Source organism: Mauremys reevesii, linkage group 6 (assembly GCF_016161935.1).
Source record: "Mauremys reevesii isolate NIE-2019 linkage group 6, ASM1616193v1, whole genome shotgun sequence".
NCBI lineage: Eukaryota > Metazoa > Chordata > Testudines > Geoemydidae > Mauremys > Mauremys reevesii.
Genome location: NC_052628.1, coordinates 119773759 through 119827595, shown reverse-complemented (window position 1 = coordinate 119827595; position 53837 = coordinate 119773759). Strand labels below are relative to the sequence as shown.

Here is a 53837-nt window from a genome sequence, read left to right as displayed (position 1 = left end):
TTTTGTTTTCTACATTTTCAAATGTGATTTCAATTACAACACAGAATACAAAGTGTACAGTGCTCACTTTATATTTATTTTTATTACAAATATTTGCACTGTAAAAAACAAGAAATAGTATTTTTCAATTCACCTAATACAAGTACGGTAGTGCAATCTCTTTATCATTAAACTTGAACTTACAAATGTAAAATTACGTACAAAAAATAACTGCATTCAAAAATAAAACAGTGTAAAACTTTAGAGCCTACAAGTCCACTCAGTTCTACTTCAGCCAATCGCTCAGACAAACAAGTTTGGTTTTAATTTGCAGGGTTTAATGCTGCCTGCTTCTTGTTTGCAATGTCACCTGAAAGTGAGAACAGGCATTCACATGGCACTGTTGTAGCTGGTGTCGCAAGATATTTACATGCCAGATGCGCTAAAGACTCCTATGTCCCTTCATGCTTCAACCACCATTCTGATGACTGGTTCTGTTTGATAACGATCCAAAGCAGAGCGTACCAACACATGTTCATTTTTCATCATCTGAGTCAGATGCCACCAGCAGAAGGTTGATTTTCTTTTTTGGTGGTTCAGGTTCTGTAGTTTCCGCATCTGCGTGTTGCTCTTTTAAGACTTCTGAAAGCCTGCTCCACACCTCGTCCCTCTCAGATTTTGGATGGCACTTTAGATTCTTAAACCTTGAGTTGAATGCTGTATTTTTAGAAATCTCACATTGGTACCACCTTTGCATTTTGTCAAATCTGCAGTGAAAGTCTTATTACCATTATCATCTCTGTGTGCTTGGGGAACCACGGCACAGTACGTAGCCTGTTTGACTCTCAAAAGACCCCCCCCCCCAGCCTCTGCTTGAAACAAAGCCAATCAGGCGGAAGACTTACAAAAATCAATGAAAAGGCAGTGGGAGACGCACCTAAACCCCTGGGACAAGGATGACGGGACTAAGAAAACTCACCAGCCTCATTTGCATCAGAGATAGGGCAGGGAGGCATCTCCATTAGCATACAGAACGGAGAACAGAAATTCCAAGGCAAGAACCGCAGGGAATTCTGGGACCAGAAAAGCAGGGAAACACTGCATGCTGGGGGATGTTAATGAGCTCACACCTGCACACACCCAGCTCAGCAGTTATCAGACCAGTTCTAGTAATGAATCCTTTATTGGAATCCAAAATAATGAAGCTTCCTAATTGCATTGTGAGCTCCCTCCATGAAAGACCACCCATAGCCAGGTATGATCAGTTCCTATTGTCTAGCTTGAACAAAACAACTTTGGTACACTCCCTTGAGCTATCAGTTTACCCATAAACAAATCTAGTGTTCTCCCTTGAACCATTGTTGTTTCCCTACAAAAATCCCTACCCACGCTCAAGTAAGTGCTCTGATGCCTGGATCCAAAATCTGCATCAGTTCCATTGGGACTTCATCTTCTCCTGACTGATCATGCTGGGGGCTCTGCCTGTCTCCAGCATTCTGGACCCACAGCTACCACCATCACCTGGGACCCTCGATCAATTCAAGCTTCATGGAGTGGTGAGAACCCAGCTCTCGCGCTCTCTCTCTCTCTCTCTCTCTCTCTCAGGTAGCCTTCTGACCCTGACCTGTGCGATCAGTTATAGTTTTCTAAACCTGACTTTTATAATGAAATTTAAGTTAGATTTAATATTATAACTGTTTTGTTTGGCTCCCCTATGGTTATTACCTGGCAATAAATAACTTCCATGGTTAAGCTTCCCGAGGCACGATGGAATGCAACACGGTGAACCACTGGCCAGGCGGTCCAGGCGAAGGGCCTTCACGGGAGGTATTAGCTTGTGAGTGCACTGCTGAGCACATGGCCCCTTCCCCTTTTATGGACCTACTCCTCATGGCCTGCAGCTAGAGATGACTTGGCCGCGTCTGGTTGGTCACACTCCACCTCGGGCAGTGTCCATGCATTGGGCGTGTGATCGCTGCCTAATCAGAGTGCCAGACACCTTGTCTACCTGGGAGCTCTTCTGATCTTCCAGCTGTTCAAGCAGCCCATTCATCCCACAAGCATTCCAGGTGGGAGGAGGAGGGGGAAAGCCACTTCACAGGTATTTAAAGAGGGAGAGGAGACAAAAGGGCGGGGGTGGAAGTGTAACTGTCCTTTTGAACATACAGGTTATACAGAGCATACAGATCACTGCTGCTCCTACAACAAAAGTGAGCACTGTACACTTTGTATTCTGTGTTGTAATAGAAATCGATATATTTGAAAATATAGAAAAACATCCAAAATATTGTTTAACAGTGTGATTTTTTGGAGTTAATCATGTAAGTTAACTGCAATTAATCAACAGTCAGAGGATGAACAAAATAACTGCACTGCACTTTAAAAACTACATCTTGCTCAGACCAGACTTATACAAGCAATTTACTACACAAAGAAACATACAGGCTTTAAGAAAAAATCCTGTTAGCGAAACAAAACCTGCAAGCTGCTGACCTAGACTGAAAAGCCCTGTGTGTATGTACTTAATATTGTGTTTACTTTGAGGCTGGAAATGAAAAGTGGCCTCCTGCCTCAGTTTCCTTCAGCCTGACTGTCCTACTGCTTACTCCAGTCATTTCTGCCTGTTGGGTGGAATGCACATTGATAGTCGTATATGCTTTCTCCCTTATGGGAAACTCTGAAGCGCCCAGTGTTAGTGTTCACAAGGAAACTGAGACAGGAAGCCATTTTTTTTTCTAGCCTACAGTTCTGATGGCCTGCTAGGTCAGTGCATGCAGGATTTATAAGGGCGGATTAGAAATCTGTCTTTGCAGGAGGGAAGTGGTATATTTGCATAGGAGACTTCCCTTATTAATGTTTAACATTCTATCCTTCCTGTGCCATTAGATCGCATGTCCTCTGTGTTGAGTTCCAGTGTTTGACACAGATGGCATTAATGCTTTTTTTTTCTTTTTGCAAAGCACTTTCACCAACTTCCTTTGCCGTTGAGTATCATCCCCGTTTTTGGAACAAGCATAGTGAAATACAGAGAGGTCATGGGGCTTGCCTTAGTTAGGCCACACAAGAAGTCACTCTCAGAGCTGGGATTAGCACTAGCAAAGGGCTGGCAGTGGCTTCCTAGCCCCGTTCCCACTGCACCGTGCTACGTTCCCTTCACAGCTTGATGGCCAGGCAGATGTAAAGGTACCCAGAGGGTGAGAAGCATGGACAGTCCCCATCCGCCTCACTCCTCAGCACGGACTGCTCTGCTGCTTTCACCTGCCTTTTGCTTTGACCTTGCCCTCTCCCCTAATTGTTCCCTCTGGGTGAAATTCACCACAGTGACAAGTCACCATGAGGCTGGCTATGGGGCATTTACACCCTATGTTGAAGGCCTTGCTGGCCCTCTGCACAGGGGTTAAACCTCACTGATCAGAAGCTTCCCAATACACATTACAACCATATCTGGTTAGAGATAACAAGACAGCTGCATGACGATACCAGCCAGAGGACTTTGTTAAGGTTGAAAGTACATATCTGTGACTTAAGCATTAGAGACCCGACAAGAACACTGGAATTACACAAAAACAGGATCTAAAACTAGGACATTCAGAATCCAGGTGACAAGAAACATTCCTCCCTGCCCCCTAAACCCTTAAATAAGCCAGGAAGTCTAACATCCCCAAGCCCATCACTATTTAAAAGAGGAAATTCAGCATTCAGGCTGTCAAACTGCCTGAGAAGTGAGACCCTGAAAACATCAGAAACTCCAAGACTACCTTATTCTTAAACAATTTCATATTGAATAAGTGATTAGAAACTTTAGAACATCTTACTCTGAGGTTCAGCAGCTGTGCTGACTAGCCATATGCACTTCACAGAAAAGGGTGTCCTTTACCAATCTCCGATTAGCCAAGTAGCTTCTGACTTCAGTGGGAGTTCCACCCACTTTCAGTCCATATCCTCATTAGTTTACAGTATCCTTTCTGCTCTTGTGTGTGTCCTTATCTTCCTACAGGTACTGACTACCTATAGCATATACCAATTTGGTGTCTAAGGCCCCAGTCCTTTAAACACTTATGAACATACATAACTTTACTCATGTGAGTAATGCACAAGGGTTTGCTAAACCAGGGCCTAATTTTCTATTTTCAGCATAAGATTTTGGTTCAACCTTCAGGTGTCTGTGTAAGTCCCTTGTGAAGACATTTTGGCTGCTACTTGTTCCTTCCTCTTGCTCCCTTGGAGGAACTGAATTCTGTTTTTCCTTAGTGATCAGGTGTTTTAGGGTTCTCCCACCTCTTTCACACTCATTAATATTAATACTCCTTTCTATTACTACCTAATAATTGCATTTGACCCTTGCATTGCTTCATTCTATGAGCCTGCTTCTGATTTTGATTAAGTCATGTAGCTTGGGGTGAGTGGTATCAGATTTCCCTATTATTCTTTGTCAATTCTCTATTAGGAAGTAGATTTAGGATTAGTAGGTACATTTGGATCTATTACATCTCTTTGCATGTCTGTCTGTATTTGTTACTTAACAGACATTTGTGGTTGTAGTCTCTCATCACTGTGTGGTTTCCTGTTATCTTACTGACTTTTTCCTTGTGTGCAAGTCCTCTTAAAGACTTATTGGTCCTGATCCTTATTGAAGCTCTGCTAGGGTGCACAGGGGCCTTATTTACAGCCAGGCCCATTTATGCGCCTAGAGTGGTGCAGAAGTCCCTTAGCGCCAATGTAAATCAGGTCAAGTGTGGATGCTTGTGCACATCTTCCCAGACGTAGGAAGCACAGAGATGACTAAAAAGGATGTTTGGAAATTCCATTAATATAAATCCTATGTTGGGATGGAGGGATAGCTGGAGTTAGAGATGAGCAGCAGGAATGTCTGTGAGGATGTTTGAATACAATACAGGCCCCTATCTTATATCTGGGGCAGTAACACTCAGACTAGGAATGTAGGAATTGCCAAACTGCTTCAGCCTTGTGGTCCGCCTAGTCCAGTCTCCTGTCTTTTGCAGAGGCCAGCACTGAATGCTTCAGAGAAACATGTAAGAACCCCTCAGTGAGCCCCCGTCCCCGCCATAGGACTCATTCTGATATCGGTGGGAGGTTAGAGATGGGCTTAACCCCTGAACCATGAGCATATATCTCTTCCAAAAATCCATTAGCATTAATTAGGATAAAGGGGGTTAATCTTTTTGTGAAGAGTCTCTACTCTAGAAAGGGTGTGCCCGTGTGGCTATCTGGCAAATCCCCATCGTGGGGAGACAATTTATACCCGCAACTGATGGGATGGTATAATTTATACCAGTTTCCCCCGGGGAACAAGCTCTTCCCCTGAAACGATTCTGGTGCCACTACAACCGTATTTCCGGGGCAGCCTTTGCTGGCGTAGCCGGGTAGGTTCACATCGCCAACTGTCACAGCAATGCCAGCAAAGCGGTTTGTTCAGAGCAGGCCCAATGGGGCCTGAGGTTGTTGGGGACGTGGTTTCGTGGCAGGGCCCTGGGTGGATCTGATGAGGCGGGGTGCAGGGCCCTGGGTGGATGTGATGAGGCGTGGCGCCGGGTGGATCTGATGAGGTGGGGTGCAGGGCGCTGGGTGGATCTGATGAGGTGGGGTGCAGGGCCCTGGGTGGATCTGATGAGGCGGGGTGCAGGGTGGATCTGATGAGGTGGGGTGTAGGGCCCTGGGCGGATCTGATGAGGTGGGGTGCAGGGCCCTGGGTGGATCTGATGAGGTGGGGTGCAGGGTGGATGTGATGAGGCGGGGTGTAGGGCCCTGGGCGGATGTGAGGAGGCGGGGTGTAGGGCCCTGGGCGGATCTGATGAGGCGGGGTGCAGGGCGCTGGGTGGATCTGATGAGGCGGGGTGCAGGGTGGATCTGATGAGGCGGGGTGCAGGGCGCCGGGCGGATCTGATGAGGCGGGGTGCAGGGTGGATCTGATGAGGTGGGGTGCAGGGCGCTGGGTGGATCTGATGAGGCGGGGTGCAGGGTGGATCTGATGAGGTGGGGTGCAGGGCCCTGGGCGGATCTGATGAGGTGGGGTGCAGGGTGGATCTGATGAGGCGGGGTGCAGGGCGCCGGGCGGATCTGATGAGGCGGGGTGCAGGGTGGATCTGATGAGGCGGGGTGCAGGGTGGATGTGATGAGGCGGGGTGCAGGGCGCCGGGTGGATGTGATGAGGCGGGGTGCAGGGTGGATCTGATGAGGCGGGGTGCAGGGTGCAGGGTGGATCTGATGAGGCGGGGTGCAGGGCGCTGGGTGGATCTGATGAGGTGGGGTGCAGGGCCCGGGGTGGATCTGATGAGGCGGGGTGCAGGGCGCTGGGTGGATCTGATGAGGTGGGGTGTAGGGCCCTGGGCGGATCTGATGAGGCGGGTTGCAGGGTGCCGGGTGGATGTGATGAGGCGGGGTGCAAGGTGGATGTGATGAGGCGGGGTGCAGGGCGCCGGGTGGATGTGATGAGGCGGGGTGCAGGGCGCCGGGTGGATCTGATGAGGCGGGGTGCAGGGTGGATGTGATGAGGCGGTGTGCAGGGCGCCGGGTGGATCTGATGAGGCGGGGTGCAGGGTGGATCTGATGAGGCGGGGTGCAGGGTGCCGGGTGGATGTGATGAGGCGGGGTGCAGGGTGGATGTGATGAGGCGGGGTGCAGGGCGCCGGGTGGATGTGATGAGGCGGGGTGCAGGGCGCCGGGTGGATCTGATGAGGCGGGGTGCAGGGCGCCGGGTGGATCTGATGAGGCGGGGTGCAGGGTGGATCTGATGGTGCAGGGTGCCGGGTGGATGTGATGAGGCGGGGTGCAGGGTGGATCTGATGGTGCAGGGTGCCGGGTGGATGTGATGAGGCGGGGTGCAGGGTGGATGTGATGAGGCGGTGTGCAGGGCGCCGGGTGGATCTGATGAGGCGGGGTGCAGGGTGCCGGGTGGATGTGATGAGGCGGGGTGCAGGGCGCCGGGTGGATCTGATGAGGCGGGGTGCAGGGTGGATGTGATGAGGCGGTGTGCAGGGCGCCGGGTGGATGTGATGAGGTGGGGTGCAGGGTGGATCTGATGAGGCGGGGTGCCGGGCCCTGGGCAGATCTGATGAGGTGGGGTGCAGGGCCCGGGTGGATGTGATGAGGCGGGGTGCAGGGCGCCGGGTGGATGTGATGAGGCGGGGTGCAGGGCGCCGGGTGGATGTGATGAGGCGGGGTGCAGGGCGCCGGGTGGATGTGATGAGGCGGGGTGCAGGGTGCTGGGTGGATGTGATGAGGCGGTGTGCAGGGCGCCGGGTGGATCTGATGGTGCAGGGTGCCGGGTGGATGTGATGAGGCACGGTGCAGGGTGGATCTGATGAGGCGGGGTGCGGGGCCCTGGGCAGATCTGATGAGGCGGGGTGCAGGGTGGATGTGATGAGGCGGTGTGCAGGGCGCCGGGTGGATGTGATGAGGCGGGGTGCAGGGCGCCGGGTGGATCTGATGAGGCGGGGTGCAGGGCGCCGGGTGGATGTGATGAGGCGGGGTGCAGGGCGCCGGGTGGATCTGATGAGGCGGGGTGCAGGGTGGATCTGATGAGGCGGGGTGCGGGGCCCTGGGCAGATCTGATGAGGTGGGGTGCAGGGCCCGGGTGGATGGGATGAGGCGGTGTGCAGGGCGCGGGGTGGATGTGATGAGGCGGGGTGCAGGGTGGATCTGATGAGGCGGTGTGCGGGGCCCTGGGCGGATCTGATGAGGTGGGGTGCAGGGCCCGGGTGGATGTGATGAGGCGGGGTGCAGGGCCCGGGTGGATGTGATGAGGCGGGGTGCAGGGCGCCGGGTGGATGTGATGAGGCGGGGTGCAGGGTGGATCTGGTGAGGCGGGGTGCGGGGCCCTGGGCGGATCTGATGAGGTGGGGTGCAGGGCACCGGGTGGATGTGATGAGGTGGGGTGCAGGGCCCGGGTGGATGTGATGAGGTGGGGTGCAGGGCACCGGGTGGCATGGCCTCCAGCCCCTCATAAAAGCCCCCCCACCCCCAGCTCGCTCCAAAAGCAGGGGCTGGGGCCCTGTTTCCTCTCCAAGGGCTTGTCCAGGCAGGGCCTTTGCCCGCTTCCACCCGCTCCCCTCCAGGCGGAGCAGGGCGGCTGGCTGGGCGTGGCTGGCTCCCCGCTAGCCGCGGTCTCCCGCTGCCCTGGGGCCGCTCCGCGGCTGAGGCGGGGCTGCCGGGCCCGCCCCCTTCCTGCGGCCGGCGAGTTTCGGTTCCCGGGCGCAGCGGGAAGGAGGCGCGACCCGGCCATGGCGCAGCCCGAGTCCGAGCGCGGCGCCGCGGCCCGCGGGGAGCCGGGCCCCGGTGCGAGCTGTGCCCCGCCGGCGCGGCCGAGTGGAGCTGCCTCACCTGCCTGGCCTCCTACTGCGGGGCCCACGTCCGGCCGCACCTCGGGGAGCCCGGCGGGGCGCCCGCCTTCCGCGGGCACCGCCTGGGCCCGGCCGGGGAGGCGGCGGCCGAGCTGCGGGCGCTGCGGGAGCGGGGCCGCTGGTGCCCCGAGCACCGGGAGCGGCCCCTGGAGCTGTTCTGCGCCGACTGCGCGCTCTGCGTGTGCGCCCTGTGCCCGGTGCTGGGCGCCCACCGCGGCCACCGCGTCAGCCTGGTGGGGCAAGCCGCGCAGGGCACCAAGGTAACGGGCGGGGGGCGTAGGGACCGGGCGCGGCCCCTCTGTGCACCGGGCTCCTGCCTGGCGTCTGCCCTCGAGGGCCTGGGCACTGGCCCCTGCCTGGAGCTTGAGCCTGTATGGACTGGGGTAGTGCCTGACCCTGGTTCACCTGCACAGGCCCTGCCTGGTACCCAGCTGTGGAGACGGCCCATCCCTCTTCATTGCCCGGCTCCCAGTGAGTTACTGTGGGTGGGTGAAGCACTGGAATGGGTTACCTAGGGAGGTGCTGGAGTCTCCTTCCTTAGAGGTTTTTAAGGCCCGGCTTGACAAAGCCCTGGCTGGGATGATTTAGTTGGGTTTGGTCCTGCTTTGAGCAGGGGGCTGGACTAGATATCTCCTGAGGGCCCCTCCAGCCTTGATAGTCTATGCCAGGGAGCCTGTAGGGCTTGCTGGTGGGAGAGCAAACTGAGGGTCATCACCCCCAGGAGCGCCCAACCCTGGCAGCCTGCCCTGTAATGACCATTGACCGGAGACGGTTCCATCTGGTGATCTGCCTGCAGGCTGCACTTGGGAAGCAGGATCAATCCCTTTCTTAAGGAGGTTGTTTAATAGTTCTGATTCTGTGACAGTAAAGAGCATGTTAAGTGTGTCTCCTTCCTGCCTCAGATACCCTTTAAGCAGAAAAAGCCCTCCCTCGCCCAGTAACAGAGGGCTTGGCTACACTTACAAGTTGCAGCGCTGGGAGTTACAGCGCTGCTCATGCAGCTGTGTAAGGGCCAGCGCTGGAGTGTGGCCACACTGACAGCTACCAGCGCTGCAGTGTGGCCACACTTGCAGCACTTTCCAGCGCTGTATTGAGAGGTGCATTGTGGGCAGCTATCCCACAGAACACCTCGTCGTTTGGCGCCGTTTTGGCGCTGAGTATTGTGGGAAGGGGAAGGAAGTGTGCGGGTCATTCCGCTTCCTGTTTGCCAGCGCCCCGTGGTGCATCGCTTCACATCCCAGCATTCATTCCGGCAGCGTTTGGCGCCATTGTGAGTGTCTTTCTGTTACTCTCTGTGAATCGCGATTTCTGTGGCAAATGGAGCCCGATCTGCTGAGGACTCTGCTGATGAGTGTCACCAGCACAACACGTTTGGCAGTCGAGCTATTCCTTCAGCTCCAAAGTGACAGTGAGGAGTCCGACGATGATATCAATATGGATTTGTCTGCGCGTGTGACACTAGAGTGCTTGCGGCATTCACGGAAATGCTCAGCACCGTTGAACGCCGCTGGGCTCGAAACAAGCACTGAGTGGTGGGATCACATCGTCATGGAAGTCTGGGATGACGAGCAGTGGCTGCAGAACTTTCGTATGAGAAAAGCCACTTTCATGGGACTGTGTGCTGAGCTCGCCCCACTCTGCGGCGCAAGGACACAAGATTGAGAGCTGCCCTGACGGTGGAAAAGCGGGTGGCTATTGCAATCTGGAAGATGGCAAATCCAGACAGCTACCGGTCGGTCGGGAACCAGTTTGGTGTGGGAAAGTCGACCGTGGGAATCGTTTTGATGCAAGTTTGCAAGGCAATTAATCGCATCCTGCTAAGAAAGACCGTGACTCTGGGGAGCGTGCAGGACATTGTGGATGGCTTTGCACAAATGGGTTTCCCTAACTGTGGAGGCGATAGATGGACGCATATTCCTATTCTGGCCCCACCTGGCATCAGAGTACGTTAATCGTTATTTCTCTATGGTTCTCCAGGCGCTTGTGGATCAGGCGTTTCATTGACATTTACACAGGCTGGCCTGGAAAGGTGCATGATGCACGCATCTTCGAACAGTGGCCTGTTCAGGAAGATGCAGGCAGGACTTTTTCCCAGACAGGAAGATCACAGTAGGGGATGTCGAAATGCCCACTGTGATCCTTGGAGACCCCATACCCGTTACTGCCTTGGCTCATGAAACCCTATACAGGAAGCTTGACAGGAGCAAGGACCGGTTCAACTACAGGCTGAGCCGGTGCAGAATGACTGTGGAGTGTGCTTTTGGGCGTTTAAAGGCTCGCTGGAGATGTTTGTATGGGAAGCTAGACTTGGGGAAAGCAGCATCGTTATAAGCGCTTGCTGTACCCTCCATAATATTTGTGAAGGGAAGGGTGAAACATTCAGTGAGGCATGGACCACCGAGGTTCAAGTCCTGGAGGCTGAATATGCACAGCCAGAGAGCAGGGCTAATAGAGAGGCCCAGCACAGGGCTTCAAGGATTAGGGATGCCTTGAGGGAAGAATTTGAGGCTGAAAGCCAACAGTAATGTTTGCTGCCTTGCATGGGAGTGAATTGCACTGCTTACACTGTTATTCTATTATCCATAATAATAATATGATTTGCAGTGCCTCTTTCTTTACTGGGCTAAGGTGTCTTTCACTATCTGCTATAATAAAGACTGTTTTCAAAGCCAAGAATTGTTTTATTGAAAAGAAAAAAACTTCCTTGACAGACAGACAGACACACAACATTTCATTAACACAAGAGGGCAAGGGTGTGGGTTGGTGAACTGTACAGTCACAAGTTTGCATATGCCATGTCTGGATTGCTGTTTAATGAATCCTGCACTTCAGGGTGCATATACTGCATGGTGATGGGGTTGAATGCAGAGGGTAAGGGTGGTGGTAGGTATCAGGGCTGGTTGGGGAACGTACAGGTGTTGGAGGCAGCTGGTGGTGGTAAGAGCCTGGATGCTGGGGAAAGGTGGTTGGAGCTGACATTGGGGCACAAGGCACAAGGACGGGCGGGTGGGGAGTAGCACGGTAGTGCTCTGCTTGCATGGCAACGAGTGACTCTATAGACTCCGCTTGGCGCTCCAGGATGCTTAGCAGCCGCTCCGTGCTTTCCTCTTGGCCACTGCATTTCTCTTGCGGGTCCTGCTTTCTTTCTCTCGCCACTCCTTCAATTCTTTTCTCTCTGTAGCAGAGTGCTGAAGAACAGTTTTCAGCATGTCCTCTTTGCTCTTTCGGGATTTTTCTCAAATTTTGAAGCCTCTGTGATGTTGAACATCTGGGCAGTCCAGTCAAGGTCACTGTACACACAGAAATGACAACATTTAACACGGGCAGCATTGTATCCACTATCTCCAGACATGAATTGTTACACTGAGGAGTTCTCACTTGCAAGTTCTCACTTGCATTCTTTATCCCAAAGGAAAACACAACAGAAGCCACGAAATGGTGAGTGAGGAGTGGGGCTTGAGTGAGAGGAGCTGGTTGCTTGTAATCTGGAGTGCTAGAGGGTTGAGTGAAGATGCAGATGCAGGGGTGATCTTATCTCCTATCTCTTCACTAAAGAGTCTCCCAACATTTTCACAGGACTTAATCCTGGAAGATGTTTCCCTACTGCAGTCACTAGGGAACAGCGGGGGCTCTTTTAGAGCAATGTGGATTCCGCCCGGGACCCTATGCGGCGTGCCTGTGTTCAGAAATGGTCCCCTGGCCGAAGAGTGGCGCGGACGCGTCACCGTCACTGGGACAAGGGACACAGTGGCTCTGCCTATAAACCTGCGCAGGCATATTGCCCACGCTCTGGATGAAGTGTTTGCTGAGATAACTGAAGCAGATTACCGACGTGATAGACCACATCAACGGGCTATTCCACATCTAGACGCTGCCATGCATGCATCCATAACCCCCTTCCTCTCCAGAAACATTTCCACCCAGAAAATAAAAGCCGCTTACGGTACCGCTCCTCTGCTTGTCCTTCTGCAACTGCTGGCTGCTGCTGCGATTGGGTACTTTCCTCCTGGCTTGAGAAGAGCTCCTGGCTGCATGCCTCCAGGAATCTGCGGTTTCTTCCCCATCCCAGGAGCTTCACTCGCGGTTTCCTCTCCCCGCAGCCTCCTCCTCCTCCTGTCCCCCAGCCTGCTCAGAAGTGTCCATCGTTACCCTGGGATTGGCAGTGGGGTCACCCCCAAGTATGTTGTCCATCTCCACGTAAACGGCAGGTCGTGGGGCGGATCCGGATCTGCGATTCCCCTCGGGCTTTGTAATAGGCACTCCGCAGCTCTTTAACTTTCACCCTGCATTGTAGTGCGTCCGTTGATGGCCCCTATCCAGCATGTCCCTTGATATCTGCTCAAAGATATCGTAATTCCTACGGCCGAGCGCAGCTGTGCCTGAACAGACGCCTCACCCCAAACACTGATGAGGTCCTGCAATTCACCTGTGCTCCATGCTGGGGCTCGTTTGCCGCGTGGAGGCATGGTTACCTGTAACCTGTAACTGATTAACTGATTGCACTCCACACCTGGCTGCAGCAAACAGGAAGGAGATTTTTAAATTTCCCGGGGCATTTAAAGGGCGGGTCACCTGAGGCAAGAGCAGTAGAGTGCAAACTGATGTGCAGAGTGGCTGAACAGGAATTCTGGGATAGCTCCTTATTCCCTGGAGGACAGGTAAAGCGCTGGTGAGTGTCCACACCTGCTGAGCAGCGCTGGTGTCACCAGCGCTGCACTCTTATACCCCAATCCGGATGGGTTTTCAGCCAGCGCTGCAACCAGGGAGTTGCAGCGCTGGTTGTGCCCTGCAAGTGTGGACGGGGTGTTAATTGCAGCGCTGGAAAGCCTCCACCAGCGCTGCAACTTGTAAGTGTAGCCAAGCCCTGAAACAGTTTTCCTTACACGTTCCAGAAAAGTTACTCTTGGGTTGGAAAGTTTCAGGTTCAAAGCAGCATGTTTCAGAAAGATATGAGCAAATGAAAATGGGGGAGGAAAGAATAGTTATATTCAAAGAGTTTCAAAATATAAACCCAGCACTCTCAAGTTAAAATCCTGTGATCCTGTTTCGCCACTGCTTTGTGTCTTGTGTAGTCATTTACACCTAAGCAAAATGAGTGCAAAGTGGGGTCAAATGCTGGTAGCTATTCTGAGATGCTAGAGTTTGACGTATACTTTGCACCGGTGTAAATGACTCTTGCAAGGAACTTGGCAGTGGAGAATCAAACCTTTTGACTAGAATCAATCCGGCTGCTTATCTTGATGCTGAAAGGGGAGCTTGAGCTCTTTTGAACATCTGGCTCCTGATTGTGAGTGCTGAGCTCTTTAGAGCTTCTGGCCCTAAATATCTAGCCTCTGCTGACATCTGCTGGTTTCTTGTTGATGGAGATTTCTTTTTTGACTGTGGATTCAGTAGAAGAGAAAGAGGCACTCTCCAGGACATGGCATCAATTCTTAAGCTTTCTCTACACTGCCAAGTTGTCGACAAAACTTTTGTCTTTCACGGGTGCTTAAATAGACCCCTCCTGCCCCCCAAAAAGACAAAAGTTTTGCCACGTCAAGTGGCAGTGTGCTCCTGCCGACAAACTGAATGCTGCCTGCGGAGGTGGAAGTATTTTATCTGCAAAAGTTATGACAAAGAGCGTTTGCACACGCTGACTGTAGACAAGCCCTAAGTGTAGTTGGTGAGCTGGGATATTGGCACACCAGCTTGGGCTCTGGCATTTTAACCCCTGATTTCCATCCAAGCTGTCTTTTCTGACAGTGTAGTTGAATGCGCAGACTGAAGACATTGCTGGTCAAAATTTTGTGTTGCTCTGCGAGGTGGGCTCCTGCCATTCGTATTGGAGACAGTGTTTTAGCAATGCTTCTGAAGCAGTGCGGTTATTTTGTTCATCCTCTGTAAAAAGTGAAGACCTCACAAGCAGATGTATGCTGGGACTCAAATCGAAGCGTTGCAGAAATGTTCTCCAGGCAGTTCTAAGTACTCACTTATGACCAGTGCTGCAGTGTGTATGTGTGCGCATGCGCTTGCATTTGAAGCAGGGGGGAGTGGCATACGTGGCAGGAAATTCTGCAGGTCCTCCTCTCGGAAATTCCACTGGATCATAGAATCATAGAATGGGAAGGGACCTCGGGGGTCATCTAGTCCAGTCCTCTGCACTCAAGGCAGGACTAAGTATTATCTAGACCATCCCTGACAGGTGTTTGTCTAACCTGCTCTTAAAAATCACCAATGATGGAGATTCCACAACCTCCCTAAGCAATTTAGTCCAGTGCTTAACCACTCTGATAGGAAATTTTTCCCAAGGTCCAATCTAAACTTCTCTTGCTGCAATATAAGCCCATTGCTTCTTGTCCTGTCCTCAGAGGTTAAGAAAAACAATTTTTCTCCCTCCTCCTTGTAACAGCCTTTTACGTACTTGAGAACCGTTATCATGTCCCCCCTCAGTCTTCTCTTTTCCAGACTAAACAATCCCAGTTTTTTCAATCTTCCCTCTTCGGTCATGTTTTCTAGACCTTTAATCACTTTTGTCGCTCTTCTCTGGATTCTCTCCAATTTGTCCACATCCTTCCTGAAATGTGGCACCCAGAACTGGACACAGTACTCCAGTTGAGGCCTAATCAGTGCGGAGTAGAGGGAAAGAATTACTTCTCGTGTCTTGCTTACAACACTCCTGCTAATACATCCCAGAATGATGTTTGCTTTTTTTGCAACAGTGCTACATTGTTGACTCATATTTAGCTTGTGGTCCACTATGACGTCCAGATCTCTTTCCGCAGTACTCCTTCCTAGGCAGTCATTTCCCATTTTGTATCTGTGCAACTGATTGTTCCTTCCTAAATGGAATGCTTTGCATTTGTCCTTATTGAATTTCATTCTGTTTACTTCAGACCATTTCTCCAGTTTGTCCTGATCATTTTGAATTATAATCCTATCCTACAAAGCACTCGCAACCCCTCCCAGCTTGGTATCATCCACAAACTTTATAAGTGTACTCTCTATGCCAGGGGTAGACAACCTATGGCACGGGTGCCGAAGTCGGCACACGAGCTCATTTTCAGTGGCACTCACAGTGTCCGGGTCCTGGCCACCGGTTCGGGGGGGCTCTGCATTTTAATTTAATTTTAAATGAAGCTTCTTAAACATTTAAAAAGCCTTATTTACTTTATGTACAACAATAGTTTAGTTATATATTATAGACTTATAGAAAGAGACCTTCTAAAAACATTAAAATGTATTACCGGCACACAGAACCTTAAATTAGAGTGAATAAATGAAGACTCGGCACAGCACTGCTGGAAGGTTGCCAACCCCTGCTCTATGCCATTATCTAAATCTTTGATGAAGATATTGAACAGAAGCGGACCCAGAACTGATCCCGGTGGGATCCCACTTGTTATGCCGTTCTAGCATGACAGTGAACCACTGATAACGACTCTCTGGGAATGGTTTTCCAACCAGTTATGCACCCACCTTATAGTAGCTCCATGTAGGTTGTGTTTCCCTAGTTTGTTTATGAAAATGTCATGCGAGACAGTATCAAAAGCTTTACTAAAGTCAAATATACCATGTCTACCACTTCCCCCCATTCACAAGGCTTGTTACCCTGTCAAAGAAAGCTATCAGGTTGGTTTGACATGATTTGTTTTTTTACAGATCCATGCTGACTGTCACTTACCACCTTATTCTCTTCTAGATGTTTGCAGCTTGATAGCTTAATTGTTTGCTTGATTATCTTTCTGGGTAGAGAAGTTAAGATGACTGGTCTGAATTACTGGTCAGGAAGACTCAATTTAATCATGGATTTCTACATAAAAGTGCATTCTGAAATATGCTGCTCAAACAGTTTCACATCTGTTTCTACTGCCTGTCCCTCCCGTCTCACATGTATCTCCAGACTTCTCCTTCTCCAGATCTAGTCCACTCCCAACAATCTTTTATTCATTCAGCTTTTTGAAACTTTGCACTTTTTGAGAGAGTGTACACAGATTTACAGAGGGACAATAGGGTTGAGGTCTGTTCCTTCTCACCTCTATATATTTATTTATTTATTTATTTTAAAACATTTTTGCTGTTAACAAGCACGTTATCTCTGGTGACACAAATCCACAGTTTGAGATCTGCAAAACTCAGCATCTAATGGTATATTCTAGACTGAGCACTGAGTCCCATTGGGTAGATAGAAAGATTAACCTAAATCTATACAGAAGCCCGTGGAACCCCATAAGATTGGGTCCCTAATCCATGAACTATTGGAACTCGTTTACAAAACTTTTCTTAAACATTACATACTATAGAATTAGAATTTATAATCTCAATTCCATGATGAGATATCTTTGAGCTATAATGTATCTTAATTAAAACTCTTTAGATAAGTTTTTTCCCTCAAAAAGCATTTTATTAAAAAAATCAGATTTTTTACATTTTAAAAAAAAAATCATTGATTTTTATCCACCCTGCTCTGAAGGCAGATTACTCCTTCTGTGCCCCAATCAGAGGTCTAATGGGACTTCTTTTCCTCTGCTCACAGAGGCCAAGAGTACCTAAAGTTTAGGCTCCTAAATCTATACCTAGCTATCTAAGTAAGTACTTTGACTTTCAGTAGTGTCAAGCCAGGCCACATAGATACCTAAATATGGACCCAGGAGTTTAACTTCAGGCAACCAGCTTTGAAAATCTTAGTCAGAGGAGACAGTAGTGTCCCTGGTGGCCAAACAAAGCAAGTCCTACACTCAACTTGATAGCATTTCTCTGTGCATATAACACAATAATTTTTGAACACTGCATCTGATCTCTTCCAACACTTCAGGGAAAATTTTAGGCCTCAGTGGGCAGAAGCCTATTGATTTTGATAAAAATGGGAAAATGAGAACAAGGAAATAAGAAACCCACAGAGCCTCTGGAATGCATATCCCTCATCTTTAACCAGGTCTCTAATTGTCTATAGATCAAAGAACTAAAGGATTAAGACCTTTCAGCATAACAATACGGCATGCCCCTGTCTCAGCTCTGCCCTTCCTCCAATGCAGTTTCAAATGTCAACACCCTGAATGACCGATTTCCAGACAGAAAGGAAAGAAATAATTTAACTATTGACAAATTTTACACATGTATAATTTGAGGCGGATGGGAGAAGAGCACCTAGGAACCTAGTTTTGCGGGGATGGAGGGATGCAAGGAAATCAGCAGGTGTATAGAACATGCAGATCTGATGGTGCCTCTCTTCTTTTGTCCAAGCGCTGAGCACCGCCATTAAAAAGCACCCATTTCAGAGGGAACTCTGTGTGGGGAGCATTTATATCACAAATATTTGAAACTGGGGTCTTCAGTCTAGCAGAGAAAGTTATAACAGTCTTATGGCTGGAAGCTGAAGCTAGACAAATTCAGCCTGGAAATCAGGTGTGATTTTTTTAACAGTGAGAATAATTAACCATTGGAACAATTTACCAAGGGTCATGGTAGATTCACCATGACTGGCCGTTTAAAAATCAAGACTGGATGTGTTTCTAAAAGAACTGCTTGAGGAATTATTTGGGGGCAGTTCTCTGGCCTGTGTTACACAGGAGGTCAGACTAGATGATCCCAGTGGTCCCTTCTGGCCTTGGAATCTATGAATGGATCACTGTGTGTGCAATGAGCTCAGCCTGCAGACGCAACAAAGTGCAGGACATCCTGTACCAGACTCAGCCAAGTGGTTATTTTCTTTCACTCCAATAAAACGGTAATTGGATGTGGTTTGTTTTAAACAGAGCATCGGTTATAGACATGCATTCTAGAGAGGAACACAATTTTTACTTGATATTTGCAATTCATACAAGATCATGCACAACAGCCAATCTTGACTCAAGCTTCGTTGTGTACCATGGCAGAGAAGTATGCACAAGCATTATCAATTTCCTGGGTAGTCAACAAGCACAACATTGCAATAGGTTAATCTGGAGGAGATCAGCATGGGGCAGCTTGTCACAGTCTGACCCAGTTAAACTCACTAGAACCCAGCAGTGTCTCTCCAGCCATCAGATAATACATACTTTTGAGAGCTTTAAAAACCTGCATTATCACCCTTTTGTGCAAACTGAGGCAGTGTTGAGACTTCAGATCTCTCACAACTGACCTGCACAGTCTGTTCTGGTCCCTTCTGTACTGGAGCTGGTTGGCAATTTTTTCAATTAATCACTTTTTTTTCCCCCATCAAAAAATACTAATTTGTTGGAACCAAAACTGGTCATGAAGCAGGTTCGGGTTTGAGGAATCTCCTGACTTGAAAAACAAAGTTTTGAAACATTTTGACATTTTCTGAATGAAAAATTGCATTTTTCTGATTTGAAGCAACTTTTTGTTTAAATAATTAAGCTAAATAGATTAAAAAAGAAAATGTCAAAATCAAAACAAAATGTTTTGAAATTTTCTAAATGAAACATTCTGATTTACCTGAACCAGAATTTTTTTGTGTGCTCGCAAATATTTTTGAGATTTTGACTTTTCATCCTTATTTGAGATGAAAAAAATTTCAAACACTGTAAAATATTCAAGGGATTGAAAAACTGTTCCTTACTCTGATTCTCTAAAAAGAAAGGAAATTCTCATTCAAAGCATGTCAAAACATTCATATTTGTGTTACTGTCACCCACCGTGAGTCTTCACTTTATATGTATATTAGGTTAATTCTGTTCCTCTTTTCACTCTCTCTAGCTCATTTCTTTCTGTATGTGTTTTCACATCACAAGTTAAAACGCTGCTATAGCTCCAAAACTGCAACATATCCATTTCAGAGTCCATTGAAGTTCCGAGTGCTCAAGGGCACACTTTTGGGAGTTTTCAATGGCAGGACGTTTACTGCTATTAACTGTGATTGTTAAAGGTTTCTGAATCCCTTATCATGCTGTATTATTAGCGTGAAACTAACAATGTGAAAGGGTTACTTGGAACATGGTGTGGCTTTTATGTTTAAAATCACAATTTAAGCTGTTAATATGTAAAAAAACTAACTAAGGGCTTCATCATATAAATAGTTACTCACGACTACTGTAGGAATCCGTGTGGAATGGGGTCTATAGGCATGCTGGAAACAGGCTGATGGGGTGATTTTCCAAGCCACAAAAGGGCAGATAGGCACCCAGGCCCAGATTATAAAAGATATTTAGGTGTTGCTGTGCTCAGCATCGCAACACCTAACTGATTTAGGAATCTAAATCCTGTCATTGATGGAATTTAGACTTCCTAAGTGCCTAACTCCTTTTTGAAAAATGAGATCTAGGTTCCTAAATCAGATAGCTGTTCAACACTGAGCTCAGCAACACCTAAATAGCTTTAACAGTCTGGGTGCTGATGGCCATTGACTTCCAATGGGAGCTGGCTGCCTTAGAAAATCTCCACCTTAATCTCTGAGGTCTGGATCTCAGACCCTTACTCATGGGGAGCAGTATTTAACTGCAGATAGCCTCACTGAAATCAGCAGGGCTACTCACAGAGTAAAGTACTAACCAGTGTAAGGATATCAAAATCTGACCTGAATTAGTAGTTCAGCCAGCAAACAAAGACACACTTTAAAATATTGAACCATGTTAGGAAAAAAATCAATGTGTACCCTTTTTAAAGTTACTCCACCATTGCTATGTCTTGCAATCATAGAATCATAGGGTTAGAAGGGACCGCAAGAGCCATCTAGTTAACCTCCTGCCAAGATGCAGGATTTGATGTGTCTAAATACTCGAGAGATGGCTCCACCCTCTTTTTGAAAACCTTCCATGAAGGAGCTTCCACGACTTCCCTAGACACTTTGTTCCATTGTCCTACTGTTCTTACAGTTAGGAATTTTTTCCAGAGATTTAATCTAAATTTGCTGTGCTGTACTTTGAACCCATTGCCTCTTCCTCTGTGGCACGAGAGAACAGTTTTCCTCCATCTTTTTTATGGCAGCCTTTCAAGCATTTGAAGACTGCTATTATGTCCCTCCTTAATCGCCTCTCTTCCAAACTAAACATATCCAGTTCCTTCAGCCTTTGCTCATATAGCTTGCATTCCATCCCTTTGATCATCTTTATTGCTCACCTCTGGATCCTTTCCAGTTTGTCTACATCCTTTCTAAACAGTGGTGACCATCATAGCTGCTTGTCATAAACAACCCTATTGAGGAACAGGGCTGATATGTAAGGGAAAATCTGCCAGAATAAATTTGCTTAATCTTTACATAAAATTTGGTTATAGTACAGCCTCTATGCTACATACTAAAGCGGAAAACATCTATTGCAACTGAAAAGTGTCACACATATTCACTGGATTTTGAATCGAGGCAAGGTAATAGATCCTGGGTGATTTTCCAAATGAAAATGCTCATCTGGGATCCTTTAACTGCTAAACATATATGCAGGTGGTATTATTTCTGTCTGAGCAACAATAGAGATTTCAGGGTGAAAAAACAGGCTCTCCCAGTGAGTTTTCCTATGGCCTGGTCTACACTGGGTGGGTGGTTGATGTAAGATACGCAATTTCAGCTACGGGAATAGTGTAGCCGAAGTCGACGTATCTTATTTTGACTTACCTCCCATCTTCACGGCGCGGGATTGACGGCTGCGGCTCCCCCGTCAACTCTGCTTCCGCCGCTCGCCTGGTGGAGATCCAGAGTCGACGGGAGTGCATTTGGGGATCTATATATCGCGTCTATATATCGCGTCTAGATCAATCGCTACCCGCCAATCCGGCAAGTAGTCTGGACGTACCCTATGTCTTGCAGAAGTGATATCAGCTTGTACGTGTCTTTGAACTGTGCAAGAGCTAGCACAGATGGGCTGCTTAAATGTTCAAATATGTGATCTAGTTAACAAGTATCGATATTTACCTTGTATAAACACGTGATCTGGGGAGTTTCTGACTATTCTTCTGCTGTAGAAAGAAAAACGTATAATTACAATGTTTGTAACCATTGTTTATGACCAAGTATGTATTTCGTTTTCCATGAACAGGAATTCATGACAACGTACTTGAAGGAGCTAGAATTGAAAAAGAATCAGGAAGTTGGCAATATAAGACATATAGAACAAGCTGTTAATGACCTTAAGGTAAAGGGGAAACTTGCTTATTAATCAGGGAGTAGCAGCTTTCAGATGCCACCCATGCTGCAGCTTAGACAGCTACTCAATCACAAGCATGGTTTTCTAGAGCGAAAGTAAACTTGCTGTGAAGTTTCTGTTGTAAATGTTATAATTAACTTTTCTGTTCTCAGTATTTTGTTAACTGGCAAAGGGCTTGTCTGTGTGGGAAGATTATATGGGTATAAGATAAGGTGTGACTATAAACTGCTGTAGTTATGTCGGTATAACCACCTGTGTGGACACCCATAGAAAAGGGCCTATTAGCAGTGTAGTTTGTCACTTTGAGAGCGTGTGATGGGTGTTCCTGGGGTGCAACCTGGAACTGGGGTACTGCTGAGCCCTTTGTCTCACCAGCCTGGGTTCCCGCCCACACTGTGACGCTGTGACAAGCTGCAGGCCTTTCCAGGTCTTGCACTCACACAAACATTCATGGGCAGGGACAGGCCCGAGTCACATAAATGCTTTTGCCAGTCATTCGTGAACCAACAATAGAGAGGCTTCAGCCAGTTCCCCCCAGCCTAGGACCCTAGAACTGTACCTTCTTGCCCTGGTCAAAAGCCTGACCAGGGTAAGTTTATTAACCCGTCCGCCCCTTCTTCAATATGGAAGGAACATGGCATAAGCTTTTTGTTAACTGAGCTAAGATTTTTCATACTGTTCAGTCAGACCACACTGTTTTTAGGTAAAATGTAAAACAAATGTATTAACTATGGAAAGAGAGGTTTTAAGTGATTATAAGTAATAAGTGTACAGATCAAAGTAGATTACCTATGAAATAAAACAAAATCGCAATCTAAGTTCTATAAATTAGCCAGGATTTGAATCAAGTGTTGTCTCACTCTGATAGTACAAACAGTTTGCAGATCTTTCATACATAGGCTGGAATCCACCTTTCCTGCCTGGGACCCCATCCCCAGTCAAAGTCTTTGTCCTCTACTCATGTTTCCAGGTGTTGAATTGTGGGGGGAGAGAGGCCAAGTGATGATGTCCCTTCCCCTCTTCTATAGCTTCTGCCATGTGGACAGAAAGTCATTGTCCCAAACAAAGCCCCCAGCCCAGTTTGGAAAAGTGCAGACACAAGATGGAGTCCAGGATCACATGATCTAGTCACTTGCCCTTGCTTGCTTCGATGAATCATAGCAGCCATTATCCATATACTGACTGAAGTGTTCACAGGAAGGCCAATTGGGTGGGTTTCATAATGGGCCATCCCCTTGAATAGTCCACTCACAATGTGCTGGCTAGACTGGATGTAAACTACCTGGGGGGTGTCACCCCTGGAGCAAACACATTTGAAATAGTGGTACATAGTCAATATTTATAACTGCAGATACGATGACAGCACATACAATCCAATAGGATATTAATGTTCAACAGATCAAGACTTTTAGAATGATACCTCCCAAGGCAGACTTTGTACAAATCATATATCATAATCCTATCGCCATGGTAAATATGGGGGTGCCAGGGTGTTGCTTTGGGGTACAGAGTGTCGCAGAGGGGTTTAAGCTAAACTGAAAAAAGCCAGTCTTGCAGAATAAGAGTGCCCACATGGGGAATTATACCTGTTTAACTGGTAAAAGTTTCCCATGCAGACAAGCCCAGTGTCAAATAGCAATTACAGTCAAACTGATACAGAGGGCTTGTCTAGACTACAGAGTTGTGGTCAGTATAGCAATGCTGGCAAAGCCCCCTAGTGTAGACACAGCATAGCCAACAGAAGGAGTTCTTCTGATGGTATAGCTACGCCACCTCCTAGAACAACATTAGCTCAGCTGAGAAAAGTACTCTTCCGTTGGGATAGTTGCATACCCCAGAGTGTTTGCTGGCACAGCTACGTAGGCTTGGAGTGTGTGTAATTTTTTTCACACTTCTAGTGAACATAGCTGTGCTGGCAAACTGGCCGTAGTGCAGTCTAAGCCATAGACCCATATTGTCTGTTATTAGGGAGAATTAGCCAACCACTGCCCACCTCAGAGTGACATCACAGCTTCAGCTCTGCAGCAGAACAGTGCATTTCCTGTAGGCACCTGCGCCTGGTACTAGCAGATGCGGGGGCTCGCCTGAAACAGAAATCCTGCCCCTAGTTTCAATTCTGCAATCAGCCACTTGTTAGTGGTAGCGGAACATACATATCTGGGAGTGCTGTACTGAAATAATTACACATAGCAAATGATGAACCTCCTCAGCTGGTGTAAATTGATATAGCTTTGTTGAAGTTAATGGAGCTACACTGATTTACATCATGTGAGGATCTGAGTCCAATAAAAACAGGAAACTATTACTAATTCTGTGTGGAGAACGGTCAGTGTACTCATCCCTGTAGAGATGGTCCCAGGAGCTTATGCTTTGAAAGCCTTTTGCTGGGTACATTATGGAGATGCTATCAGTGCGATCCAGAGATCTTTCCATGTTGGTTTGGACATTGACTTTGGCTGTCCCTCACATTAAGATGCCCTCGTTCCAACAGTTCTACTTACCTAACTTGTTTGATGATGGGACATAAAATATTCCCTTTCAAGCATACACAGAAATCCAGATCCCACGTCTGCCAGACTTCTGGAGTCTGCCTGGTGTCACTCCAGACACTGCCAGCTAAGGGCTAGATTCTGATGCCCTTTCTCACAGTGAGTAGTATCTTACTGTGTGAGTAGTCCCACTGAAGTTAAGATGCTGTCAATGAGAGTAAAGGTATCAGAATCTGTCCCTGAGCCTTTTCACCCAGGACAGTAGCAGGAACACCCCAAACAAGTGTGGTTGTCTGAACTGTGGCTATTCCATTTTTGTAAAGGAAAGCTACAGATCAGTAAAACTTTGTGGGAATGTAACTTTTAAAGTCTAACAGAGACACATCAGAGCACTTACACTCTGAATGTGTCTGCCCTTCTGGTTTTATCTGTAGGCACACGCCTCGGCTAGTAAAGCATCTCTGGCAGGGAAATTCACCGAACTCCGCTTACTACTTGATGAAGAGGAAAGGTTGACAAAAAAATTCATAAATGAAAAGACTCAACGGGCCCTCATGATGTATGAGCAGCAGACGGAGACATGTCAAGAACGAATTCAAATCATAGAGAGCTTCTCAGACCGAGTCAGGCAGATCCAGCAGCGAAGTGATCCCATTCAGTTATTACAGGTAGCATTGCACTCTCTTTCTGCCTCTGATATTTAATGGTGAACCACTTTGGAGGCTTATTGTATTTGCTTCTATAGCTATATATGTACAAAGTGCCTTATCCTCTCTTTCCCCCTTAATACTGCCTCTCTCTCTCGGTGAATAGTCTAGCTCCTGCCCTTCCGGTTAGTAACCCCCACAGTCACGATTCCACCTTTACACTGGGTTTAGAATGCAGGGGGTCTCACAACAAATTTTTTGGTGGCCTCAGAGTTCAGTCACCCACTCCTCCTGTATTTTCCTAAAATACTTAATTAACTTTAGGAAAAACAAATAAATTTGCACATATATGTGTCCAAATCATTGTAATTTATTTACATAGGGTTTTTTGGGGCAAACTCAATAATAAAAACAATGTACAGTTGTCTCTATTCTTTACCGGACATAAACTGAATAGAAACACAGATAAGGTGCTTTGCATGTTCTTGTCTTTTGTGGTGGTAGTTGTTGTTTGTTTTGCACTTTTTAATTTTAGACTTGCTAGCTAGCTGGGAGGCAGTGAAAAGCGATATTAATGAACCTATAAATATCACCTGTCACGGCAGACTTACTCAGCCCTGGCAAGCTGAGGGACAAATTAAGCCCTGGATGGGGAGGTGGGTAGGGAGGCAGTGGGGGCCAGTAGTACTGGGTGGGTGGGTGAGAGCTAATGGGAGGCAGTGGGGGGGCCCAGGACCAATGCCCAAAGCCTGGGGCTGGAGGACACAGCAGGGGACAGCAGTAATGGGGAGAGGGGGTTGAGCCTGGGGTCAGAGCCCAAAGCCCAGGGCCGGAGGAGGCAGCGGTGGCCTGGGGTGATGGGCAGAATGGGGGGGTAGGGGATTGACTACGACTGGAGGGTTGTCACCTGCCACCGAAGGGCTGAAGCTGGAAGCCAGAGCCCCACTGCTTTCATCCCCCGCTCACCCCCCGCAATCACCACCCAGGAGGCTGTGGCCGGAAGAAAAGCCCCTGGGGTGGCATTTGAGAAACACTGGTTTAGATCACATGGATCTTTACCATTAAGTGAAAGAGAGGGGCAAAATTATACCCACTTTTCCTATATCCCTGTACGTCTTACAAGGTCAGCACCTCCAGCCCCCTCCCTGGGTAGAGCACGCCCAGCTGAACATCTGAGGAAAGGAATACCTGGGAAGAAACCTGTGAGAGCTGAGTGTTGTCAGTTGTTCTCTTCACTTACACCACAGAAGTTCCTAGAGTCTCACAGATGACAAGCATCATTTTCTGGAAGGCGGGGCCTACAGTATCGCCTACTGGTAGATGGTCCCCATATCTCTCAGTGATCCTCTTCATACAACGGCATAAAGACCTGAAAAATTATGGCACAAATGCAGGAGGACGCTTGATCCTGTGATGTCAGTTGCTTGGGAAGGCCTGTGTTTGCTCCTCCCAAAGCCTCACAACGTGTATTTTATGACAGGGATGCCTGGACTGTACCACTCTGCAGTAAGAGCTGTGGGCCAGATTTTCAGACATGCTCAGTACCCAACAACTTCCATTTAGAATAGCAGAGAGTCCACCTCCACCCTACCCCAAATGAGACCAGTGGGAGCTGCTGGGGGTGGAGCGCTATTGAAACTCTGGCCACTTCACTTTAGGCACCTGAATAGGAGCTGAGCTCTTGGCAGTCTGGCCTATGCACGCTACAGGGGTAGGAAATTCAGAGCCTGCCCTTGTATTTTCTGCACTGAACCCTAACAAGGCCATAGGAAGGCCAAATTCCCTTCGTAATTCAACATTTCCCCCAAGATTGCAGTAGTACCCAGCTCTGCACCACCAGAGGAACCCCTTACGCTGGGATGCAGGCTGGCTGCACCAACACGTGGGCTATTGCTACTGCATTAAGCAGCCCAAACATGGGGAGAATTAAAGGGCATGGTTATTATGGACAGTAGGTTTTGCTGATTGTTTTTGATATATCCCTGCTTGCTGGAGAAAGAGACTGGAGATTTGTGACTCCACCTCAGCTTTTGAGCCCGGGTGGGAGTTTGGAGAGGGAAGAAATGGCCAAAAGGTATTGCCTAACTCGAGGATTTGATTTTGTGTCCGCAGGACTACACAGCGTCAGAAAAAGAAATACAGCAGCAGAGGGCTCCGGCGGAACAGTGGCACCCGGTGCCTATGTCATTTGAGCATGTTATGAACCATTACAGGGGCTTAGCAAGAGCTATGCAGTCCGTTCTGCAGAAACCTTTAGAAGCTCGTCTGAAAGAAGGTACCATTGACCGTGCCTTGTTTTTAACCCTTTTGATTTTGCAGCCTCATGCTATCTGCTTACGATTCTTTGTTCACTACTGGCACTCAGTAGTGCTCGCAGGCAGACAGGCACCATATAGCAGTAGTGTAGCCAAGGGTAATGGAGGTAAACTTTTACCCGCTTCTCATTTGGTGAGTAAGGAGTTTAGCTTAGGTTAGCTTTACCCACTTTGCCTTTTACCACTACGCCACTGCCATGTAGTCAGTACAATTGAACGTGCAGTACTGTTGCTCATTTTACATGACACATGCAACGTGTGTCTGCCTATTGCTGGCAGTTCTGCAAAACCTCTTTGGCCTTGACTTTTCTGTTGCTCTTTTTGGCCAAATGTAAACCAAGGTGGGTTAGATGCAGGTTCCATTTCCCAAAAGCCACCAGGATAAATGGTTCTAGCTTTGTCCTCTGTCTAGCTACAAACTACTGAAGATAGGGACTTAAGACACAAGGTGCTGGGAACTCTCCAGTCCCAGTGCCTTCAGTGAGAGGAAAGGGTGCTGAGTGACAGCCCTTCAGGACGAGAGAGCCAGCTCACAGAACTTCCTGCTGGGAAAGGCCTGGGAAAACCACTGGTCCTTCAGTAGCAATGGAACTTACACTGTCACCTTGGGGAGACTGTTCCACAATCTCGCCATCAGGGAGTTTTCCTTGATAGTCAGCCTAAATTTTCCTGTTACATTTTGTCCCATTGCTCTTGTAGGGTCCTAACTATTTCCTGTCTGTCTTTGGGGCTGGCATCCTTCACCTATTTGTAGTCTTGTGTCCTCCCTGTAATTGCCTCATAGGGTCTATCTACCCTGCAGTCAGAGGTGTGACTGCAGCATGTGCAGACATACCCAAGCTAGCTCTAGCCAGCTCAAATAACAATAGCCCTGAAGACGTGGCAGCATGGGCTAGCTACCTGACTACCCAGGGTCCCGAGTGGGCTTGTACAGCCATGCTGCTGCAGCTTCACTGTGATTGTTGTGTGAACTAGTTAGATCCAAGCCAGCTCCGGAGTGTTTACTCGTGCTGCAGTCACACTTCTGATTGTAGTGCAGACATCTCCTCCTCCAAGCTAGCCATATGTAGCTTTTCTAATCTTTCCTCCTGAATCAGTCCCTTCGGTGGCTCATAGAATATCAGGGTTGGAAGGTACCTCAGGAGGTCATCTAGTCCAACCCCCTGCTCAAAGTAGGACCAACCCCAACGCAGGACCAATCCCCAACATGTTTCTCCTGAGTTGTGAATAGTAATGTAGAACCTAGTAAGATGTTCCATTAGTTCAGATTATTCCCAGAATTCTTTTGCATCTCACTGTAACCTATTGGCTCTTTAGTGCTACAGCCATCACATGTGCCAGCCATAACATATACACTAAATTTCATCTGCATGTTGTCTCCTGTATTATTTAGGAATGCCTTAAATGCATATGCAGCTGTGTTAGAGTACCTTGAGAAATGTCTCTCCTGTAGCCTTACTAGCCTAGAGCAGTTCCTCATGCTCATCTCTCCTTTGTTTTTATCACCACGACTCTCTCTGTCACAGCAGTTTAGCGCTTTCTGGCCTTCTAAGTACTTTAGCTATTCTAGTGATAAATACACGCCCCTTCCTCCCTTTGTTTTTTTCTACATAATGTCTACCTGTTGGTATTAACATGCCTGCTGAGAGACTCATCCTACGCAGCTCCAATGGCCATAGCTTAGTAACATTTCTCATGCCTGTTTTCCATGTTCCAAATGGATGGCTATGCCAATACACTGAGCGTCGTCTTCTGCTTTCGTTTTCGATCAACTCTGTCTTCTGCCATACTCTGTTAGAAGTGCCCCATTACTGAGTTAATGGAAAGAGCTCCCAGTCTCCCCCTTTTGTTGTTGTTGTTGTTCATGGCGTTATTTATTACATGTATTGCAGTAAAGCCGGTGAGCCCATCATGGACCAGGACCCGCAGTGCTAGGTGCTGTACAAACACACATCAAAAAGACAATCCCTGCCCCAAAGAGCTTCAGATCTAAGTAATAACCTACCTAGTTTAAAGTCTCCTAAGATGGGCTCCCTAATTTGAATCTAGGAGGCCCAGGCTCCCATAGCTGCACTATCTCACTCCTAATCACACTGTGGCTAGCTCAGTGTGTAAGACAAGGTTATACTCTGTAATACCGTTAAATAGCAGTGCTATAATAACAGATATTCTCCCCAGAGTATTGAATGCATTCTGAACTGTAACACTTTTTGAGCTAGCTTCTTTTGTTACATGTGGCTGATAGGCATTTTTAAGGACAGAGCACCCTGGTAGAATATAGGGCCATGAAAAAAAACAACCTCTTCATCCCAGCCATATGGAAACCCCAGCTGTTCATAGATTCATTGGTTGTGAGGCCAGAACGGACCAGTAGATATCTAGTCTGACCTCTGGTATATCACAGGCCGCCCAGTTGACCCCGTTGTGAAAGATGCACTAGACAACATTGAGTCAAGTATGGCATGATACAACAGGATGGCTTCAGGAGCAGTGGGGAATCCGGGAAGTTTATTGGTGATGTAATGAAGGGATCACATCAGCTTTGCACGAATCATCAGCTGTCTGGCTACATTCCATTTCACAATCATCTGTATAGGGAGAATACGCTCTCTGGTGTGTTTTTTTCCCCTTGATGCTTAGAAACAAGAGATTCAGTCCTGTAGCATGATTAGTGGAGTGTGTTGCATCCCGGACTCTCTAATGAGTGGTTCTGTTGTGTGTTATGCATATCCATGCTAGCAAATGGACTTAGGGTGGGAAGTAGAATTTGTACAAAATAAACTCTCCTTCCACTAGTAAAGATAATTTATAGTAATTGTCAGCCAATCAACTTGGAAAAAGGGAATGTGAAATTTTGCTTTGCCCAGATTGCTGTTAGAATTTGAAGCACTTTTCCCTGCAAACTCCCCTTATAAGCTGCAGATACGTTCTTCTTGGGAAGACATTTTCTAAACAGCTTCTTTTCATTTGTGCCTTAGACATTTTCAGCAGCCTTAATGCCACTTCAAAGAAGGAGCCTGGTGCGTTGCTGAAAACAACATCTACAGTTGATCGATCATTATTTTTAAAACGTAAGTAACATTAAACCAAACTTTCCTGTATTCCCAGAACTAATAACGAAGGTCAAGATTTTCAGAAGTGCCTTCAGTTTGGATGCCTCAGTTTTTGGGGACCTATCTTGAGACACCTTCAAAGGGGGATGCTCAGTACTTTCTGAAAATCAGACCCCCCCTATGGTGTCTCATATCAGGAAACAAAAATTGCTGTCACTTCTGAAAATCTTGACCCAACATTTATATTTACACCTGCAAGCATATGAACTGGCTAGTGTATCTAATGTAGCTTCTTTAGATGTTTCATATTCTGCGCACCCTTATGATAGTTGCCTTTCTTAGGGCTTGTCTACATATGAAAGTTAATCTGGAATAAGGTAGGGTGTGAATTAATTAAATTCAGCAGAGCAGCCTCACATGGAGTTTATCAGGAATAACTCCCCACGTGGACAAGACCTTTCAGAATCCACCATGTGGCCTATTTGGTGTTGATTTTTTGGTGATTCTCTCTCTCCCAGAATACAGAGGAAGGCTATGAAGTAAATTGTTTTCTTTAATTTATTATCATCAATAGTGTGTGTTGTGGGAATGTTCTGAGTTTTGCATTTTATCCGGAAGATGGTGGTGGGTTTTGTGGCTACTCCAATTTCAAGGCCATGAGCCAGTCACTGAGAAACAGCTGTCTCCTGCTCTTCTAAGCTAACATGCATGGCCTCTGGGGAGACAGAAATTGAAGAATGGGTTTCCAGCAGCTGTTACTGTTTGGGAATCCAGCAGCAGTGGCAAAGCCTCTCTATTGAGAATGATATGCTCTTCGGTAGTTCTCCTTCCACTTGCACCACATCTGTCTTGCCTGGGTCAGATACTGCTATCTGCTTTTCATCTAGACACTGATCCTGCTTAGGCACTGAGTCTACTGGGAGGAGTCGCTCTGAGCGTTTGAAATTAAGGATAAGCAGAGCTAGGTGTTGTCAAGCTGTGACTTGAGCCCATGATTTGGGTGATTGGCATTTGGCATCTTTCTATTTCAAGAGATGTGTTTGCAGAGTCAGGAAGACAGCACTGCATCGGTTTACATTCGCTTTGCATTTGGGAAGTTACCTTTGCAATCATAAGGGCTAGAAGTACAATTTCTTGGCTACACAAAGCTGACAATGCTGGGTTGCTAGGGGAGGTGTTCAGTGCTCCACAGGCTGGTGGATTTGTAAAGTCCTAGTTACAAATAACACTGGATTATTAAAATTCTTCCAGTTTTAGTAATAATACACTTTACCTTTCACCAGTAATGCACAAATAAACCAACAGCATTTTTCCCTTTGGAGAATGAAAACAGCCAAGCTCATTTTGTTTGTCAAATCAATTTCAGCACTTTGCTGGAATTCTGAGCTTAACCTGCAGTGGAATGTTTGTGTACACACGCACGTGCGCACGCACACAAACACACACACTCTCTCTCTCTCATCCCATGGAAATATTTAGCTTAGGATTTACATTCTTTTTTATCTCAAATTTTGAGCCATATTTGACCTGACAGTATATCCCTTCAATTATTTTTACAACGTTACAAGCTGTAACTAGAAAAAGAGTAACTGGATCCAGACTTCTCAACTGCTTCTCATTTTGAGGGCCATCATCCCTTTTAGTCCCAGAGTTACCTCCATTCTATACAAATTTGGCATCCCTTCGTCTTTTATTGCTAAAGATTACTGACCTCAGCAATGCAGACTCATTGAGCCAGAGATTCTAGAGAGAGTTATTTACACCAAGCGAAGGATTCCCCCGGCTTGTTACGTTTCCTGCAGGAGTAATTTTTTTGTCTCCCCCATCTGGTGTCTCTGTCACAAATTGCTTCCCACCTTTGGGCCTTGGTTGGTAAGTCTGTGCAACTTAATGAAGCCAATTCAGTCTCTTTTTGTCATCAGTGTTTCATCATTGGATGGCAGTAGAGACTGCCAAGAGGAATTGCAGTAGATGTATTTTTTATAACTATTTATTTAGGAAGTTTTAACAGGTTTACAAATCACTGCCATGTAAATATCAATAACACAACAATAATGGCTACAGGTCAGCTTCTTTTTCTGTTTAGAGAAACATTCTGCAACAATTAACATCCACTGCAGGCCGATACTGTTCTCTCTCTCTCTAACCAGTGTCTGAAGGAAGAACGGGGTACACAGCCCTCCAGGCACAGTATTCAGCAGTGGCTTCCTCTGCACTGATGCTGATAGTTAGCCCAATGCAAAACCCTTTTCCTTTTTATTGTAGAGTGTGTTCAAGATTGGAGCTGGTTGGGAATTTTTTTGGTGAAAGGTTTTTGTGGGAAAATGTTGATTCTTTGAAACCAAAACTTTTTGTGTGAATGTCTCTCAGGTCCAGGATGGCATGGGGGTTAGGGGAGTAGACGCCAGAATAGCCAGGTTGTTAGGGCACCTGTGTTTTGGGAGACCCGGGTTCAGGTTGCTGTCAGTTGTTGGCTCTGTGTGTGTGCTCTCTGTGTGCTGCACCAGCGCTGCACAGATCGCGGATGCAGCAGACCTCGATCGAACTGCCCGAGAAAACCACCGACTCCGTTCAGTAGCAAAGGCACCCAGCCAGGTTTATCGTCAACGAAGCCCAGTAGTAGCACCTGGTAGATTATGGGGATATTAAGACATGTATGCCTGTGACAATGGACTTGGCTCAGTGAGCAGCAAGACTCTCCACTCCCCCTCGGCTGGACAAAGACGCTCCCTCTGTAACCCCTCTTTTATACACTGATACAAACATGTTAGGTATTGCCCCTGTCAAGCCTGGTTCCCCACCTGGCACTCCGAGTGCAGAAGGTGGGGGCCCTCAGGGATTCTATTCTAGACATTAATACTGGCCACTCCAGGCTTGTATTAAACTCCCCAGGTTACAGCTTCTCTCTGACCTTGGATGGGTAGATGCTGCCACCACCCAAGTGCAGAACCCCTTTGAGAGCCCAGGAAGGTGCGCTTGGGAATTCCTTCCTGTGGGGTACCCTCACCCCCCCCCCCCCCGGGGAGGAATGGCTGAGAAAGAAAACAAAGGAAATCAGCTGTTGCATCAGCCAATTAAACAACATAGGCACAAACCTCTTAAGGACACAAAAATCCAATACTGTTCTTAAAAAAAGGTAAATTTTATTAAAAACAAAAAGAAAGAAAATACATCTGGAACTTTGGCTTTTTGCTAGGTTTAAAAAAAAACCAATTACAATGATTAAGCATCAGGATAGCTTCTGGAAGTCCAGCTTAAAGGTTACAAGCAAAACAAAAGCACCAGGGGTTAGCACGGAGGAGTGCACAAGACATAAAGAGAGAAACCTAATTGCGTCTTCCTAGACATTTCCTGATCTACTTACATATCTGTGGTTTCAAATGAGGAGTTTCTAGGTATGATCTGATGATTTTCATACCTGGCCCAAGCATTTACAGCATAGCTCCAGCCCACTCCCTGCTCTCCGGGAGAACAACCAGACAGACAAAGGGGGCAGTTTTTTTCCCAATTTGAAAAAGTTCTAGCCTTCCCATTGGCTCTTTTGGTCAGATGCCCACTCCCTTCCTTTTACGTATGGGCTTTTTTAGCCCTTTACAGGTAAAGGAAGTAAAGAACAGCGACTAACAGGGATTTTATAGCTACCAGCCTGGCTGGGGGTCCATAAAAGGGAGCTCCTCTCCCCCCTTCATTTATCACAGCCCCTCTGACGTAGTTAGTTACACCCTTTACCTTGTACATGTGGGTTCAATCAAAACATCTGTATCCTTCACCCTGACCTCATCCAGTGTGTCCCCGTGTTCTCTTTGGGGAGTGCGTTTACACCATATCCTTGAATCGGGGTGTTCTAGTACTATCCTTCTGGAATGGGTTTAAGTGAATACTTAGTGCCTAGGAGTGCTTGTGTTTTTGCAATGCCAGCCCTGTTCTTGCCAAGTTCATGTATCAGATATTGAACCTGCAAGCAGGCATCTGCTTTGCAACAGGGCCTGACTTTAGTTCAGCCTCAGGCCTCATACCAGGCTCCTTAAACCAGACCTAATATCTCAGGCTCTCTCTTTCTATGCATTGGTCTCTCCTCTGTTTGATTAGGAGCAGGTACTTGAACCTGGGTCTCCCACATCCCAGGTGAGCCCTAACCACCAAGGCTTGTACAACTGATTGTGTTCAGAGCATAATGGAAGACATAACCCTCAGCCCAAGGAATTCACCACCTAAACAGGAAACAGTTCAAACACACATATATGGGTGACTATATAAAGATCAAATCACAAAGAATCCACTTTGTTAAAAATTCTAAGCACTTGTGTCTCTAACTATCACTCAAGGCTTTGTGGACAAAGTAATTTGCTAAGAAAGCGTGTGAGTGCTGCTTTGGGCGAACACCTTTAATAAGTTGTCATTTTGCTTTTTAAAGTAAGGGCCGATGAGGCTTTAACTAGGCTAGGAAAAATGTCAAAGCAGCTAACATGAGCTGGCTAAGCCCAACCTAGACTCAACCACCTTTCCTTGTCTAGACAAGGCCTAACTTTTTCACAGACAGTGTAAAAGACTTTCACTTTGGAAAACACACTGATATACATATATGTAAATGCATACTTTGTACAAGGAAGTGACAAATTGGCTCTAGCCATCTGCACCTGTACTGACTGCAAATTTGAAGTAAAATACCACTAAATCAGAATGGTAGAATATCACACCCACTTTAGACTCAGCTTGCACTGGTGTAAATAACTACATACGGTCGTTGGAAGAATCAGGTCCACAATGTGTATGTATAACTGTTGTGTGTGTACAAAAAAAAATTGTTTTCCTGTCATTATTCTTTATTACTAAGGCTGTTTGCATAAAACACAAGCTCTTGCTGTTTATTCCTCACTTAGCCATATTGTATTAGTTTCCCCTTCTATAAAACTAGAAAAATTATACTTGCCCACTTTTGTAGACAGCTTTGAAATCTAGGGCCAGATCTTCAGCTGGTGTAAATTCACACCCTTATTCTGGCCTTTGCTCATGAAAAGTACTGTGTAATGGCTCTGTATCACTAGTTATTAACATCAGTGCCCAAATATGGCATCACAATATTGTCATGTGTGACACTGAAGGACAGGTGGATATTTAAAGACCACATATCCTATTTACAAGCAAAATATCCTGATACTCTTCAGAGAGGAAGGCAGGGAGGAAAAATAATTCAGAAAATATGGCATGCAGCAGCAAAACCATTACTAATTAGAATGTTTACTTAGTTTTCCATGAGGCATCTGCAGCTATTTGAGTGAAGTAGAAAAATCAGTTCTAAGAAAAATAAACTTGTCCTTAAAATCTACAGCAATAGTTGGTATTATTTTGTTATTTAAATGTACTGAATTTGGTTAAAATTTGGTTCTCCCTGATATCGTGTTCTCCAGTCTTATGCAAAGTTTTCCTTGGTTACATTTTACTAATAATGTTTTAAACCAGTATGTAAAGAAACAGGACACTGATTTATAGTTTGTTTTTAGGGCCTTTCCCTTGAAAAGTTTCTTAAACTACAAGTAATCAAAAATGCAGTTTTCCTTACCCCCCCACCCCATTTTTTAGTTGCATTTTCCCAACAGTTACAGTCCTCTACCCCAGTCACTTTCAGCCGTCTGATAGACTTGCCATCATTCATAGGAATCAGGCCTGACTTGTCTCAAGAGATCTCTATTAGTCACTCATGCAAGTTTCAAGTAATTACATGTAACGTACTTATGGTTTTGGTTCTAGATGCGAGATCTCCAACCCTGGAATACGATAGCGTTCATCCCAGGTTGAGTTTGTCTGAGGATCGTCTTACAGTAAGCTGCAGCTGGAGGAGGAAATTTTACCCTTCTAGCCCCCAGAGATTTGATAAATTATGGCAAGTCTTGAGCAAAGATGCTTTCTTCTCTGGGAGCCATTACTGGGAAGTGGACGTGCTTCACGCTGGACAAGGATGGTGGATTGGAGCAGCATACCCTTCCATCAAGAGACATGGAGACTCCGAAACTTGTCGACTAGGGTGGAACAGAGCATCCTGGTGTATAAAAAGGTTTGACCTTGAATATTGGGCATTTCACAAGGGAGAGAGGACCCTGATCCTGATAGATGACGATCCAGAACGAATTGGTGTTTTCCTGGATTACGAGGCTGGCATCCTCTCGTTCTATAATGTAACGGATGGTATGGTCCACCTGCATACGTTCCGCTGCAAGTTCACAGAGCCTCTTTACCCAGCACTTAGGCTATGGGAAGGTGCAATAACAATCTGCAAACTGACTTAGGAAGTGATGAGACAAAGACATGAACTGGAGCCTGCTTTTCAATTATTTGTATGTAAAACCACTTTAAAAGGAGTTATAAATTAATTCTCGCCGATTACAGCAACCGTGCTGTAAGGCTCTAAAGGGTTTAGCTACAGGTACATTTCTGTCTCAATACTGATCACTAACGTGATTCTTAGTAGCCAGTATAGATAAATACTCAGGTCTTCGTCAAATCAAATACTCAAGAAGATACTATTATAGATAAGTGATTTTTACATGATTGTATTTTCAAAGTGCTCTTCTGCCATTTATGAATGGCACTTCAGGTTATGGAATTGTAAGAATCCTCCTCAGACTAAAAGCAATTTTGCACTGTATTTTTGTAGTGGACTAAAGCAATTTTACACTGTATTTTTGTAGTGGATTATGGCTTACAAAATAGAACACAGTCCCATTTTAATTACATGATAGCCGTCATAGTTTATGCAATTGACATTTGGAACAGGAGCTAGGAGTCCATTTTATTAAACTACTACCTTACCTCCAGCTGGCTGGAGAGATTACATCTTGCATAGGTATTACTCTGAGCTTGGCTTATGTAGGATACAACTTTTAGTTTAATTTTATTTCAGTTTGAATTTGGAGAACAGATCCAGTAACCGCAATAGCTCATGGTAAAAAGCTTCATCCACTTCCAAGAACAATCAAAGGGTTGTTTTCACTGTTGCCTAAAACTCATTTCAGATTTTCCTGGAGTGAGGACTTCTATATCTACACTAACTAGCTAGTGTTATTTGGGGTCCAGTAACTAGAGCTTGACTTGAACTGATTTAAGTAGTACAGCACACTGGCCAGTGAGGGAGGCCTGTCCTACTGTTTTACAGTCAAACTTTCTGTAGCTGCCTCCTTCTCCAGAAATGCAGACTGCAGCAGGTCTGAAGGTGGCCACCTTTCACCCATATACTAGCAGGGTAGTGTGGGAAGAAGCACTATGATGCTGTACAGCCCCCATCGCTCCCCATTTGGAAGTCAGAGGCATGTGGACCATCTCCACATTAGAGTCTAGCTACATTGTCACTTCCGTTGCAGCGCTTACGGAGCTGGGAGATATTACTTTAATTTCTCTCTAGCTTTCTACTTCCAAAGGCACTCAATTAATGCTGCTTAACAAGGACAGTGTTTTACCACACTCATATGTAAGCAGGTTGTTGACTGTTGCTCTCAAAGTTACTGTATTCTTAAAGTTGAGTGTGCATAAGAGTGGTTGTTTGTTCTTTTCCCAAATCCATAATACTTAAAATTCAGAAGGATTTCTTAGACTGTATCCACAGAAGTCCTTTTTCTAGTGTAGACCCACCTGTACTGCTTTAGCTACTGTATTCACTAACCTTGTGAGCACAGGCCTAGAAGACACCTTGCTTTCCAATGCCAGAGGCACGCTTACACTAATGTTCTCATCTGTGCATGGGATATTAAGAAAAATGCAAGGGCTAGGTCTCCTCTTTAAAATGAAATGGCAAAGTAGCAGCTTTTGTTTGACAAACTTGATTTATTTTTGTTTTCAATAAAAATGTTTCTTTCAACAATCGTTTAGTGTCATCTTCTATTAAGGCAAGCATCCTGCATCAACTGAAGCTCACAATCACGATTCATACAATTTAAGCAAGAAGCTGAATGAAACAACCTCTTTCCATCTTAAATGTAGTTTAGCCATACAGTCTCCTGGCACTGCAGTAGTACGTTTAAGATAAACATTAAGCAGCCCACAGCTCTGCTTATATTGTCAGGGTGTCCCAGATACCTAAAGTCATAAAGGCAGAACGTTCTATCACCATCACTGATAAAAATGATTTCTGCTATCAATTAATTAAAATGAATTCTAATAAGGTACTGCTTCAGTTATTACAGTAATTGAAGAGTGTATGACCTGCAGCCCACAGCTGCCATTTCCTCTAGCCTATAACCCTGCTTCCTTCATGCAGGAACGAAGCAGTAGCAATTAGTAAGTGCACAAGTTGGCGAGGAGCATGGGCTGCTGCAGCAGGAGGCTGCAATTCTCACTGTAAAGGAGATGATGGGGTGGCAACAGACCAAGGGGCAGAAAGGTAGCAGGGAGACACAAATGAGTTGTCACAGTGGAGCAGAGATGCAGTATGTAGGACTGTTAACAGGGTTTAAAAGAGAACTAGATAAATTCATGGAGGTTAAGTCCATTAATGGCTGTTAGCCAAGATGGGTAAGGAATGGTGTTCCTAGCCGCTGTTTGTCAGAGGGTGGAGATGGATGGCAGGAGAGAGATCACTTGATCATTACCTGTTAGGTTCACCTTTAGTCTGACCCAGTATGGCCATTCTTATGTAATCCAGTCTCTAGCATCAGATGATCTGACTGAAAGGTTTTTATTGGAAAAAAAAAAAAAGGCCACCAGGAATATTTACTGCATAATTGTCTAATGAGAGAAGTTTCTGCTAGGCTAGTGCTACTGAGATTGGTATGTGAATATTGACATCTTAGATCTAGATTATCCCAAAAGGAACCTGTACATACTGTTCACTGAAATAAACCCACACACATCTTCTCACCCAAATAACCATTACTGTGATATCCTGACAATGAGCAGCATACAAGACACTTCTGAACGGGGCTCTTTGGTGATGTTGAAGATTACATCCTTTTTTAATGCAATATTACACAACTTTAATAAAACTGGGTTCATAATTTCATGTAAATTTGCAGCAAATATTCTTGCCAAGATGAAATAGAAATTCTGTTCAGATTCTCATACCTAAATCCCTTCATTTTTAATCTACCATGCTATTAATTCCAAAGAGTATGGCTGCAGTATTGTACTGCACAGCATGTTATGAACAATAAAGATGTGAATGTTTACATTTAGCATTTCACTTTTTTAACATGATTTTCTATTGCATCCTCAGTGATTGTTTCATCTTCTTCAATGTTTATTTTGACCTTTTTGCCAACCAGATCAAAAATTTCTTCTGGGAGGTATCCTTTAGGTTCTCCCACCTTCACTGTGAGCATGTCAAGAGTCAGCACCGTACCTTCAGGGATAGTCACTTTTGCCACCACAGACTTCCCCAGCTACAGAAATACCAACAGAAGAGGGTTAGTTTATTGAACCAAGTGCATTCTAATTCATAAAGTACCAAGGACAAGCGAAAGATTGAAAATCAGGTCTTTTTCTTACCAGCTACAAAGTAAACTCACTGACTTTCCTCTCCCCTGTCTGCTCTACTTTGAAATGCACTCACTTCAAATCAGTTTAGTGAAGATGTTTTAGTATGGAAATCTTCACTGTAAATACAGCTGAATGCCACATTGTATTGAGGGCACAGGTGTCATCCAAATCCTTTCTAGAATCAGAGGTGTGAATGATGGGGTGGTTCTAGTTACAGTGAAGAGAGCCTGCTGCCTTCCCCAAGACTGGTCAGGTTACTAGAAGAGAAGAGGTCTACAAATGCCTAGGGCTCTAGCCTGACTACCAGATGGCACTGTCACCAACCTTTGGTTAACTGGAGCTGCACTGCACTTGCCCACCTTGGCAAGATTATCAGCAGGAATAGTTATATGCTGACAAAACTAATGAATGAATTATACACGGTAGTAAGTCTGCTAAGAAAAACTCTGCAGCATTAGCAGTGTCTACACATGAATGCTGTTGCTGCTATCAAGGGTTTGGGATGGGGAGGCAGAAGGAAATATATTAATGGGAGTAGTTACAGTTTGCAAGTTGCTTCTCCTACATACTAAACCAAGAACAATTAGTTGTCAGTCTAGTTGGCCTTTAGCTACATGTGAATTCAAAAGGAAAGTTACCTTTTCATTACAGGCCATTTCACAGGGCAAGAGCTGTTTGACTGGAGACCCCATTGCCCTTTCCACCAGACGGATTGTTCTCACTAATTCTGCCAGTTCATTCGGCTCCAGGGATGCCTGGTGATCATTTCCTTTCCATGTTTTGTCCAAAGTCACATGGCGTTCCAATACTTTAGCACCCATAGCAACTGCTGCTACTGAAATGGCTATGCCAGTCTCATGTCCAGAATAGCCAATGGGGATATCTGGAAAGGCTGACTGATACGCCTTGAATGACAACAAAGTTGATCTGAATTATAAAGATATCAATTCCAGAGTCACAGAGAGCAAATGTAACAATGACTGTAAGTGAATATACAGACGACTAGTGTCATAAAACAAATGGCTGGCTGTTTAACAGGTAAATCCTGCTTTCAGTTAACACAAACTAGCTGCGCTGCACTACTGACTAGCCTGATTTTGTTTAAGGGGTTCACTAGGACAACCAGCATGAGTAAGGAAGGGTAGGCTCCTTGTACCTTAAAACTTCTTTGGTGTTTTTCCTAGTTAAGTTGTATCCATCAGCACCTAAACCCCAAAGAGAGTGGGTTACACTAACAATGTTTCTCTGTTCCCACCCAAAAGTCAACTGGACTGAATCAATTTTAAAATGTCTATAAAATCCTTTGGATACAGATTAACTTTAAAATAAAGCACCACATGTAACATTGCAGCAGAGGATACTTCAGACGTGATCCTAAAAGTGCTTATATTTGCACAAGTGAGTAGTCTCACTGAAAACAATGCCACTACTCATGTGCTTAAATATTTTCCACAGTTTTGCAAACATTTTTTTCTTATTGCAGTATCCTTAGTAATCACAAATATCCATGTGCCTACTACCAACAGGAGCATACTGCCTCAGGGCACAGATGCATTTTAGTCACATTCCTGCTTTTCATTGGAAATATTTTTAATTAAAAGTTTTCTGACCTGACCTACTATCTAGGTTCTTAGTGTCTGATTGCCTACACATTTGTCTTATGCCACGTTAGAGTGCAGGCACAAGATAATATTTCCATGCACATTTCACACCCAGCAATGTTTAAGTGTGCATGTGAAAATAACTAGTCGACTAGTAATAACTAAATCAAATTCCTTGATGCCAAATTTTGCCAATCAGGGCTCCAGCCGAAGCTTTTACTTTGACCCTTAGGGGAACTAGAAAAACATGACATTTTCTGCCCTCTCAGCAGCAAACACCAGCATTATCAAGATTTAGGAATCTAAGTAAAAGTGCATTATTTCATCTGTGACCTGCCTTCCCTACACGCTGTGTATTACATATGATTCACTGACCGTTATCACACGGAGGTTGACATCTTCAGGCTGAAGAGGGTAAGCACTGGTGCACTGGAGAATGCAGAAGTTGGGATTGATCGGTTTCACAAGCTGATAAACCTTGTGCATTGTGTCCATTGACTGCATCCCACTGGAAATTACCATTGGACGACCTAGCCGGTAAAACAAACAGGGTCATTTTTCTCCCAAGGCTTCATGACTTAGGGCTAATCTATATATGAAAGTTGCATTGGTTTAACATAAGATGTGAATTTAAACAGATTCGGTTAAACCGGTCCAAAATGTTGACTACCACTATTTCAGTGCAAGAGTAGCTTATTTTGATGTAGCCAAAACTTGTTCCAAACTGATTTAAGCTAAAGCAATATAAGGCTGGTTAAACTAAACTAAGTGTGTCCACACAGCCTTTTGCACCAGTTTAACTAAATCAGTTTAAAAAAAAAAAATCACACCTTTAGTTAAACCAGAGCAACTGTGTGTGTGTGTAGACAATCCCTTAGACGGCATAGCTGCTAGATCACCACACCTAAGCATTTGTCAAGGATTTCATTTTGCTGTCTGAAATTAGTTAAACTAGAAAGAATGTTATGCCAGCAACAAAAACACCATGTCTGTTGTTCACGTAACGCTAAAATATACTGCAAGCAATTGCATTCTATTTAAAGATGCATTACGTTAAGTGTGTCTGATTGCTAACACTGATGCTGTGACAGGTTGGGGGGATATCTGTGTTAAATTGCTAACCCCATTTTGTTTCATGGGCTCTAAGCCAAGAGAGCAGGGAGAAAGCTGGAACCCAGAACACTCCTAGCTAAAGGACAGGGGAAAAGGAGGAACAGAGACTGTTTTAAAACAGGGGAGCTTCTGTAAGAAAGGGGCCAGACCACAGAGACATACAAGAAAACCAGGCTAAGGAGGCAGGACAGGCTGACTAGCCTATGGATGCTGATCACACCCAGGACTCATAGGATGGGGGGCACTGCATTTAGGACCCTTTGTTATTTTCTAAAGATCTATATCTCTCTACTGTCCTTTAAGAGTAAATTGTTTGTGATTAAGAAATCCCGTTGCTATGCCCGTGTTCCTTGCTTTCCTGCCATGCTGTCACTTAAGGGGTTAATAAAGAAGCTCAGCGCAGCACTTGGATGGAACATGTACAAGCAACTGGGGCTTGGGAGAGCTAGGTCACTGGTTTTGGGGTCTAACGTGGCTGGACTGCAGGGTCCCGCTGTCCAAGAAGGATGTTAAACATGCACTCTACACCTGGGAGTGTGCTTGAGAAACCCAGAGCTAGAACCAGGGGCATAGAAGTACGTGGGATCCAGCAGTTGGATTTGTGCACAACAGACTGGTGGTCCATTCAGAGAGAGAGATTGGGCCAGGCTGTAACAGACCATATCTAAAGGAATTCACAAAGAGACAACTTGAAATTGAGAAGTTAATGAAACTTTCAGATGGTTGTCTCAAGTGGGAGGGAAATGGTTGGGACCTAATCTGCTGGGACTCAGTGATGGTTAATAAAACAGTCAAAAATAAAACCAGTCACCTTTCTTTGCTGTTTTTTCCAAATATGGAAAATTGTTAGTGTCCCCTGATCCTACTTTAAAAAATGGAACATCCAGTTCATGCAGAAACTCGACCGCCATCTATGAAAAGAGAACACATTTTTTTTTTAATTCCTAAAATTACCAGACCCCATCCTACTCAACATTAACAAAGAATCACCCACAGTGGATAACTGAGCCCTTCTTTTCCATAAGAAAGACTAGGCAATTGTAACAAAAGTATTTGAAGTTCAAGGCCATGCACACACATACTCCAATGATCACATCACTTCCCACTCCCAGATCAGGGACAACATAGTGAATGCATGGGGCCAAATTCTGCAGACTAACCCTGTGAAACCCCAAACAGCACTGAATTTGGCCCAAGAAGTTTAGTCTAGCAAGATTAAGTATAAGTATAAGTGCCTACAGTGTGACTGAATTTACTGGTCAGGAAAGGTGCTGGATAGATAGTGCTAGAGACTGATATCTGCTGTCCGTGAATTGCTTTGAGATCCTTAGTGCTATATCAAAGTATCCATGTTGCTATCCACAGAATGAGCAGCAAAATCACTAACTTCACCACACAGATTTGCCAATGTGCTTCCACCATGAACTGAAGGTCCCACCTCTAGGCATCAGAGAGTAGTGCAGCTTCCAGGTGTTTTTAATCTTTGGCTTCTCTCACATGGTGTTAATCAGATTCAGCTGAGCTGGTGATTTTTGTTTCAGGTGGTAGTGTAGTCATGATATGTGGGAGGGGGATAATATCTTTTGTTGGTGTGAAAGACAAGCTTTTGAGCTTACACAGAGCTCTCCTTCAGGTCTGGGAAAGGCACGCAGTGTGTCACAGCTAAATACAAGGTGGAACTGTTTTTTTTAGCATATGTAGTTACCATATTGTAAGAGACTGTTAAGGTGAAGTGGCCAGTTAGCACTTCCACAGTCATAAGACAAAGAAGAGTTAGTGGGTTACAGGTTGTTGTAATAATAAAGACACTGGGATTTTTTGACTTAAGTCCATGATTTTTAGTGTCTAACCAAGTTATGAATTTAAGCTCTTAGGCATGTCTTTTGAAGGTATTAGGCAGGTTCCCTTTGAAGATGAGGCCTGAGAGGTCAGATATGGAGTGATCATTTTGTGAAAAGTGTTCACCCAGAGGTAATATGGTGATTTCGACTTATTTTTCTGTGTGAGTTCATTGCAGAGCATAGTGATTGTCCAGTTTCACCCACATAGTTGTTACATGGGAATTTAGTGCACTGGATGAGATATACCACGTTGTGATAGGCATGTGTAGGACCCAAGAATTTTGAATGGTGTGCTGTGGGGGGATATTGATCATCGTAGCAGTAGAGATACGTCTACAGGTTTTGCACCTGTTATGGAGAGGGTCTGGGTCCCTCTTTGAATTGATATGTCTTGGTCTATGGGGAGCTTGCTGGTTGAGTTTTGTGACCATTGTCCACTAGGAATGGACTGAGATCAACTCATTTCACTCATCAAATGGTAACAACTTTCAGCCAGGGCTGGATTTGAATCAATGACCCAAAAGGTGAAAGGTATCACCAACCTTCTGAACCAGTGATCAACTCCTCTCTTAGGACTTTGTTTTCTGGAGGCCCAGATGTAAACTACCAGGTGGATGCTTTTATTTATAGAATGTTTCATTCTAAAGAGAAGGGATCCTCCCTCCCCCCCATTTTTTAAATAAAAAAGTCAGAATAGAAAATGTTACAAGTCTCAAAACTATTGAGAGGTTCTATAATTGTATAGAAGAGCTGTTTATTCAGTAGTTAGAGGATGGCAAAAGAAAAAATTATTCATATTATGGGGGAAATTACTTCAGAACTGTTAAGTGGCATCTGGAAAAAATGTTGCCACCCTAAATAGGAAGACACTTCTACTTTTATAAATGCAACTAAGAAGATAAATATAAAGCTGTACCAGAACACGTGAAATATCAACAGCTTCTCAAAATGTTAATTATACTCAACCCTCTTCTAAAAACATACATGCTGCAGACAAAATAATTCAGGTATTATCAGAGATCATGCAATGACTGCCATTACAATTGTAATTGGCCTCTTTAAGGAGAGGAGTCAACTGGAGGAATTAAAAATAAAACCATTAATCAGCAGAGCTGTTACAAAACTCCTCCACGCTTGCTCTGTTTTGGGACGACATTAGAATAGCTATACAACTTTGTCAATGCTGCAAAGGACAGCAAATTCTGCAACTCATTCATTGTAGTTATGGCGTTTATTTGGAGGTTAAGGCCCGGATCCCCAAAAGGTATTTAGTCACCAAACTTGCATTGAAATTAACAGGACTTAGGTGCCTAAATATCTTTCAGGATCTGGGTCTAGGATTTCTGCCAGAAAGAGGAAAGACAAAAGCAACTGTGATCTATTCTAATTTGCCCTGCCTCTCTGATGCTAAAGCAAATTTCTTGTGCTTATGCTGTTGTGGATCTTCATAATTATTTGAACTAAATAAACAAATTAGATTTGTGGCCCCCTGTTACCATTGAAAGGGCTTGGGGAATAATAATAATACATAATAATTGGAGATATACCTATCTCCTAGAGCTGGAAGGGACCTTGAAAGGTCATCGAGTCCAGCCCCCTGCCTTCACTAGCAGGACCAAGTACTGATTTTAGCCCCTGATCCCTAAGTGGCCCCCTCAAGGATTGTACTCACAACCCTGGGTTTAGCAGGCCAATGCTCAAACCACTGAGCTATCCCTCCCCTCACAGATTACACAAAAGAGAGATATGGAGCCCAACCCTTCTTAAGCATAACAGCTATTTTCTAACTCTGTGCTCATTTTCTAAAAATATATGTTCTAAAAATTATTTGGGAGAAATTCCATGGCCTGTGTTACTCAGGAGATCAGACTAGATGATCACAATGGTCCCTTCTGGCCTTGGAATCTGTGAATCATTTCCTATGAAAAGTTGGCAAGTCGTATGGGAGAGATTCAAGGAATGGGAAATAACCTTGAATGACGCACACAGTGGTTCACTGGGACTCTGTTTTGTCTTCACTAAAAATTGGAACATAGAGTAAATAAAGGAGTCACTCACTTCCTTTCTATTTACTTTACATTAATCAAAATTTCTTCCTCATATCATTAAAAACTTAACTCTACATCTTCTACAGCACAAAATTCCATTTAGTTATGTTCAGCTTATATTACCAATTGAAAAATATTATTTCACGCCATGAAGCATTTACAATGAAAACACATTAAGTCATGATGAGACCTGCAGGCAGCTTCTTAGACAAATACATTATGCATTTTCGGGGTCAATATTGTCAATTAAATTAGGATGGCCGCCTCAGTCACAAGACATCAGTATCCAAAGTAACAAAGGAAATTATCTTGGAAGGTGCTAAGCAACTTCAGCTAGCCATTGAGAGTTGAAGGGGCCGAGCCCCTTCATGATAAGTGTTTCACACTTCGTAGATCAAACACCAAAGAATGAAAGTGTCTCTTCAAAAATCCCACTTTAAAATCCCAGATGTAAGAGCACATGGGGGATTGTTAATGTAAAAGTTCAATATCCATTATTTAGCAAGCCTCCTTGACTTGAAGGCAGCATGAAGAGACCCACAGCAGTATTTTTGCTCATCTGTTTCTAGGCCAAATTGAAAAAGCAAAGTAATCCCTGAACTTTATCCGGCACTTCCGCTGAAACACACTGAAAATAAGACTGTATCTGTTGAATTTTCCAGTTAACAGACTTCAGCTATACCTCATGTTCAAAGGATTATGTTAACATCAAGATTATGTAGTTGCTGAGGTCAGTTATGCACAACAGCTGAGGATTACAGAGGGCTGTTTTATTTCTTTATACACACACACCTTTGATGGAAGCAGTATGAATTATAGGCTTCGTGGAGAAAATGTGTTTATAGGAGAGGACTTGAAGGCAGAGTGGCTGAGAGACCATCAGACGGGATCAGGGTGTTTCAGGAGGAGGGAGTTGGATGGAAGGATTCCTGACCAAAGAGTAGGAGAAGACAACAAAAGGGACCATTAGTTTTATGGTTTGGGTCAAGCAAAGGGGGTATGGTGGGTAGCAAACAGAGAAAATTGCAAAATAGCAGCAGGGGCTCAGATGAGAAAGGCTTTGACAGGAAAGGAATCTGATGCAAAGTGAAGGCTGAAGGAACCTGAAAGGGGGAGCTGACCATAGAGAGGGTAACATGTAATACAGGGAGAGTTGCCAAACTCTGTTGTAACCAGGTTTAAACTGATAAAGATCAAGTTATTCAGAGTTCTGGATGAGGCCTTTCTTTAATTTGCTCCACTGTGCGCGTAGGCACTTCAGCATATTAGAAAATGTATTGGGGGGACATTGGGTAGGAAACATGCAACTGTAACTGGGGGCTAATCTACACTGGCAACGCTAAGGTGCTGCCACGGCAGTGCTTTAACATGGCTTGTGTAGTGATGGCAAAGCGCTAGGAGAGAGCTCTTCCAGCACTCGAAAAACCCACCTCCACGAGAGGCGCGGCTCCCAGCGCTGGGGCACTGTTTACACTGGCGCTTTAGAGCGCTGAAACTTGCTGCGCTTAAGGGGGTGTTTTTTCACATCCCTGAGCGAGAAAGTTGCAGCGCTGTAAAGTGCCAGGGTAGACAAGCCCTGACACACAATGGGACTGATTAAAGACAAAAGTTATACATTGGCTCTAGTTTTCATTTGTTTTGTAATTTAGAGTCCAGACCCTTGATGTTAGTTTTACATATGAATTACACAACACTACAACTGTATTAATGCAAGAATTGCATTTTGCTTTCTGTACCATTACAGCTCATGTACCTCATCCATGCCAGAGGCTGTGAAGTAGATGCCTATCTCCTTTGCATACTTCTGTAGCTCTCGATACTGGTCATGACTGAACTCCAGGTGGCGCTTGTGCTCTCCATAAGTCTTTCCCCAGGAGTGTTTGGAGATATAGGGCCTCTCCAGGGCTTTCTTGTTAAATTTGTGCTCCAACTCACTCTTCTGGAACTTGGCACAGTCTGCTCCACACTCCTGCAAGACATATCATCATCTCAGAATCTGCACAAGATTCTGAATTCTGCACAAGATTCAAGGTGCCACTGAATCTATAGTTCGTGAGTACTGCTGAAAAGAAATACACAGAACCAAAGTAACAGTCTGGCTAAGGGCAGGTCTACACTGGGGGGAGGATCGATCTAAGATACGCCACTTCAGCTACGTGAATAGCGTAGCTGAAGTCGAAGTACCTTAGATCGAATTACGGCGCGGGATCGACGTCCACGGCTCCCCATGTCAACTCTGCTACCGCTGTTCGCGTTGGTGGAGTTCTGGAGTCGACAGGAGCGCGTTCGGGGATCGATATATCGTGTCTAGATGAGACGTGATATATCGATCCCCGAGAAATCGGCCGGTAGTGAAGACGTACCCTAACATTCTCATATGTGAAAATAAGACTGAAAATAACAGTGTCTTCCTATCTTTGACAGAACTAACGTAAGTAATTGTGTGAGGGTGTCCATAAAAATAATTTAGGATCGCATGCAACAAAGACAAACATTTTTAAAAACCATGTATGTGTACTGACAGCTAATCACATCAATTATTTCCTTACTGAACATCAGCTTTAATATGGAAAACACTGATCCTCTATAGACATACTACATAATATAAATAAACTGCCAAACTACTAATGTAACTTTGTAATTTTAACAAGATTTCCAATTATATCAAGGTCCAATGATTCTGGAAGGAAAAATAAAAACCATCTGGGGATTTATTAGCTTGGATTTGCTCAATCTAACGTTTATTGTAAATGTGGACTCTAAAACCAGTATATAGGGTTTACATAAGGTCAAGTGTCCAAATAAATTTTGTTCGTATTTCTCCCCCAAATTCAGTCTGCTAATCTCTAATAGCTGCTTTTATAGGTACTGAAGTCAAGGAAATTTCTGAGGTTGACTGTAGGTCAACCTCTAAAGAAAAAAAAATATAAAGCAACCCAACTCCAGTGAGTTCAACATCAAGAGAGAAAGAAGAGCTGGTAAATCACAGGGGTTCACCTCACTAAAGAGTGCTGTTTGGAAGTTCAGCTAAAATAATATAAGTCAAAAGTTGCAGTGCCAAGTGGACAGCAATCATTCATACACTAACATATATAGTATAGGGAGATAGGTCTTTTTCAGTTTCTTATAAGATTTTTACAATCTCTTGCTTTATTAGCTAAAATCTGACACACTTGTTCAATTTTAAGTTGAGAAAATGGTTCAGATGTTTTCAATTACAGATAGTGGGGGAAAATGAGCTATTTTTCTATTTAAGAATGCAGCTTTAAAAAAAACAGCTCTGGCACCTCAGTGGGAGATGAAAGAAACTTAAAATTTGACAGAGACATAGTGGCAAATGTGCCTTTCATGGATACTTTTATTATAATTACAAATGGCTCCACACATGTATTCAGTCATGTGGTGAATGAGGCAGGATCCTGCATAAACAGTATGTGATCCCTGGTAGGTTAATTGGGCCACTTCCTGCTTTTGAGCTAACTTTAGTGTTCCTGTAACACAGCTTTAGATAAATCTTTTTCAATGTGACACATCACCAGCTGGGAGACGACTGTTGTCCTGCCTCTAATCTTGTGGAGGCACCTAGGCCAGCTCAGAGCTCCACTGTGCCAACCTTCTCACTGACCTGCACTCCCAGGGCTCCCTGATCCCCCCAGCACCCACAAAATTCACTGCTCACAGGGAGCAGTGACTAGGACACCTCATCCCCTTGCAGGGCTTCTGGGATCACCCCTGCCCCTAAAACCTGCTCCCCCTGCCCCTAACACCACTGCTTCCCGATAGACCCTTCAACACAGCACCCCTGCCCCACTCCTCTCCCAGCACCCCTAGAGTCCCCAGCACCCTAGCTCCTCTCCAAGCACTCCTGCTCCTCTACAGAGCCCTTCCCCCTACAGACCCCTCCCCCCAGCACCCTCCAACCCCACTCAATCCCCCCAGGGTCCCTGATCCCCAGACCCCTCCACCCAGCACCCTCCAACCCCCACCTACTCCCCTCAGCGCCCTGCCCCCACAGACTCCTCCCCAGCACCCTCCAACCCTCCTCACTCCCCAGCACCCTCCAACACCCACCCACTGCCCACAGACCCCTCCTCCCAGCGCCCTCCAACCCCCACTCACTCCCACCAGCACCCTCTGACCCCCACTCACTCCCACCAGCACCCTCTGACCCCCACTCACTCCTCCCAGGGTCCCTGCTCCCAGACCCCTCCCACCAGCACCCTCTGACCCCCACTCACTCCCACCAGCACCCTCTGACCCCCACTCACTCCCCCCAGTGCCCCTGCTCCCCAGACCCCTCCCCCCAGCGTCCTCCAACCCCCACTCACTCCCCCAGCGTCCCTGCTCCCCACAGACCCCTCCTCCCAGCACCTCCAACCCCACCCACTCCCCACAGACCCCTCCCCCAGCGCCCTCCAACCCCACCCACTCCCCAGCGCCCCTCCCAGCACCCGCCAACCCCACTCACTCCCCCAGCGTCCCTGCTCCCCAGACCCCTCCTCCCAGCACCCGCCAACCCCCACCCACTCCCCACAGACCCCTCCCCTCAGCGCCCCTGCTCCCCACAGACCCCTCCCCCAGCGCCCTCCGACCCCCACCCACTCTCCCCAGACCCCTCCCCGGCGCCCTCTCCCTACAGCAACCCCGCCCCCTAGACCTCCCGCAGCCCGTCCCCCACAGAGGCCCCGCCCCCTAGTTCCTCCTTCCCTCCCAGCAGAGCCCGGGTCCGGTCAGCCTGGAGCCCCGCCTCGGCCGCGCGCACCTTGACCATGCGGATCATCTGCTTGGCGACGGCGAGGTCCCCCTGGTGGTTCTGGCCGATCTCGGCGATGATGAAGCAGGGCTGGGCCCCCCCGACCCGCCGGCCCGGGCATAGCTCGAACTCCAGCGGCATCGCGGCGCGCGAGCCCCAGGAACAACGGCCGCCAACGGCTACTGCCCCAGCCCGGCGCGCCACCGCCGGCAGGGAGCCCGGGCTGCGTCACCCCGAGCCTCAGCCAATCCCCGCGAGCGAACGCCGGCGCAGCCCAGCCAATCAGAGCGGCTCATGGGCACACGGAAGGGTGGGGCTAAGAAAGGTCCGGGTCCGGTTCGGCCAAGTGTGGTGTGAGCCGCGCGCCCTTTGAGGGGCTGGTTCCCCGGGTAACGCAGCGCGCGATGCCAGCCGGGGCCCCGCGAAAAGGCCTCAGCCGGACTCTGAATAACTTGATCCGTATCAGCCTAAAGCTGGTTACAGCGGAGTTCGGCAACTCTCCCAAAAGCTCCTCCCGTCGGGTCCCTTCAGCCTTCGCTTTGCATCCCGTTCCCTTCCCGCCAAGGCCGTTCCCGCCTCAGCCCCCGCTGCTCCTTTGCAGTTTGTCCAGGAGGTTGTCGCTGGTGTGGGAGGGTTCCAGAGACAGTTTAATAAATGGGTGGGAGTTGTTGGAGTTGTGGTGGAAATCTGTGAGGGCGTTTAAACCAGGGGTCCCCAACGCGGTGCCTGTGGGGCCAGGGTGCCCGCCAGGGCGTCTAAGTGTGTCCACGTACTGGCACATGGACGAGCATCCGCCGAAATGCTGCCAACATCTCTGGATGACGCCGCTTATCAGTGGCATTGCCGCTCGTTGTCTGGCGAAGATTGGGGCCCACTGGTTTAAACCATCTGTCCAGACAATATCGACCTCTCTCGGATATGTCCTACGGATCCTGGTGTATTTGTCCAGACATTCTTCTTCAAGGTGGTCCATGAAGAGGTTGCCTACTGGGGAACCCTTACCCATGGTTTTGACAAAGTGTTTGTTGTTGAATGTAAAATTGTTATGGGTGAGGATGAAATAGATGAGTCTGGCAATGTGTTTGGGGTGGATATCTGAGGGTTGTCTGTTTTGTAAATATTTGAGGCAGGCAGCTACACTATCATTGTGAGGGATGTTGGTGTATAGGGACGTGACATCCATAGTAGCAAGCATAGGCACCGACTTCCCCTCTTTTCCCTGGGTGCTTGGACCCTCACCCCGATCCCTGTCCCTGTCGCTGTTCCCCCCTCCACCCCTTCCATGAGGCCCTGCCCCTGACCCGTCTCTTCCACCCCTTCCTCGCCCCCTTTCCAACTCCTTCCCCAAATCCCGGCCCCGCCTCTTCCCCGCCTCCTCCCCGAGCACACCACGTTCCCACTCCTCCCCACCCCCCCGGAGCGTGCTAACGCCACCAAACAGCTGTTCGATGGCAGCCAGGCAGGAAGTGCTGGGAGGTAGGCAAAGGAGCAGGGACGTGGTGTGCTCAGAGGGAGGAGGAGGAGGAGGAGGTGGGGCGGGGAGTGAGGGGAGTTGGCTGCCAGTGGGTGCAGAGCATCCACTAATTTTTCCCCTTGGGTGCATTGCCCTGGAGCACCCACAGAATCGGCGCCTATGGTAGCAAGGATTACCCTTCATGCAGCAATGAATGATTTTTTAAAGCCAGTCTCATGATTTCTTGGGCGGAGGGAGGCTGACATGATTTTTAATGTTTGCGGTTGACAACACTGACACCACCAGTGAGCCAGGCAATTTAAACACTTAATACCCCACCCACCCTCCACTTTGGTCCCCACTCTTAGTTGCCCCTCTCATTGTCAAGTTCCTTTGGGGGATGGGGGTGGGAATAGGGTGACCAGATGTCCCGATTTTATAGGGACAGTCCCTATATTTGGGGCTTTTTTTAATATGGGCTCCTATTACCTCGCACCCCCATCCCGATTTTTCACATTTGCTATCTGGTCACCCAAGGTGGGAACTATTTGTGCTCAGGCGAGTGACTATGGAAATGGTGTCATCTAACTCACTAGCCCCACTTCCAGTATGTGTTCAGAGTCCTGGCTGCTTACTTTAGTCACAAAAGGACAACTTTACTACTTTCTCCTGCAAAGGTATGCAGCCATAGGAGAACCATCTGGATTCTTTTCTGGCTCACAGGTCATAATCAGAATTGTTAGCCAAAGGGGACAGAATTGTTAATAAGAGGGGCATGATAAAATTCTATGAAATAATATGAATCGAAACATTCCATTGGAATTTTTTTAACCCCCCCCCTCCCACACACACACACTTTGGTAATTGAACCACTTGCGATCTATCTGCATTTCCTAAAGATATTTGCAGTTAGTCCAAACAAGCTACTAGATGGGGTCTCCTGATACATGGATGGCACACTCCCATACATATCTTTCTACCCCAAACATCCCACTCTAATCTTGACAAAAAGGATGGCTTAAAACACCTGTTGTTGCTGGAACCTAGCACCTCAGAAATATTAGATAAGATTCTTCACATATGTTTCTGAAATTTCAGATATCTTGTCAGTCATGAATAAGGCCCTTTGTTTTCGGTTTGTGATTTATTTAATGTTTCCCAGCGAGGGGGATGTCGCCTCTTCCGGGGAGCCCCCCAGGTAAGCGCCACCCAGAGCCCACCTCACCCCATCCTGTGCCCCTCCCACACCCAAAAGCTGCTGCTGGGGGGGAAGGGGCGGTGTCCCAAGATTGCCCCAGCAGCGGCCGATGCGACTGGCACACGCGCTGCCTGAGCTGCCCCTGGGTCCTGATTCTCCACTGCCTTGAACTTTGTGTAGTCTTTCCAGCTGGGTGAATTGGGAGGGAAAGGAGAGTACGGAAGCCTAACATATTGATGGAGCTGGGCCCTATTCCATTTTACTCTGCCCCTGCAGATCTCCAAGTATTTTAGGTCCAGTAATTCCAGGCTGGGCTCTTTATTTGCAGATTTAGTACCAAAGCTCTTTTCTACCAATGTGTGAAGGCTTTATTTCAGAAGCAAAGGCAATGTAAGGAAAATACTCCTCCTCCATGAGGATTTCACCATTCAGAATGTAGCAAGAGAAAATACTAATGTCTAACTGACTTT

At 46.2% G+C, this 53837-nt stretch overlaps 2 protein-coding genes across 3 annotated transcripts; one reads left to right on the top strand and one right to left on the bottom strand.

Annotated features, from left to right (window-relative positions):
- Window positions 1–1746: 1746 nt before the first annotated feature.
- TRIM14 (tripartite motif containing 14) lies at window positions 1747–37749 on the top strand. Its single transcript, XM_039542817.1, has 7 exons — window positions 1747–1816; window positions 8055–8599; window positions 21284–21379; window positions 24315–24548; window positions 26640–26802; window positions 29821–29913; window positions 35644–37749. The coding sequence occupies exons 1-7, from the start codon at window positions 1747–1749 to the stop codon at window positions 36177–36179; spliced, it is 1737 nt and encodes a 578-aa protein (XP_039398751.1). The 3' UTR covers window positions 36180–37749.
- On the bottom strand, window positions 37695–50865 carry NANS (N-acetylneuraminate synthase). Of its 2 annotated transcripts, XM_039544541.1 has the most exons (7): window positions 50726–50865; window positions 47717–47932; window positions 42886–42985; window positions 41337–41491; window positions 39999–40265; window positions 39052–39263; window positions 37695–37962 (listed from the first exon to the last, which is right to left on the bottom strand). In XM_039544541.1, the coding sequence occupies exons 1-6, from the start codon at window positions 50855–50857 to the stop codon at window positions 39054–39056; spliced, it is 1080 nt and encodes a 359-aa protein (XP_039400475.1). In that variant the 5' UTR covers window positions 50858–50865; the 3' UTR covers window positions 37695–37962; window positions 39052–39053. The 2 variants fall into 2 exon arrangements, with proteins under 2 accessions (XP_039400475.1, XP_039400474.1); XM_039544540.1 differs by lacking the exon at window positions 37695–37962 and having other exon boundaries at window positions 38530–39263.
- Between the last annotated feature and the right edge of the window lie 2972 nt (window positions 50866–53837).

Coding starts and splice junctions, on each gene's coding strand:
- TRIM14 (XM_039542817.1), top strand. CDS start 1,747: ATGGAATGCAACACGGTGAACCACTGGCCAGGCGGTCCAGGCGAAGGG. Junction 21,380..24,314: donor AAGCTGTTAATGACCTTAAG/GTAAAGGGGAAA, acceptor TTTTATCTGTAG/GCACACGCCTCGGCTAGTAA. Junction 24,549..26,639: donor ATCCCATTCAGTTATTACAG/GTAGCATTGCAC, acceptor TTGTGTCCGCAG/GACTACACAGCGTCAGAAAA.
- NANS (XM_039544541.1), bottom strand. CDS start 50,857: ATGCCGCTGGAGTTCGAGCTATGCCCGGGCCGGCGGGTCGGGGGGGCC. Junction 47,933..50,725: donor AGATGATCCGCATGGTCAAG/GTGCGCGCGGCC, acceptor TATGTCTTGCAG/GAGTGTGGAGCAGACTGTGC. Junction 41,492..42,885: donor GGAAAAAACAGCAAAGAAAG/GTGACTGGTTTT, acceptor TTTACCGGCTAG/GTCGTCCAATGGTAATTTCC.